This window comes from Musa acuminata, chromosome BXJ1-9 (assembly GCF_036884655.1).
Source record: "Musa acuminata AAA Group cultivar baxijiao chromosome BXJ1-9, Cavendish_Baxijiao_AAA, whole genome shotgun sequence".
Classification (NCBI taxonomy): domain Eukaryota; kingdom Viridiplantae; phylum Streptophyta; class Magnoliopsida; order Zingiberales; family Musaceae; genus Musa; species Musa acuminata.
Window position 1 is genome coordinate 47262849 of NC_088335.1, and position 71356 is coordinate 47334204.

The window sequence follows — 71356 nt, forward strand, 5'->3', positions numbered from 1 at the left end:
TGATCCTTTGTAGCATTGTGGTTTTGATCCTCTACAAGTATGAATCTACCCTCTTTAAAGAGAAAGAGGCCTAGCTCCTCTTTGGGTATTGACGATGGCCTCTTCGGCTCTGGCCATTGTTCATAAGTCATCGCTCGAGGTGTCTAACCTAACTCAGCATGGCCATTTTACCAACACCAACAAGTCGAAGAAGAAGTAGAAGATTATTGTGAGGAAGGTGCACTACCCCCAAAGGGATGAGGAAACCGAGGAGTCAATTCTAAAGAGAGAACCAAATGAAGTACCTCCTACCTCCGCAATGTCAGCGCCTTTAGAGGGTCCCCAAAGTTCCAGGTCTTCTTTAGAAAAAAGAGGAAAAAGGCAGAGGTTGATGTTCGACCTGTGCGAGGACAAGCCCTGGCCCTTCATGACTTTACAAATAGCCAACCTACCACACCCAAGCCTGAATGCACTATTGCAACTGAGATGGGAGGGTTTGTGGGAGGGGTAGAAAGTGTGAGGCAATGGTGAGGCTTTAGAGCAGTATTGTTGTAAGTCCTTGTGTTCAACGGTGGCGAAGTAGATCTATTGTTCTCTTTCGGAGGTTTTGATCACCACCTGCTACCGCAACAAAGTGCTAGTAAGTTAGGTCGTAGCTATCCCCTTGAGTATTATGTTGCTCATCTACTTGTCTTTAATTTGCAGCACTACCACTATATAACGACCCTTATTGACTGTGTATGGGATGTTGACTCGGTCATTCACCATTAATCCCTTATAAGTGATAATCTTCGGAAAGAGATTAACGGGTTAAAGGAGGGAAGAGCCCCTTTAGTTGTTGCTGAGGCAGAGGCTCGGGGGGGCAAGCTAATGAGACAACTAGAGGAGGCCAAGCAATGCCTTGTCAACTTCATTGAGCAATTGAAGATAGTCCAAGGTAATAACCGTGACATAGAGGATGAGTTGTTGAAACTCACCCGGGAGTTGGATTCGATGAGGATGAGCAACTTGGAGCTCGTCAAGCAGGTCGTGGCAGCCAACAATCAGGTCATAGTGATCGATGAGTGGGTCATGAGTACCACCGAGTGGTTCAAGGTATAAAGGAAGTGTTAGAGGTCGAGCAACACATGGTACCAAAGTATCGGGAGGAGGCGATTGTCGATTATAAGGCATTCGTTAGGTTTATGAGGGGTTTAGAGAGGTCGAGGGTCGTCTCATACTAATTTGGATACCAAATTACCTTAGCTCGTTTCAAGGTGAGGTACCCTAAACTAGAGCTTGTGGAAGATCCATTCACTAATTACCCCAAGGATCAAAATGTCCCGATGGTGCCCGAGGGACCTTTTAATGACAATCTGGACTTTTCGCCTTATCTCGATGCCTAAGTTGTCATTTTCCTTTATGCTGGCCTTTTTGAGTTGTCGAGTCAGTCTACCCAACTCACTCCTTGCATCGGGCATGTCCACCCTATTAGTTTTTTATTTTGAGAGTTTAGGGTCTCATTTTGGATGTAGATGTCCGACCGAGTTGATGTAATTCCTTTTAAAGTAATGAAGTCTTTTTTTTTCAATTCGTAATACTGGTATCTTAAAGATACACTTTACAACTGATGCCATGGGCATGGTAGACCAATGTCTGATGCTTGGGGCATAGTCTCCCTGATCTGATCCCGAGGGATGTCTTAGAAGTAAAACTTCTTTTTATTTATAATGTGTCACGTCCTCGACAACACCACTCGTTCTATTATCTCGAGATAGTATGTTTCGTCTTAGACAACCTCAATGATTAGATACAATCCTTCACAGTTCGACGTCAAATTCCCTCGAGACCTGGTGGGGTCGTTGACCTTAGCTTTACGGAGCAACAAGTCCCCTAGTCTTAACTCCCCGAGGGTGAACACCTCGATCATATAACTTGGCCATTGTTTTTTTATATTTCAGCACCCTTAGGTGTGCTTTCACTTTGACCTCACTGATCATGTCAAATTCGGCTCGAAGTCCTCCTTCAGAGGTTTCCTTATCAAAGCTCTTGACCCGAGTTGTTGGGAAGACTATCTCGGGTGGTAGGATAGCCTCGGTGCAGAAGGCTAAGCTGAATGGCGATTCTCCCGACCCGGTCTTAGGTGTCGTTTGGGAGGCCTACAAGATGTTTGTCAGCTTGTCCACCCAAGTACCCTTTGCTCTAACGATCCGCTTCTCTAACCCTTAGAATGGGCCATCGAGCTGAACCTTAGTTGAATCTCATAAGATTGTTGGAACTACTTGAACCTCATATTGTTGAATTGAATCTCGTTGTCAGTGATGAAAGCTCTCGGCATTTCGAAGCGGGTAACGATATTCTTCCATACAAATCCCTCAACCTACTTTTCGATGATTGACACTAACGACTCAGCTTCCACCCATTTCATGAAATAATCCACTCTCACAATAAGAATCCTTCGTTGGCCCGAAGCTAACGAAAAGGATTTGAGGAAGTTTATACCCTAATGGGCGAAAGACCATTCATTATCGATCAAGCTCAAAGGGAACCTCTATTGTATCCTTTAAGTAATGTCGGCAATAGAACCCTACCAAAACACTTTGAAGGCAGGGGTTAGTCCACCAAATATGCTTTCCAACCACTATTTGAGCACAAGTTTGACCAACACTATAAAAACATCTCTTATCCTCTCATGTTCATAGTCTTCAATTGGATGCTTGCCATGCCTTGCCATTACTCCAAGTTATCGCAATGCCTTGCCATTACTAATCAATTACTACTACACACCATGTGACTTAGGAAGCATATTTCCCAATCAATTTGTAGAATAGGTATGCAAACGGTACCATACACATGCAGACTTCTTACAGCAAAATAATCGAGTCCAAGGACTTTGTGATCCTAAAGGACTTCCATCCACTTAGCAAATCAACACTTCAGTTATCCAACCTTATGAAAGATTAATCGTAAAAATGCATACTTTTGGTGACATCAAAGCATACAAAAATATTCAGCGAGATTACAACAGCAAAGGATCCACAACCGACCCTCATTTACTTCGACCTTTACTACGATAAAAGAAACTTGTGGGCCCTACCAGACCTTGAACCTGTCAAGGATCATCAACCCAACACAAGCAGATGGGAACAAAATGTTTCTTTCTTTGACCCACTTCGACCTAAAGTGGACTACAAAAAATCATAAAATGTTCGAAGATTTACTTGGAGCTCATCCAATATAAGATGAGATCCAACACAAGTGGGACTACAAAGATTCTCTCTTCACAACAAACCAGCCTCGATGAGATTCCTCCTCCTCAAGGTCTCATCAACAAGCTTGAAAGTTTTCTTTACAAGTTTCTGATCCAAGGCAGTTGTCCTGTAAATCTTGAAGGCCCGGTCAACACAGTCTGGTTTGCTGTTTTGAAAGTATAGTTCCTCAAATTTCTTCTTCACAAATCTTTCAATAATAACAGATACAAAACAAGATTAGTATGCTTAACAAGAAAATAGAACTATAATAACAGAAGTTGCATATATGAATGCCGTAAGCTAATTGCACTTTGTTTCCTACACAATGGCCAAAGTAATTTATGCCCCACCTCTAAAGCTTTTATTTTTCCTTTTTTCTTTTAATTTTTTAATCGATTATTGTGTCCACATTCTCATACTTGGTGCTTTCTTTTCATAATCCAACTCTCCACATATGCCCCACTTCAAGTCCTCGTAAAAGCATATACCCTCTTCAAAAATCTTTAATTATTCATGAGTTTCTACTAGCTGCATGTTTCTCCAAACTTCATAGCAAAATTAATTGACCGAATAACAAATTATTTGTTTAACCATGAATTCTATTATTGGATAAATCTGTTACTTAAATGACGACTTTTCTAATTTCTATGACAATATCTGACCTCCAGGGTTAGTTTTATTAATCTGAAAAAAAAGTAAATATACACTTCTGTCATGTTCTTATTGAAATTTATCAATTCAGAGAATATTTCTTACCAATCCAATTAAATATTAAGTGGCATGGGTAATAATAGCTAGTAGTAGCAGCCCAGCTTGTGTATCCAAGAACTTTATTTTGATTGGCCTTTTTTGCAATATTAAGACTGATAACTTGGACACATCAGAATACTCTACACTTAACAGCATCATATTATGGTGCCCATGAACATTGCATTCAAGTGTTTGCACTGTCAAGATTGTTATTATACAGAGCAAAATTTTATGAACAAAGCATTGGTCCAACTAATAAATACTCCATTGTAGTTGTGAATATCTAGCTAAAATAATTTCAATGATTTCAAAGTTATTTTATCACGTTGTATAGAAAAAGCAATATAATATTTTTCTGTACAAATTAATATGACAGTATTAAACCACACCTAGAGACCGTTGTGACACATCCACGAGTTTGATATATATCATATTGTTCAATTATAAGAAAGGAATCTTTCTATTATTCTAAGGCTTCTTATAAACTTTGCTTTAACAAATCACAATCTGATAATTCTGTACTGTAAATTTCATTTGTTTTTAGATAGTCTTCTCCTACATGTCCCCATATCTTGATCTTGTTTCCTTGCTAAATTAGAGATCTTGATATTCACATAACACTGTTCATGTGAGAAAATGCAGATAGGGGCTCTCGGGCTTTCCCGAGTCCTGTCCTAGGAGAGGTTGACTCAATGGAGTTGGGAAGAAGTGGTATCTGACTCCACAGCAGCAGCAGAAGCAGGCTTCTGCTGTTCTCTTATCATCCTCTTCCCCCAAACCTTCATGTTCAATGGTCACCTAATTACCATCAGGTGCATTCTGCCATGAATTTCAACATGGGCATATGCATCAACCAGGGGAATTTGGGGCTTGGATATGATTATCCTAGTAAAATTGAACAACCCAAAAGACTTCATAATCTGGATATATAATCAGATCAGGATTATATAACATCACAAATACTCAAACTTGAATGACACAGTCCTTAACATAATAATAGACAACACAGATCGTGTTATTCTGCTTCTTGATAACCAGCCTGATACCATTGTGAAGTGAACTAGTCAGCTCAAATTCAATAGATCACCTCAGTTTCCAACGTTCCAATGAGTAAAACAGAAGCAAGACATTTTTGAAGCCGAAGTTAAAGGTAAAATGTATTGAACTCAACAACTAAGAATCCTTTTATGGCTAAATCTTAAACAAGAGAATAGGCTTGACACCACCAGAATATGTTAGATTCTAAAAAAATAATATTATAATCCTTAATCAGTTCTCAGTTGGTACACACCTTTTTGATTTACAAATCCCAACCTAGACAATGTTAATAGCACCTAAGAAACACCCTTTACATCATTAGCTGTAACTCAGTTTCTTCTCTCTCTTGTATAAGAATTTTATATGATGCAAAATATTGCAACTACACATGAGAAGAACCTACATGTTTTCAAGCTTTTCAACAAATGAAAAAGAATCTTATAATCCTTTTACAAATCTCGACCGACACAATGTTAACAGAATCTAAGAAACACCTTTTACATCAGGCTGTAACACAATTTCTTCTCTCTTGTATATGGTGCAAAATATGGCGAGTACTCATGAGTCGTGAGAAAAACCAACATATAACAACAACAATAACAACAAGCCGTGATGTTTCAATTTTTTGGGATCAGCTACATGAAACTTTCCCGTCATGGAGTTCCGTGAAAAGCAAAATCTCTCAACTCATTTCATTTAAGGACAATATCAATCAAGGCTGTACCTAATTGTTCACAAGTAGAGACATTCATGTTCTATTTTTCTTAGTAACTCCATACATCCACCATAACATTTTTATCACAGCTATACACATTTTCTATCAACACTCCTAATCATTGTAGCCCTCAAACTCCACATGGTACCAATGTTATCCCCTTCTAAGTTCCACAACTCATTCTTCTCCATAATATTTTCAGAAAGCTTTACATTATTGTCCGTGACTCCACCGTCTATTTCTAATAAAGCTACTATTTTTTTTCTCACTCTAGTTCTTTTAAAGATATACCTAAAGACCATAAATGTTTGTTGATTCATTCCACTTTCACCAAATACAACTCTAAAATTCCTTCACATGTCTCTACGTACCATTTTTATTGAGAAAATAGTATCTAACATAATTAGAAATGCCTCATCTATTTTCCTGACAAGAATATAAATAATTATGAGGTCACAATCAGGGTTCTGAATACCGGTCTGTATCGGCATACCAAGCTTTGCTCGGTATGGTACGTACTAGTATGTATGGTCAGTATGCCAGGGCGTACCGACAGTACACCCTAAAACCTTCAAAATACCTCCACCTACCACGCCAGGACGTACCAACTGATACGCCTCAGTAACGGTCAAAATCTAGGGTGGTACCGATCCGTACATCTCGGTATCGATTGGTATGCCTTGGTACCAATCAAAACACTGGTACCGTCCGGTAGAGGGCGGTTTGCATACCAATATCCTCTCGGACAGGTATGTACCACCCGTATCGGGTAGTACACATCAAAATTGAGAACCCTGGTCATAATATATAAAAAAATCTGAAATATTATCACCCTACTCATTCCTCTTCCATATCCAAGCCCTTATGTTCTCCTGAAGTTCACCTTGCAAACTCCTCTAATGACCATTCAAATCTTTCAATGGTACGTTTTTTTAGTAAGAGGTGAATAGTTTCATCTAAATTTTCTTAGAATTCTCTTTTGATTTAATTTTCTGGTCCAATTTAAGAAGCATAAACATTTATAACATTCAAAACCTCCTTATAAAACTTTTAATCCTATAATTTTACCCTTAATTTTCTTCAACTCAACAACATTGCCCATGAGATTCTAATCTTCAATAATGTATATACCATTTCTATATTTAAATGTCATGGTATACCAAATTTTATATCTAGTAATATCAACTTCTATAGGCCTTTCCTACAACTTAGTCTCCTGTATGTTAATTTTTCTTCTAAGTGTCATATGTACGGTTTCTAATAAATTTCTTAAAAGTGTTTCTCTAGTCCATGTTGTGATCCTAATCCTGTTTTAGACTATCTTTTATACCTATCAAGGATTGAAATTTTGTCCCGTACCAAAGTTTCGAGATTCCCTCGATACAATACGGTACTGTATATATATATATATATATATGAGTAAAAAAAAAAGAGGGGCGATTGCCTCGTCGCCCTTTTTGGTGCATGGGGAGAAGAAACCCCGATTTCTTCTCCCCACACGAGCAGAAAAACGAGGCGACGTCACCTCTTTTCCGCCCGCGTAGGGAGGTGGGGAGAAAAAACCGTTTCGTTCTCCCCGCACAAAAAAGGGCAACGAGGTGATGCCGAAGCCTCATCTCCTCAGACAAGGGAGAGCGGCACCGGATCTCCAGGTTCTTTTCTTCTTCTCCCTCTTCTTTCTTCTCTCTCGACTAATACCACTCGGTAGCAGGCAATGACACCCGATTTAGGATGGTAACGGGGCGAAAACAGTCCCAATCGACGGTACCACCCGGTAGCGATCGGTCCGTGTACCAATCTGCTAGCGGACCAATACGTACCACCCGGTACAGGCAGTATTATTCGAAATTAAAATCCTTGAAACCTACATTGGTTTAAAATAATTCAAGAACAATGGCCTGTTTTGCATCAGATACAAGTAGCACTTCATAGGAGTAGATAACAAAGTTGACACTGAGGCTGTCCTTGTTTACAAGAAAGCTCCACACGATAAAGCCACCACCCATGGCCATCTTCAACTCATCAAGGCATATGAGTCATAGGGCTAATGAAGAGGTTGGAATGAAAAGAAGCTAGAGAACTTTTTGTTTGGCATGGAGCTGTATTTTCAAGAAACGAAGCCAACTCAAAGACTAAGGTGTTAACAACAACCATGTACCTCTTTGGAGATGTCAAATTGTGGTGGAAATTTAGCATGAGGACATTGCCACATGGCCACTCTATAATCAACACTTGTGCGGACTCAGAGGGAAGTCCGAGGACAACTTCCTATTGGCGAAGGTTGAAGGGGAATTGCCCTAAGAAGCAAACACTGTTATGATGGCATTTTTTCAAAAGACCAACTCTACTAAAGGTGAAAACGACTTGGAGTCAAGCAATGATGATGAGTCATCGCAAAGACCTCACATCGAAGCAATGTGTCTGCTGCAACCATTATAAGATCAAGAGGAGCAGTCTAAACTGCAGTCTAGGCTGAATCAAAAGTAAATGAAGGATCATAACAGTTTGATGTATGTGGAGGCTTTATAAGAAGATGAATCGTGCAATTGATAGAAAATGAGGCCACATAACGTCATTGTGAATCAAGCCATGTGGACATTAGATTATATGGTGTTGCAACAGGATGTTTTATTAAGCTATGACAGCAATTTTTTTCCTTGCCATGGACTGAAAACTGACATGGACATGAATGTAATTATCGAATTAAAATGTCAACCATATAAGGGTGAAACTTCTAGGTGACAAAAGGGGGAAACCCTCCAATATCATAACTAGGAGGTAGGAATTGAGTGTTAAGCCAAGTATTTTTGCTCTTGTGAAAAGTTTTTGATAGACAATTGTCCTTTCCCTGCTATTGAGATCCTTGTAAAACTGCTTTCATTAATCACAACAAAATCTCTGTGTCTCCCCTATGTCCAACAACTTGTGTGCAAGTGTGAATAGCCAAGGCACCATGCCCTTGTATGCAGTCAATTTGGATTACTTCTTTTGTGCAGGTGTGTGATGAAGTGTTACACAGATTTGTGAAGCAATGATAACCCTATGAATCACATAACTTCTAGCTGACAACCTAGTCCTATAATCCATACAATCAAGATCCATGCTCATGAGTCTTGGCACAGTTAAGAACCAACATAAATTCCTAATAAATATGTAGTTTGAATTTTGAAAATGATAAGCCTCAAAATACAAATTAAAAATTGTATATATTAATAGTATCAAAAAGATTCTGCAATAACGCATCACTTGACATTGTTTAAAACAATCACTCACAAGCATGATTTAACTTTTGATATGGTATCAGCTAGTAGAGTAACAGTGCTAGTGGCAGAATTCGCTTACTCATATGCATGTTCCACCTCTTGCTTCCCAGATCCCATGGGCTGATAATCCTTAAACCACTCACATACATTCAAGGGGACCTGCAAAAGTAAGCATATCAGAAGATAACCAAGTAACAATACCTAATTGATCTGTCAGAAGAAGGAAATTCTTACTCTATGAACCTTCTTTTCAAAGATATCAAACTTATTCAGAAACAGCATAAATGATGACTTCTGCTCAAGGTAGATAGTTATTTAGAAAGAAAACAATCCAAGTCAACTCTACAACATTCAAAAACAAGATTATCAAAAAGCTTCATGTAGACCTCAAAGCAGGATTGTTTTAGGACCCACTCAAATAGTTCTTTGGTCTCCATCATCCGATTTTTTGTGTCATCCTCAAAAAGCATTTGATCGTACCTGCAAGAGATTATTAATTTTCATATGCACTTGGTTTGCGTTTCTGCATTTAAACAAAAAGCATGACAACCAAAGCACTCAAAGGTGTGCAAAGTTAACAAGTACCAAGATGGAAAGATCTAACAATGATGACATGCCAAACTCATGAAAGGCAGCAAGTCATAGTGTAAATTATTCAAAGCAGAAGAGTGGCAATTATAACTGTGCACAGGAATTCCAGCATAGACATTTTCATGAAAAGAACATGGAGAAACAAATAATGAGAGTTCACAGCACGATGCAATAACAAAACTTTTTTTAGTTTGAATGTATGTGAGCAGTTTTGGCCATTTTTGCTGAAGTAATAACAACACAAGAAATATCAACTGAACTAGACCAGAAGGATAAGGTTGGCTCTGAGCTTGCATTGGTGGACATTTCCATTGCTAGTGGCAATAAGGATTCCAATTCTATTAATATTGAGAATTTCTGCTGCTATGGGTCATTTAAGTACATGGAGACAAAAATATTTTAACGTAATAGAAAGAATGCATGGAGGTTTGGTTTGTTGATGTTATTCCATAAAAAAAGGCTTGATGTTACAATGGGAATATAAGACCATCAAGATTTGGGTGTTATACAACAGATGTTCTACAACAATCATATATGAAATGTATAAGATAGATAATAATCATCCATATAATTAGCAAACATTTGTATACAGAATGTTAAAGTCAGCAGTCCAAATTACACACATAATGCTACTTTTTTGACATATCTTGAAGCATTATAAAGATGATAAAGTTGTCCTACAAGCATACATTAATATAAATGCAATCTAAATACACTGAAGCACCTGACACGTTGGGAAGTTCATCAAAGATTTTGAGATTAAGTCTAGAGTCTCTAGACTGATCATAAAGATGATCAATTAGCATGCAAAAGCCTTAATTTTACTATTTTCTGTTATTCTCATAGTGATTTTTCTACTTTTCGTCAGGCTTCCAGAAACCATGAATTGGACCGGTTGAACTTGGTTCAAATCTCTATAAATTTAGGTTTAATTTGGGTCAACTTTTGTTTAGCTCAGGTGCCATTTCAAGTCAGTCTTGAGTTTAAATGTATATTTATCTTGAGTCTTTGAGTCAAATTTAGTTATTAGTTTGAATGCCTTATTTGAGTTGGGTACTAGAAGTTTAAGTAACAGTGACTGCTGGATCTGAGCCAGGATGAAAAAGATGAAATGTTGTGCTAGGCAACTAACAGTCAATATGAAATTGTCAGAACTTGAAATCTTAAACAAAGCTCAATGGTGGGAAGAGTTGCATGTAGCTGACCCCAAATAGTTGAGACATTATGCTTGTTGTGTTGTATCCAAGACTAGTAGGTTTCTAGTAGGTGTATTGCCTTCTAGAGTTTTCATCTGATAAAGATTTTTATTGGGAGTGCCATATACCATCTGAAGTTTGAACTTGGAAGAAGAATTTGGAACAATTATATTCTAAAATAAAATATCAGATGACAATCTTGTCTTGCTATCAGATGCCCATTTACAGTCATTTGAATCAGATGTGCAGGGAAAAAAATCAGCAAATAAAAAGATAGCAGACTCTAGATTGCTAAGAAATTCAAAGTGAGATCAAAGTGAAAAAATTCTAGACAAATAGCCAGCTGCTGTACAGATCTCTACTGTATCAGCCTTGATATAACAAAAGAAAAAGAAATTTTCAACAGTGAGATAAATAAGGAACAGATTAAGATCACAAAAGAAATTATGCATTTTTCCATACCATATACCTTCTGTAAATAGGTATCTCTAAAATCTATAAAAGGAGTCTAATAAACATATCATAATATAGTGAACGTTGATTATCCTTTTCCTTGCTTAAGAATTTCATCTGGCTTCTAGCATCCATCGTTCGTAACGTGATCTTCTATCAATATCACCCTTCAATCACTTAATGATTTAATAGTCATGATTATCCTCCACTTAAGATATTTGTTCAGCTTCTAACTCCCAACTTCACTATGATCTTCTACCTTCCTCGTATTTTCTCTCTTTATAATGTTGTGCTTACATCAATTTGGTATCATAGTCATACTTGCATCAGTTGGGTATCAAAAGACATGATCAAGTAGTACAAAGGCATCATATTGGCATTCGTGAATGCATCGGTGTCAAAGTCCAACACAAACATGATATGGACATGGCAAGCATTTAAGTGTCCAAGCTTCATACGGTATGAGTTATACCTAGGAACAAAGTTAGAACCATCCAAACCTCATGCTTATCTTAATGATTTATCTTCTTAGCATTTAGTTTTGTCATTCTTGCAAATCCCTTCCATGCAAACCTCATTAACTGCTTCATGCTCCTCTTTGTTGTCCTTGTTTCTTCACTCAATTGTTACAGTATTTGCAGCAGAAAATTGCAGTAACCTACTGCTGCCTAGTTTATATATGTTTCAACTTTAACTTCTATCCAAGCACCAACATAATGTGCTGCATAAATTCCAGCAGGCCATTTAGACTTGTTTCCATGTGTTGCACTACCCACATGCTAAATATTATAACATCAATTTTCAAATCCACATCAATTGTTTTTTGGACATTTTCTTAAATCAACTGAGATTTGCTAATATACAGATCTGAACTGTAAACTTCAAAATGAGATTACCAACAGCCTAATCTCCAACAGAATTCTTCTCCCACCTTCTATCCTGCATCAGTCATATCAGAGTTCTTGTCTGGTATTTTGGCCTATATCACAATCTAACATCCTTTTATGATAAGTCATATCAGAGGACATGATTTCGTGTTGCAACATAAGTCCTAGATAACATGGATGTTAAGTAAAAAGTGGTGCCCCACAATTAAGATAAAGGGTTTTACAGTGAGCAGGAACCATATATCTTTAAGGAAAATAAAAAAACACATTTTTGAAGAATTTGGAGTACACCAGAAAATCGTAACCTTACTCGCTAATTGCAGCACAGAAAATCACAGAAGTGACACCTTCAAATAGATGGATCCATTTTCTTCTCTCATTTCTCTGGCCTCCTACATCATAAAGCCTGTAAACTTCACCACTTTTTCTGCTCTCACCTACGGGACTGCAGAATAAAAGACAGGAGTAAGATGTCACTTGCACAATATTTAACATTATAGAAAACAAGCATAAAATTTTTCTAGTGTGTGTCCTTTTAATCAGGTTTGACCATATAAAAACGAGTTGCCTTGAATGACCATAGCAACAATAAGCAATTGGATTGATATGACAGAAGAATAGAATCCTTCAGTCAGAAAAGTAAAAGAGACCAAGGGAAGATGATCTGTGGCTATCTGTGCTATGCTTTAATATAGAACTGTCCTACCATGATCCTTCCCCTATCTAGTATTGGAAACAACAAAACATACTTCAGTCCTCAAACCAACTAAACGCAAATGCTACTGGTTCAATTTTCTGCACTTTATAAAAGAATATTATTTCTAGTTTGTGCTACAATGACATACAGAATAACAATTCAGTAGCCAAAATGTTGTCATTTAACTTTGGACACTTTTCAATTAAAAAAGCCTGGTATAAATGGATAAAAAGTTAATTTATTGCTCCAATAACGAGTTCATGTTAGATGTCATTTCATAGCCATCTAAATTACATAATCACAATTCCAAATCTGAGAATAAGGTTTTTCAATGGATTGAACAACAAGACCCTATTATTTAAAGGCACAAACTGACTCAAAACTTGACTCACCCTAAACTCATCCAAATGCCAACTTAACTTGGTTTTACAAGTTGATTTAAACAATAAGGTTGACTTATTTCACAATACAGATTATACAAGAAAGATATGGAAATAGACAAATGCGCACACAAATAGCAAACCAATTGTGGATTCAAGTTGGGTTTTCATTTTTGATATTGAAAGAAAAATGTGTGCAACACTTTGGGCACAAATACCAGACCAAGATTGAATAAGACATTTATCAAAGTAAAGTTCAATATCCTCCTCACGCATTAACATCACCAAGTCTGACCAGACTAAAAGAAGAGTGACAAAGATAATCAACTAATAAAGATGAATCTCAAAGAAAGCAGTTAGATAAAGGTGACCTGAATTGGATCTCTACAACACCAGTAGTTCGTACTCTGGCATGAAGAACATCTTCCTGCAGTATTAAGAGTTGATATCATAAGAGAACCGAAAAGTTCGGGCAAATATAGAGTATACAGTTCAAAAGTTCATTGAAACTTTTGTGGCACAGATACATCTAAAAGCAAACTTACTCTTCAAGAACACTAAGAAAAGACAAAATTAGTTGGTTATCCAGGATGAAAGCTAAAACAAGGTCTAAAAAATAAAAGGAACAAACAGAAATCCAAAAAAATGAACTCAAAAATGATGATCATCAAATATGATTTTCTCATCATAAAACATAATCGAAGTGAGTTGCAACCATCTCCAAGTCCTTATTCAACACTACATGTTATAATTTCCCATAAGTAACTACAATATGTGGAATAGACATCATTTTTCCATTGTTCCTGATAATCCTGAAGTTCTGCCAGTACTTGCCACATAGGTTCAATACAGAAATGAATTAACTTTTGTACAACTTAGAACATCACAAAAAATTAAAACTAGTTTCTAGGTTAATTCCCTTCAGATCACCAAACTTGAATTACGAGAGTAAAGAATCAAACAACTTTAAATTGCTCTTTACCCATTACTTCAAAATACAAAACTTGCTTTCACCTCACTCCCAGTAGTCAAATTGGATAGTAGGCAAAGGAAAAAACGAAAAATAAAATATTGTCAATTTAGAGTTATAATGTGTCTGTACTAGAAGATTGACCTTATATTTAAAAAAATGCTTGAACAGTTTCAGCAATGTTAATTGAAGCATAGAAAGAGTCTCGTTTCCATGAAGCACAATGGAGTGGGTAAAAGAAAGAAATGGTTCAAAATATTACCTTTGTTGGAATATAATTTACTTCAGAAAATCGTTCTAGATTCTCCATAAAATACTGAGCACAATCTGGGACTTGTAATATGTTCCCATGAGAATAAGTTTCCTGCAAGTGATTTAAACCATCAAAGATGCACCAAAGGACCACGATAAATGAGAATCTTAGAAATTCATTAGTCATAAAAATATCAACCTGAATAGCAGTGTCATTCCATAAAGTCACAATCTCTTTTGCAATTTCTTTAGTAAGGCAAGGAGAGTCCATCCTGCTTCCAATTTCTGACAATTTTTCACCAATCTCCTGACATCAAAAGGAGCACATTATCACATATAAATGCTACTATCAGTGTATAAGCTTGATAATCAAGAAATTAATTAACTAGATGTGTTGTCCATGTTCAGAGCACAGCAAAGAGAAAAATATAACTATGGAAGCTATATTTGGCATCTTTGTGGGAAAATCAACAAAACATACACAAAAATAAAAAGGCTTACAGTTTCAAAGTAAAGGCCATGTGCCTATTTCATATAGAATTTTCATTTTATTAGCTCAAAGAAGGCACAAAAATGACAACGAATAACAATAAAGCCTCAAGTCCCAACTAAACGGATATACATGTAAGTAAGCATATCCATTAAAATGAATAATAAGAAACTTATTCAACTGCATAAAGTAAATAGGACTTGTCTCAAACTGAAAAAGTTCAGCAGAAAATTTTTCGCGGGCAAACTTTTGCCTAGTTAGTCTGTGATATCTCAGAGCTTATTACAATAAATCTTTAAAATCTGAATTCATGGCACAGAAAAGTTAGCATATTGTTAAAATTATATAGAATCAAAACTTCTATGAAATGTCCTGATTGACTAACAACAACTACTTAGTCTATGTTATACATCATAAAAAGTAAAGTTAGATTACAAGTTAAAGATCCAAAATAAACTATAAGAATGTGTTTCCAAGTATAAGCTCCTTACACAAGGCTTCACAAGTAGCAAAAACTGAAATAATTAATTATGCAGAATACATTCCTATTTCTATAAATTCAATGTTAAAGACACTAGCAAAAGAAGGCATAAGCAAACCTTATTATCAGCGCGTACGACATACTTCAAAGAATTTGGCTCATTTTCTGCCAATTCTTTTGCTCCGTCGTACAATATCTGTTTAGAGCCAACCAATTTAGAGCATGGAATAATACATATAATCATGCAACAGAAATTTTGAGTCCAAAACTTATATAAGGCCAAACTCTTCACTCTTCACATAAGAGAAAAAAACAAACACACCCTTTATAGTAGTGCGTACTTTAATTGTCTGATACACGTTAGCATGGATAACTGATGTATAACTTCTTAGCTCCGCCTCATCAAACCCAGTTTGGAAGAGAAGCCTTATCTGTATAACAATCAAGCCCAAGAAACATATGTCTCACTGCAACTCAGCGAAAAGAAAGAAGAAATTTGTAATCCGACCTGCTTAAAAATTGTAGACTTTCCTGACTCTCCAGCACCTTTAGTTCAAAAAGAGAAACAAAATTAAAAACAAGACAAAAAGAATATAACATAATGTTAAGAGGTAAAAGTTAATGTGCAGAGAAAAAAGGAAATGTTATTTTGGGCAGAGAAAAAAAATAAAAGATGATAAAACTTAAGTTGGTTTCATTTAACTTCTCTGATCCAATTATATACCAACAGCTGCTGCTTTCAAATGGCAAAAAGCTGTACGAAATGGAAATGAACTTGAAGTCATCGAATTAAAAAAAAATCCCAATTTAACAGCTAGAATAAGCTAACCAGTTAAGAACACGGTAAAAATTTAAGTATCACAAAGGTCTGCAGTCTGCACAATCAACCAACCTTCACGATCCCCAATTTATCAACGGATTGCCGATGGTTGGCTAGAGTCAGTCAGAAATTGGTTTCAGTTCGCTGATCCAACCAGTATGGCAGACAAAAAATCCGGATCTTTTGATTCAAGGAGATCGAGCAGGATTGATCTCAATCCTTAATTCTATGACAGAGCATGAAGATACTGCAACCTCACAAACCTGGGTGCCAAGGTAACCTAAGAACTAAGACAAGCTAGGAAAATCTCCAAAGAAGGGATAGGCAAAGATGCTGTGTCTCCTGGTGCTTTACATGAAGTGATTAGAAGGAAGATTACGATGATTCAACTTAAGAAAAAGGACTTTAGATTTGTCAAATAGGAGATGCAACCCAAAGCATTTAATATATTGGAAGATTGAAAAAAGACAGAAATATATAATATTATCCCATATAACTGTGCCAATTTTGAACAGCATAGTTGATTAACATGGTATCTATCACTGGCAACACAAATCCAACGCAGGTTATCAATTATTTTTATTAGCACAATGCATAAAACAAGAAGATAACAGGTTGTCTAAATTGTGCTTCAAGAGCTGAATGCATAAAGTACGAGATTCCAACATTCAGTCCATCAGGACACTCTTTCATCAGCTCTGATGAACTTTAATCAGAATGAAATTCTACAAATAGGCAACAGGTAAAGGTATCATAGTAATGTGTCAGTTACCTTGTAAATGACCATGTTGTATTAAGCATAAATTTCTCAATATGAATAGGCTGAAGAATCTATAACCTGATATTTATGTCCGATTAAAGGATCATACCACCTGATCCCATATTGGGAATCTTTAGATACTTTACATCTACCAGTCTCATTTGACACTGTAATTATTCAAAGAAAATTATGATCTTTAATCACAAAAGAAATTTGACCTTAGAAGGACAAGCTTTATATCTCAACAGTCTAGATAGATCAATGTACCACATATCAAAATAATGTCACATTGATAACTCATTAGGTTTATAGGATATGGATGACATGTTTTCGAAGCCTGATCCTCTTAACATATATCTTCTGAACATCTATGATCCCTAATGAAACAGACTATACACAAAAGTTTAATTTACCTTCATAAAGCCAGCCCAGGGCATAACAAGGGCCTAATCAGTCATAAAACTGCCCTTCCAACCATCAAAAGAGTCTAAATAATGGTCAACCCACTTGGGGCAGCCTGCTGCCAAACATGGCAAACTACTGCAATATTTTATAGCTCCAAATTTACATTAGTTTAACATATTTCAGTTTGTGGCAGCTCAATTGTCTTATTCTAACAGCAGTCCAGCTTGAAGAGTAATCCTATGCAATTTAGCAGAAAGGAACCAAAAGCTGCTCAACTGATCCAGCCTTAAAAGGGAGTCAATATCTCAACACTAGGAAAAATAAAGGAGTAAAAGAGACATTTAGGCTAACTGCTCCTCAGCTAGGAAAGAAAGTCTTACATAACCATCATCCCTATGCCTTTCCTATGAGAATTAGGAAAGGTAATACAAGCTGCCTAGCCTGATATATTTTTCTATTCTTTTAGTGATTTTAATTGAGTTTTCAGTGTATTTTTAATGGCCATTTTAAGAAGTCATTAAAATCCTATTATAAGGTAAAGTTGTACTATCGAATAATACAAGACAAGAATTAAAATTTTGATTTGATAATTGGTACCACAGTTTGTTGTCAACTGAACTGTCACAATATTGAGCCATATCATGTCTTGGGATGTTAGGGGTCAATATTATATGGGAGGGGAGCCATGGAGAAGCAAGGATTCCCACATTACATTGATGAGCAGAACAATCAAAATTGTGCAAAGCAATGGATAAGAGGGAGGCATTGACAAGGCTACAACCCACAAGGAGGGGTACAAATGCCGTGGATCAGGCGTTGGCGCTGGTAGTGGCTGTACCATCAGCAATTAATGGTGGTGGAAGCCAACAAATTCAATTTGGCCTGGTTTCATTTGTAATGATTTATAGATGTAGACTACCCTCTTTCTAACTGATTGATCCCATTTTTCTCTTTTCTTAAGATGTAGGTGTGGATTCTTTTTTTTCTTCTTTTAGAAAGACTCCAACCAAACCAGACTTCAGGACTCGATTTTTTTCTCTTTAACAAGGAACCAAGTCGGATGCTTTTAGGGCTCGTGAGGAATCACGAGCCCCCTCTTTGCACTATAGTGTGGTTGTCGTTGTGCATACTTCCTCTCCACATTGTCGCTCACCTCATCTCTAGTATTTCTCTTCACCTCTTCTTCTTCTACTCCTCTTCCTCCACCACCTTCTCCTTCTCCTTCCTCCTTTTTCCTTATTCGTTCTTCCTTCTCCCTTTTTCTTCCTTCCTCCTCCCTACTTCTCCCTTCTTTCTCCTTTTTATTGATCGGAGCTCTCTTCTTGTAATTATTTTCATCTTAAGCTCATGATTTCATTTTTAGCATTAGTTGTTGATTTACAAATTTTTCCTCATCTAATTTCTTGACAAGATGAAGTCGGATCTATGTGCATCTAGCATGGATTTATCTGATTCTATGTTAGATATCCTCATATTGATATATATTTACGTAAACCCAGTAAAGATCCATATGGTTTCAACCAATATACCTCCGGGATTTAACTGAGAACCATGCAGATTTAAACTTGATCTCTAGTCTAGAATTGTATAGATCTATCCACATTTGTCTTCGACGCTAACACTAAAGAGACGATTAATATAGGGAAGACAATTGCAAAGTAGTTCAGTTCCAATCGCATCCCTCCAGATGTAACTCAAGACCATTAATACTGAGCCATAGTGTCCACCATATGAAAGTATGATCCCAAGTTACAATCTATTACTTCTTATGACAAGAAGTACCCCGATAAATAAGTTGAGAAATCCAAAACTAAAATCACAAATTTCCTATATATTATACTAGAATCTTTTTCATATATCAATCAATATTTAATCAAATTCCCAATATGTGAGACAATCAAGGTTTGATGGAGACTTGGTCATTGAGATTGCAAAACATCAATGACATGAAAATTCATGTAGCTGACCCTAAATGGTTGTTGCAAATGGTCAAGATTAGCCCAAACGATTAATGCAAATCAGGTGTTTTCTTCTGTTTTCTATTCAAAAACACAGTATGTTTCAGGTAATTTGCTAGAGACTATCATATTTTTCCGCATTATGAAATCTTATTTCTCAACGATTACCTGGGACCATATTAGTACACAAACAATGTGTCACAGGTAAACTGAAATAATTACAATTAGTAAAGGTCTGGTATCGGTAAAAGTCTACCAGCTGATAGAACTCTTTTTTTTGTCATTGCTGATGCATGTAATAAGAATAAGGACATGAACCACAACTGAAAAGACAAAAGATCACAACCAACACTTAGATCTTGTGTTGCCATTTACTTAGTTCAATTGTCAATGGGGAATTAATGGCATTATATTATGTATTAAGATATTCATATATATTTTTAATCATACCAAGAAGCAAAAGCTTATGGATATGCTGTTCAGCCTTTGTTTCTTCAGCAATCCGGCTATCAATTTTTGCAGCCTGAAATAAGCAAAGTAGAGAAGAAACAAATTGAGAACATAACCTCCATGACATAAATTGATATTACAGCAAGCTATTGGAGGTTAAGATTTCCATCAGACTTAAGTTTTTGAATATAAGAAGTAGATGGGAAATTACTTGTTTGTTCTCGTCAGAATCAACCTCATTCAATGGTTGTTGTCTACTGCAGAATGAGCCCATGCTTTCTACTACAAAGTAAAGCATGGAAATCATACTATAAGCACCACATCAAGTTTCTCGAATGAACTTTGAAAGGATAGCCTCATTCTGAGGTCAAATGAGCTGCAAATAGACAATTGTTAGAATGTGCCAACATATTAAAAACGGCGAAGCTAAAGAGTAACGTGGTGAATTATTAATTAAAAGGTCAACTTTAAAGAACATATACTGCTTATAAATCTGAGCATGAAAATTAATGATGTGGGAAGTTCAATAGGATACCCTTTTTTAAAAGTGCACCAAGTTATTAGAACATAGTGTGTTTATGAGGTAACTAATCGTGTCATATATTCATAGATTGCTCAACATAAACTGCCGTCCACAAGTAGTTCCATTAGTTAAAGTGTTGTCAAAATCAATAAGAGCTAAAAGCACCAAAGTTCTCAAACACCCAAGGCGCTAGGCGGACTTCAGTGAAGCGAGGCACTAGGCAATATAAAAATTACAAAAAATATATAATTAAGGATAAATACAATCATTAAAATAAAAAATACACAAGAGGGGTGACTGAAAGCAGAGGAAGGCATAGGACGAGATCAGCTGAGAATAGGGAAAGGCAGGGGAATTGGGGGAGACAGAGGAGACCGGTTGGGGACTGAGAGCAGGGGAATTGGGTGAGGGGGACGAGGTGGTTGCCGGGTATCGCCAGGAGGAGGAGGAGAACAAGAGGGAAAAAGAGGGAGAGCGAAGGGGCGAGAAGGTGGCTACGGCGAGAGAGTGAGCGAGTACCGCCGGGGAGTGGGGGGAATGCCGGAAGGGCGATAAGGAGAGAGAGAGAGAAAGGGAGGAGGAGGTGGGGCGTCGGGAGGTAAAGATCCAGCAGAGAGAGAGAGAAAGAGAGAACGGGGCCTTGAACCACCGCCGGAACAGAGAGAGGGCGGCAGAACCGTTGGGAGAGACAGGAAGATAGCGAGGGCGTCAAAAGAAAGGGACGTACCGCCGTCCGCGAGAAGGGAGGCACCGTCGGAGAGAATGCCACCTCGCGCACGAATGCCGGTCGTCGATCGTCGGCCGCCTTGCACGCGATCGGGAGGAGGAAAGCTGGGAAGATTAGGTTTTCCTGCCAAGACGGCGCCGAGCGGCGGGTGGGGGGTGGAAAGGGTTATGTTTTCATTAGATTTGATCAAATCAGGTGGCTCGAACCAATGATATGATCAAATCATTGACCGATCTGATCACAACAGTTGACTCGAATCAGGATCTGATCAAATCTAAAAATCCGATCAGATGCACCGTTCTTATTCGTATATCGTTTATACGAATATGTTTGTAGCCATTTATTATTCAGCAATTCATTTATGGGTTCGGTTAATCTCTACGAATGCATCCCAATCCGACAAAAGAAGAACAGAGCCAATCATCATCAACTTCAATGTTGGGAAAATTGCCTAATTTTCAAGAACAACCTTATTTTTAGCATTATCCTCTATCTTGGCATTGATATTCTATAATTTCCTACATATATGGAAATATTTCATAATCTCCATATCCATATGATTTCAGGCCATAAGGAATAAAAGTTACAATAAGAAAACACTTTCAAATGAGATTTTTCTTAGAATAATATTGAATTAATCATTAAAAACTCATGAGACCAAACCTGAAAAGGATGAGAAATGATACATCTAACAATTATGATCCCCGCACTTCTCCCAAAAAGGGACATTCAAAGTGGTGCTGAGTACTATCAGTAAACCATTCTGCAATACAAGCATAGAAAATTTGTAGTAATCTCCTGTTTAATCTATTGATACGTAGCAGGCAAGAATAGATTGTTCCAAATCACCTCATTGTCAGAAGCACACCTTCAATTACATGCCGATTCAAAAGAAAATTCACCTGATTTGTGGAGAATGCAAGAGCTTCACAAAGAACCTTCAGAATAGAGATTAACATTGTAGAACGAGGATGACTCACAATTCAATCACCATCTTTTCAAACATCAAACACCTGAGCCAGAGGTTTGGAGGATAATACATATTCAATTCAATCACTCATAACCAAATCACCATTCATTCCAACACAAATGTGAAGATACAAAAATTTTTGTCATCTCAATCACTCATAACCAAATCACTACTCATTCCACACAAATGTGAAGATACAAAATGTTTTGTCATCCTGGCAACTTCCACTTCCTCATATCTTTTGCTATTGCTGTTGTACCAAGTTTCTCAAGCTAATTGATTTAAATTTCAAGCTCAGAAACGTGTTTCCAAACTGCATTTGCATGTAGAGGAAAGTGCAAGCTTCCTCGGACAATACGTGTGCAACAACGTGGTGCACAGAACAATGTCATTGATATGCTAACATGAGTACCCATGGCCGTAGAAATAAGTGTCCATCTCACTAATCCATGCCTCATACCTAACCAAGCATCATGAGCTATACCGTTCGTGTATAAAAGTGAAGGAACATAATAAATATATTGACGATTAAGCGAAACAGTGCATAGAAACGTTTGACACAACTTTTGTCCACTTTGGTTTCCCCATAAGAAACTTAAATACAATCAGAAATCTCGATTATGATAAACATGACTAAACTAGGATTACAAAGAGGAACAACAATGCTAAATTTTGGTTAATTTTTTATCAAAGAAAAATTCTAGAAACAAGGCCTCTGTTTGAAGAGAAGCTTTGACATCGTAACTGAAACAAAATAAACATGTCTAACAAGTGAAATTTCTATATCAAGATGCAATGCAAGAAGGTTCTTTGAGTGTAAATCAATAAGGAGTGTAAATCAATAAATCACACAGCACTGAACCAATCCACAGAATGAGCTATAATAAAATCAAGTGGATCATCAGCAAGTTGCTAGAGTGGAAGTTATCTATATAATTTGAGTCCACTAATATGAAAATTATTCTGCAGCAAATTGGGTTGATGATCTTGGGGGGGAAAACTAGAAGCAGTCACTTTTGCTACTAAATGATGCAGCATGTGGAGAAAAAGCTCACCTAATCACGCTGACAGTAAATGAATCTTTCAAACTACTTGCTAATCCTACATGAGCCAACCAGAAAAGAGAAATGCCACAAGTACTGTTTAATTCTGTTGACAAACCTTGTGCCACATCATAAATTGAATGGTCAAGCAGCCAAAAAAGAAATGTTCATGTCTAGTAAGGCTTACAGGAAGAAATAATCCCTTGTTTCCACTTAAGTTACTACAAATCCTGTAGCCAACCTACAAACAGTATTGCTTATAGATCCTCGTCACAGTCATCCATGAGAAGAACTAAATTATTAGTGTGAGGGTCTAACAGAAGCTGTGTGATTCAAACAATTGAAGCAACCTGTAATATGTACATATATATGATTTCCAAATAGTTATGCATAATTGTGCCTTTGTACATTATTTTAGACTTAAATGACAAACCATAAACTTCTGCTATTTAGATAATCCATTTAATTCAAGAGTTAATTTAGTACAAACTGGTTCTTCAGCTAGGTCACAGTCATTCTTATTTGCTCTCAAAAAGTATAACCGCTGGGATTCTGGAGCCTCCAATCATTGAAAAGGACAATTGTTCCTTTTCCACCTTTCAATTGATAAGTAGATAACAAAAACTAGGCAATTGCCGGAAAATTTAAAATTTTGCAAGCTTTCCAAAACACCAACTACTTGGTCTTACAAAAAATCTAAACTCAACAATTAAAAAGCACCATATCCAACACCATCTTCTTTAGCTTCTGAGTTGCCACCAATGTTTTCACTGGCATTAAACAAGCTCTAGAATTCCATTATTTTCTCAGCTTGAACAACCCAATTTGAAAAAGCAACATGCTACTTTGTGGAAACTGAAAGGTTTAGAGAATGTATACAGGAAACCTAAATATTAGGAGACCTGTTGCTGCTGCTGCTTAGAGAGTATCACAGCAATTCATTTCACTCAGACCTAGTAAAGTTATATATAGTGACACCACATTATCTTTGCATTAAGAGAAGCATTTTGAGTGAAAGAATTGACTTACCAATTTTAGGTCTGTTACAATGACTCACTGCCACAAGTTTCACTAAACTGCATCTTGTCTGATCCATGAAACAAATATATTTGAATGTACTCAGAAAGACTGAGAGCAGCTGTTTCGTTTCTCACTTGTTATTCAAAATGATCCAATTCCAGTGACAAAGGAACTAACATACTAGTTATTGGTGTGGTCAAAAACATGGGTGCTGTGTTGGATGCGTCTGTACTTAGCAATTCAATTCAAGGCTCAGAACAAAGCAACTAAAACAACAATCACCAGCTGTTTAATCAAATCAGTTCTTATCAAAAAGCAAAAATCTAAGCAGGTAGAACAAAGAGCAGATTTTATATCAGAATTTTATTTAAGTCAGGCTACATTTTAAAATAAGTACAATATGATAATTATATCCGACAGATGATTAAGCTATACATATCATGTCCCTTGCATATAAATGCTGGTTACACCGTGCTTAGCATGCGAAAATATTATCCTGCCTCCAACCAACAAAAGGTACATAATTCATATAGCAGGTGATCCTCACTTTTACAGGATTTTTGCTACACCTCAAGAATTGAAGTACATGGTCAGCCAGTAAAAGTGAATCAGTTTGCGGGCATACTTCAGCAGTTATAGGAAATAAGACCTACAGATAGTACCTTCCTAACTACAAAAGGCAACATGCAAAACTAAAAAAGACAACACTCTCTACTAACACAAACAGTTAAAAAAGAGGACAATATCTTACTATAACATCACTAACTCCATTGGATCTCTTACCTGCTCCCCCTCCATCCTTCGACCACTAGAATCCAGTGGGTCTCTAGACCATCTGATATCCAGTTCCAGTTCCTTCTGCCTCACCTGTAATATCATGCACTCGTTCTCCAATCTCAATCTGTCATTCTCCAGCCTCAACCTCTCAAGCTCCCAATCCTTCTTGCTCCGGAACCTCTGCCACTTGAAGTGTCGCTTCTCCAGTTCCAATGCCTCAGCCTCAACATCCACCCTCTCTTCTTCGAGCTGCAATGCACGTCTTTTAAACCACTCCCACTGCTCCCATGGTGACTTTGTTGTGTCCCGAAGTACTCCATCTATCTCAACCCTGAAGCTCTCATAGCCCTTTTTCCCCAGTTCATAGCTCCACTCATCATGATCCCCAATGTCATTGCCCTCATCCTCGTCTTCCTCTTCATCCTCCATAAGACTACTGGGAGGGGCGAGTTTTGGGACTGGACAGACCTGCAAATTGACATCATGGCAATTCAGCATCTTCTGCCCATTGTGATAGGCGCACATCTCCCGATAAAAGAGGTGCTTCGAGCTCAAGATCTTCCTCACATCGTCCTTAGCCTTTGGAGAGATGTGGTGCATCGAATCCAGAAGGAGGGGGTTCTCGACAACTTGACAGGTCGTCCCTCGTCCAAGGATCTCATTCAGACGCTTGTATCTCTTGTTGAGATCATTGAACTTGTCTTCGCACTGCTGGGGCGAGACATAGCAACCTTTCTCGAGCATCAACCTCGACACAGTCTTCCACTTGCCCTTCTTCTGGAGCGTGGCCCCGTGCTTCCTTTTTGCTGCTGACGACCCGTCAAAGGTTTCCAGAGCACCGTCATCATGATCCCCAACATATGCCACCACCGAGATCAGCAGCCGCACAATCTCGTCGGTCCACTTCATACGCTGCCAAGGCGAGGCTTTTTTGCTCCCGCCGGCTTCGGAAGCGGGCAAGGAGTGGGACTCATGGTCATTCTCGTCGCCAGCGGGAGCCGGGAAGTGGTCCTCGTCGTCGCTAGTGGCGGTGGTCCCAGAGGAGGGGGCGAAGAGCGAGCCTATCTGGTGGTCAGGGTCCAGGCCGGCGGTTGACGGCGCAGCGGCGGCGATCGAGCGGAAGTGGGGGTGGAGCTGATTGACGGAGGAGTCGAACCCGGCAGCAGATCCTGGGAGCAAGGGACCGCCCAAAATCGGATTATTCATGCCCGCCCGCGTCCCAATCGGAGCCAAAAAAAACCCTAGATATCCCAAGATTCGAATGATTCGGTGATGCAGCAATCGCTTAGCATAGGTAAAATGGATCAAACAGAAACGGAATGCGAGGGTTTGTACAAAAAGATGGGACTTTTGAGATGAAAACGGGCGAAACGTGAGAGTTTTGGGGAACAACTCAGGGGTGGGTTGGAGATAAAAATGGCGTCTTTAACAGATTGAGCTGCTTTTACTCGGCTACATAAACACATTAGTGGCACACTTCTGATAGCAGTACACCTTTCCGCATACTTTTGATAGCACCGCATCGATATCATCGGATTATATATATATATATATATATATATATATATATATATATATATATATATCGTTAAACTTCGAAGCATAGATGATTATAGTCTTTGGAGCGAGCAACGTAGTTAGGGAATTAGGAAATATGACGAGGTATTGATAACAATAAAAGGAAAGTGAGATATTAAAGACGATAAAAGATACATGAGAGTGTTTCTTCTATATAAATAAATGACTCATGTTACTCAGGATTAATTACTAATTATTCTTATAATTAGATCTCATTAATATTTTGATCCCTATATTTAAAAAATTTATATCAAAATATTTATAATTATAAAAATAAAATATTTAGCTCTATTTATCCTGTCGTTGGTTTTACTAACAAAAAATATAGCCCATGGGTAAAAATAATAATTTTAATATATTAATTATATTTTTATTTTTTCTTAGTCGACTATTATGGTGGTGACAAATGACAGCACCATTGGAGACCATGAGTGATTGTTGTGGTTGTGAATATAATGATTGATGAGAATGATGCGGGGATATCCTTGGGGATGGGTTATGTGAAGTCTTGGAGGTAGAGTTAAGAGACTTTTGTAACTTCTTGACATAGGAGGAAGAGGAGGAAAAGAAGGGAGAGCGATGATAAGAAATGAGACAAAGAGAGAAGAGGAAGAGGATAAGGACGATGACCATGTCGATGCAGATGCCGAGCAGCATCGACACAGATGCAGAGCATCAGCATTTACTCTGCATCGCCCTACATTTGCATCAAAGTCAATATAGAGTGATGTCAATGCAAATGTAAAGTGACACCACCACTCTGCTATACATATGTGGCTTCTATTTTGCATGGTCCTACATCTACGTCAATACCGACACATTTGTAAAGCGATGTTTATCCTTCTTTTCCCTTTCCCTGATCTCTCATCCTTCTTCTCTCTTTCGTTGTTATGCATTACTCAACATCTGTATTGGTACTAACACAGATGCAAGATGATGCAAAGCATAAGCTATACATGTTGATACTCTACATCTGCATCGGCATCGCTTGGCATCTGCGTTGGTGCTAATACAAATGTAAGGCAATGCAGAGCAGAAGCCGTATATGTCAATACTTTGCATCTACATCGATATCGCTCTACATTTGCATCGATGCAGCCATTATCCTCTTCCTCCTGTCCCTTCACCTCACCTCTCATCGTTGCTCTCCCTCCACTTCCTCCTCGGTGCCTCTATATCTACGCCAATGTTGTATTGCTCTACATCTACATTGGCAGGATGCAAGGCCTTTGTCTCATCTCCTGCCAATGCAATTGTAAAACGACATCAATGTAAATGTCTTACTTATGACATTAAAATTATCTTTTTATTCATCATTTTTATGTAATTTCTACACGTGTTATCACTTGTTGTATCTTTCGTTAATAAAATGATAGTATTAAAGTAAATGAGGTTAAATATTTCAGTATCATAACTATAGAGATTATAATATAAATTTTATAAATATAAGTACCGAAATACTAAAGAAATCTAACTACAAAGGTAATATATAATTAGCCCTCTTCCTCAATCCAAAGTTTCTTCAAGGATGACAATCCATACTAAATATTATCGTTAGTATAGATAGGGCCAATTATCTAAAAACTCATTCCTTTTGTTGTTAACTTGAATCAACCCATTAAATTGAATCAAATTAGAAACCCGAAACTTAAACTGCTTCAAAATAAATATTATTAAATAAAATTAAATAATATTAATATTTATCTATTTATATTAATAAAATAAAATATTAATCTTAAAATTATGAATATAATATTATGATGAAATAATAAAATCAAATCAAATTATTGAGTAAAAAGTAAAATATAATATAAATGATATAATTTGAATATTATAATAAAATGATAATAAAATCATAAAGATAACCCAATAAATATAATTTTATAACTAATATTTAAAATAATTAACATAAATGGGTAAATAAAAACTCAATAATCAAAAAATGATATTTTTATAAATATCTTACGTAGTGTTTAAATATTAGAATATTTATTAATTTCATACTCAAATACTTATTTTGATGTTGTTGCTATAATTGTAATAAATTAAGTAAAGATAGTGTAATTTATGTGAAAATACCTATTTTTAAGACTTAAATATTTACTTCTTTGTAAGTCATTTCTAATGTTTGCTGAAATTTAAAATTTTTTGTAAAAAAAAACTAAGACGTGAGTTACACTCTTTTAAACAAAGTTACTACTTTTCTAAATAAGATTGAAAAATATATATAATCACATTGGAAAACATTATAACTCATATCTTTTTTTTTTAAATAGAACCTATTAAAGATCTTAATAGCCCTAAGCAGTATGCTAGGGTGAATTAGTGTTATAGTAATTTTAAATATTTTAAAATTTAATAAAAAATATATTTTAAAAACTCGATTCATTAGAGTAAAAGTAAAAGTTACGAGTAAAAAGAATAATACTAAGTTATAAGTAAAATGTGAGTAACGACAAGCATATTAATTTTTATTACGGTTAAATTTTTTTTTGACCTATATCTACTTTCTTTTCATCAAGGTTATCGACTTTCACCCACGATATTATTTTCAACAAGTGAAAATCAATAATCTTTTATAACCTTCTTATTTTTTAAACTTAGACGAGAACTTTTAACACTCATTTTTTCTTTGAAAAGATCTCTCAACTTTGTAACCTAGTATTACAACTAAACTAAAGTAGAGAAGACATAAGATATGCTCAAAATAAGAGCATATAATACTTCTTAATCTCAAGGATATATGCTCTATTAGTCGAGCCCGGATAGAGTATTTATAACCCTCAAATGACTTAAAAAATAAAGTTAAAAATTTAAATTATCAAATTTTTGGGATCGAAGTGGTACTATTATCAGTACTGAGTGGTATTACCATCGTAACTTTTGACACGAGCTTTAATACTGGACTCTAGTAATACTACCATTGATATATTAGAGTCCAAGTGATACTATCGTCAACCTAGGCACCACCTTTATTGATTGTACTATTGTCAGTAAGGTTGTTAATACTTTTTTTTTTTTTTTTTTCGTTGGTTGACTCATATGGTATCATTGCTTAAGCTTGATGGTATGGCCTTCTGGCTTAATTTCAACCTAAACTTAAGCCTAAAGGGTGTTGCAAGTTTGAGCTCTAATTCAACTAGAAAATTACTCAAATTAACGATAGAATATTTTTATGTTGGGTCAACAACTTTGTCCAACAAAATATTGAAACATTTGACATGTCTTCCGATGTACGATTCTTTATTTGAACATTCTGATATATTGTCTTATTCTTGACATATCACTTACTCCTTCGACATATTGTCTTTATCACGATGTCCAATCTTCTGACGTAATATTTGATCCTTTCGATATGATGTTAAAACCTTTAGCATGAAGTCTATCCTTTGACACATTAATCAATCATTTAGCTTGATATTTGTCTCGGTCCGAGTGTATGATTGAAGTATTTATTACGTCACTTATCTCAAAAGTATATTAGTTCAATAATTTATCATCGAAATATGGTATTTAACATAATCTTCTTTGATAATATTCATACAAATTCAATACATTAATTGAATCTTTTTTGAACAAAATTAAAAAATCCATACAAATTCAATCTTTTTTGAATAAAAAATCAATTATATATAGTTCATTTCAAACTTTGTAAGACATTTTTATTTTTTTAAAATTTTATTTTTTTTTAAAAAAGTTACCTTGTATCTTATATTATTTTTGTATATTATAATCCTAAAAATAGTGCAACTCAATTCTTATTTTTTTTTCTTTACTCACATATTTTTTTTAACCCAAACTGATAATAAATTAAGCTTAAATTTAATAAAATTAAAAAAAATGATACAAATTTAATTTTTTAATGAATGGAATTAGTAAAAACCCTATCTTAAAGACTTAGCAAGCCATTCCTTCAAAGTTTCTTGAAAATCTAGAATTTTTGAAACATTGGAAGGTGAGTTCCAATATTTTTAAATAAGACCTCCAAAATAACGTAACTTAGGTTTCCAAAATATTTTTTTTAAAGCTTCATAAAACCTTATATGCTAATGTTCAAGCGGTTTTTATTCATTTCATGATTAAATTTATATAAACAATATCATTATATTATCTTGTATTTTATATTTGATATTTTCCATAACAATATGTTTTTTACTGACAATATTTTGTTTATATTCATAAAATCAGTTTTATATGATATACTTTTATCAATATAAATAAATAAATAAATATAATGTGCTGATTCATTTAAGTGAGTCTAAAAAGGAAGGGAAAGGAAACTATTATTCTTATAGAAATTAACGATAACAACAGATGGATACAGTCAACCCAATGGATTAGAATGGTATCATTTACAAGTGACATTGTTCTTATGCAAAGTATGCTCATAATGGTTTCATAGGCGACATCCTTAGATCACCGTCCATTTTCTCACGAGCGATCGATATCGAGCATCAGCAGTCCTTAAGTGAAACGTGGACGGCGGATTCAGTGCACGCATATCAATATAGTGCGGAACATAAGATAAGATAGCAGAGGATGAGCACATATCTAACTTGGATCTTCCCAGCCACGATCGCACCGTTCCGAGGAGGAGCTCTCTGGTTTCTAGGGTTAGGGTTAGGTTTTTAACACGCTGGCTGTCGTTCCTTTTTTGTGATGATCGATCGCCGAGGCTGGTTGATTTGAATTTTTTGCTCTGCTCTCTGTTCCCCTTTTTTCAATCGCCAGGCTCGTCCAAGCTTATTATTACTGACCGAGAGGGAAAACAGTCGCCTTTGAGAGCAGATTCGAGCAGGTGAGTTGCATTCTTTTGTTGTTGGGGGCATAAAAGTGCTCATCGTTGGGTTGAAATCATCCGGCTTTCTTTTAGTTTATATCTTTTTTATGCGTATTCTTGATTACTCTACCCAAATTGAATTCTGTATGTTGTCGCTGTACGTCTTTCCTGATGTAAAATTTGTTGTTTTGGAATAAACTAGACTTCTTTAGGGATTTATGGGATAAAGGCTTTAATTTTTTTGATCGTGATCAGGAATCTTCTTCTTGGTATTTAAATTGTTGGACGAAATGGGGTTTCTGATACTTGGATTTTTTGAACTTATCTGAATGATCTATCTTAGGGTTTCAGTTTAGACTAATTAGGCATATAATTGATGGTCATTGTGGTATAGCAAACTTGAAGATGGATCACGATGAGACTGGATGCCAAGCTCCCGAGGGCCCGATCCTGTGCATCAACAACTGTGGATTCTTCGGAAGTGCGGCGACCATGAATATGTGCTCCAAGTGCCACAGGGAAATGATTCTGAAGCAGGAGCAGGCCAAGCTTGCAGCATCCTCCATTGACAATCTTGTGAATGGCAGTGGCGGTGATATCTGCAGCAGTAATGGCAAGGAGCCTGTAATCTCTGCTGTAACAGATGTGACAATTGTCTCTGGGGAGCTAAAGGCCATTCCTTCACAATCACCAGAAGTTCTATGCTCAAGTGGTTCTGGGGAAGCAAAGGCAAAAAATGGTCCAAATAGGTGCAGCACATGCAGGAAACGGGTCGGTCTGACAGGGTTTCAATGTCGATGCGGGGATCTTTTCTGCACTACGCATCGTTATTCGGACAAGCATGGCTGCCCTTTCGACTACCAGAGAGCTGCCAGGGATGCCATTGCCAAAGCGAACCCTGTGGTTAAGGCTGAGAAGCTTGACAAGATCTAAAGCAATGGGTGAGGCCATTGAGCTCTGGTTCAGTGTTCTTGTTATCCAAGCGTTCCCTTCGGTTGGCTGCTTTGCGATGTCCTTGTTGCTAAAATGAGTGGAGTGATACCTAGGGCATCAATACGTAATTGTGTGAGCTGTTATTTGTGCTTGGTTGGTGGATTACATATGTTGGTTTATGATCTGATGCTTTTTACGTACCATCGTGGATGTTATGCTATATTTATTTAGTGATAGTAATTATTGCCAATGTGTTGAGTTCAGTTCTATGTTTTTGGGAAGTTTTTAGCTTATGCCGCATCAGTTTTATAATTTGCTTTATTGATTGTATGGTATGGAGAAACATTTTGGATCGATGATCTGAATTGTGGTTATTGAGGAATGCCATTGGGAAGGTTGGGGTTCATGTTTTGCCCTTAATACCCGTCTTGCAATATGTCCATTTCTCCAAAGTGGAACAAATTTGAGGTAATTGGAACTTGGAGCTGTTCTTTTTCTGTTGTTACATAAAGGGTTTTTAGGTTTGTAAATCTATGATTTCGTCTGTCCCCGGCTTCGAAGTCCTATGGTCTTGTATTGCTGGTTTTTAATTGGCCACAATATCTATATTATCAAGAAAAAATTATGACTCATGAGCATGCTATCAACGGAGAGACTTAGTTTTAGCAGCATATGATCTACTGGACTAGGTTTTGGTAGATCAAAAATGGTCAAGTCATTAAGGCTTGTTACTGTTGTTGTTGTGTTTGGTTTTGTAGACAATGAATTCTTGTGCAGTTTTATGATACATGGGTAGTGTTATATTCAAGTATCAGTAGAGAGGTGCAGAAGATTTAGGTTGGTTGTGGTGCTTTGAGAATGGTTCCTTGAATCTAAGATTTAGGACTCACTGCGAACTCATGTCAGACAGCAACGATGATATATTCTGTTGCTCTGTTCTATAGATGTAATCTCGGCACCACAAATATGACAGATGGATGCTGTTCTATAATCTTTCAGTCAAATGAGTTTATAGATTACGACACAAACATATTTACATCTGGCTGCCGTCGAGAATTGGCTGCGACCCATCAACGTAACACACATCACGATGTGTCATATTCGACGGGCGTGAAGGTGGCTCTGGCAAAGTTGTCGATCGCTGGATTGCCTTGTTGGTGGATGTCGAAGTAGACAGTGTATGTCTCATCTCTCAAGCTCAGCAAAGGCTCCAGCAGAAAATTCCGGCTGACTCCGTTGGCCACGAAGCTAATAGGATGGTACTGCCTCAACCCTCCGGCAACAGGAGTGAAGCTCACAGTCTGCCGGAAAGACATCATGTCGAGCTCCGAGTCCGATGGGCAGATCAGTTGAACCGTCTTGTTCCCCGCAGCAGAGAAATACGATCCACCGATGCCACACACGAAACATCCTCGTTGGGTGCTCGACTCCAACGACACCGTCCCATGTTCGCCATCCAACCCCTGTACTATGTTGAACATGGCATCAGCACCAGGAGTAGTCGACGATGATGACACTGCAAGCCCATTGTTCGGGCCTCGATGCACCACCGTTGTGCCAGGAAGATCAAATGGCTCCAGCATAACGTAGCTCTGGACAGCAGCCGCCTTCTCGGGGAACACAAATCTGAATGTTCCGTGGATAGCCGCATTAGTCCCCTCAATGGACAGTTCCTCCATTGTCAGTGAGCCGTTGGAATTGGTGAAGACGAGCATCTTGCTGTTGGTCTCCTGCGTGAGGCTTATCAGCTGACCACTATATGAAGCTGGAACGGCCGTGATCCAGTCGGAGATAGAGCTGGAATTCCCAGTATTAATGTCCCAGTCGCCATTGGTCAGACCTGCAAGAAGATACGGTCCAAAAAGAATTGCCTGGAGAGATCCATATTCAAGCCGATCATCTGCCAGAAATCATGGATCAAATTCAAGTGTCAGATCGGTTGAATCTACTCCCAATATATATATTACTGTCAGCAAAACAAATTGATTGTGCTTTCCTCTAAAAGGTTCTCAATTAGAAGCCAAAGAAGAAAACAAAAAAGTGAAATAATTCTGTGAACTAACCCTGTATGCGCTCCATCCTTAATCTGAGAGGCAATGTAACAGTCACGATGTCATTTGACATCCAATTTCTGGTCACAGAAATGAAATTTCCTGCCAAAACACATTGCTGTTAGAAAATTTGCAGAACAAAGGCAACCAAGTATCAAAACAAGCTACAGTTTGCAGCCTTAGATGCAAACACAAAATTGGATTTTGAACCAAGGACAAGATTGTTGACATATGCTTATGCCCCAAACGAGGAGCTTAACCAAGTCTGAACTCTTCAAACTTTTTTTCTCTCTATAAGAACGGTTTATTGTTCTGGCTAACATTGTGTTTAAATTCCAAGAAAAGCATATTTTAGCCAACTTCATGATCATGGTATATAATTTCGAATGGTACCGCCCGATATGGGCGGTACATACCGGTCCGATGGCATACCGACGTAGACCGCCCGCTACCGGACGGAACGTACTACAGTGCTACAGGAAGAGGAAGAAATATTTAAAACTGCTCGGTACCATACCGAGCCAACTTCGAAATACCGGTACGGTACGGTATTGCATACCTTGTTCATGATAACCAAGAAACAAAGCTAAGCAACCAACAAGATCCAACATTCCAAGCTCAAGGTAAACTTCATGAAGTAGAATGAGACTGGAATCTACAAGTGAACATAGCACTCAGATTCCAAAAAGCCTGAGGGAGAGAAGACGGAGAACTGACAGCATAGAAATTGTCAATTCAGTGCTTGGGAAAACAGGAACAGGAATTGTAAAAATGAAGGCAGGGAAAGGGAAAGATGCACTATTGCTGCTGATGGTGAACCTACAACCGCTTCAACGTCAAACAGGGAAAAGAAAGATCAAAGATATCAGTCATGGAGAACAAAAACAAAGACTTATTATTGAGTTGTCCAAAATACATATCCCATTCCTTTCCAGTAGTGGATGTTGATCAATGGGGGTTCAGAAATCATATAAAGTAGTAAAGTTGGACTTATTTGACCATTTATTTACTAAATTTCCATACATGAAGAAAAAGAAACTCATTTCAATAACTAGCATCTCATACAAGTCTTTGTACTTCAATATTGATCAGATTTAAAGAAATTGAAGACTTGTTTCCTGATAACTACTTCTGTACTGCTACTGGAACTGATGATACATATTGGCATTATGCTCTAAGGCTCATATAAGTTTACGTGGACAGCAATAGGCATGAAGGAAAGATATAACTGAAACCTATAAAAGCCATGAGATCTATCTCAAAGAAAAGATGGAACAAAATCATACCAGGAGATGGTAGCTGCAGATTGTTATCATTTAGAGTTGCTTTTGCACCATCTAAAGATGTCCAAGATGGTATCCTCAGGTTCAAAGTTGAAATTTGACTACTTGACTACACGTGGACACAAGATATAAAATAAATTAGATCTTTATAAGTCTTTCAATGGAACTAGTTCTTATGACATTAATAAAAGCCCTTGATTGATTTTTTTTTTCTGATAGGAATGAATCCATCAAAAGAGCATTGATGTTGTGACAAAGCTAATCTGAATACTTCTATGTATGAAGAGTATTATTATCAGTATCAAAGTTTATTGTGTAAATGATGCATAATCCATATAGAGCAAGATTGATATCTACAGGTAATATCTGTGGATTATTCAAGTCTTGATCTTATTTATACCCAACAGTAATTAAATTGCTTCATGGTACCTTATTAGTTGAAATCGTTATGGATACTTGGAGATAAGGATCAAAGGAATTAACAGGTTTTGTCTTCTGCTTGAGTTCAATCCCTGCAGATCTCCAAATAAAAGAACTTGATACATACTGTAGGACATAAAGGCTTGGTGTTGTTCTCTTCTCCTCAAAATAAATAGAATCTCCTAGCTTTGAAAATGATTCTATTCCTGCAAAAACAAAGAGAGAAAGAATGAATACCCATCGTATGATCTTCAAAAATATTACATCAAAAAGGATCAGTTAAAATGTAGACAAGTTCCAAGTCATCAGAGGCTATCAACTGGGAATTTCCATGAATTTATGGTCATGCAGTCACTGCATAATAGATAATTATTAAGTTTACAGAAGTGGAAAGAAAAAGATACAGCTTTTGATAGCTAAAAAACCAGAGAGGCTCAGGAAGAACATCACACTACCTGTTCCATAACAACACCAAAATGAATCAAACTTTGTTCCCCACCCATGGTAGCTCCTTGCCTTGGAGTGTCCACGCCCCAGTGGAAGCATGTAAATCATCACTCCAGGCTCCTTCCCTCTTTGAATGCTTAGCACGCCATTCAATATTGCTCTCTCATAATAATCAGCATATGCCATTTCCTTTGTCCAACGAAATAAGTTGCGAGATACCTGCAGACAGGCATACATTTAAAAAAAAGAAAATGATATACCCTGAGAAATGACACTCTATGTGAGATAAACATCTTCAAGTTTTGACACCTTGGTAACCTTTTTCCTGGTCTCGATTGTAGTGAGAACCTTAGATGTTAATTAATAATTGTATATTCTGAAGAAGAGGTAGGTAATACTAGCAAAAGCAAGGTTGCTGCACCTTAAGCATGTTGTAAGTTGTGCAAGATTCTTCATTTTCTGTACCTAGTGTATCTGCTAAACGTTTTGGATCAGACCTACACATCAAAGTTAACAGACAGACTGTAACAGAAGAAAAGAACATCTTAAATTATACCATTTCTAGAATACAGAAACCGTAAAATATTTTTCAGAAACTAAAGGTCACATATTGGCATGATATTTCAAGATTCATCATCGTATGAACAATTCGACAAATTACCTATCAGTCAAAGTAGTAAATGGAAACAAAAGCTACCAATAATCATGTTACCAGAATTCGCCAACTGAGGTTCCTCCTGTAGCATAGCTGTGGGAAGAATTCACAACATCCATAAAAAACGCACCAATATCCTGAAAGATGAATTGAGTGTCTAGCCAGATCATTCTACATTTTGAGACAAGTTCTAAAATATACTGTTCTAAAAAATGGAAGGACAGATTACACATGAGCACTTAGCAATTGTTGACTGGCTTTGACTTCTAAATGGTCTGGTGTACTGGCTACACAACAATGACAAATGGCACCCCAAACAAACATAAAAGTTGCCATGTAACATCATAGAAGAAAGCAATTAAAGAAATGCTAAGAAGTAAAAGACAACAACTGCAAGAGATCCAGCCTGAGCAGCTGGTTTGTGCCCCTTGAAAGAACATAGTTAACACAAGGCCTCAGTCTGCAAACGATACATACCAAGTTCAAAGAGAAAGAAGATGGCATCTACTACTATTTTGATCATCTTTCAGATGTCACTATTGATGTAATCAGTAGAGTGTAGCTTCAGATATTAAAAAAATAATTCCTTGTTAAAGACACAATTACCTTGTATAGTGGATCACCTGTGATCTCATATCTCATTTGTGCTCCTACAACAACTGGGATATGTGTATTTGAATGAAAACCAGAAAGGCTGTCAGCCTGCCATTAGAAATATGAAACTATTAGCTTGTTTTGCATGACAAGATTACAAAGATAATGACATTTTGTTGTTATTACAACATATTGTGCACTTTACAACAATATGTTCATCATCACATAACATTCACTTTAAGCTTCAATCACTATGTATGTTCACCAGTTTGTTGGCATTGGTTGGTTTACGTTATGTAATTAAAGCAAGTGATATGGTAGCCTATGAGATACCTTGTCAAAAGAAATTGTCATAATATTTTGCCTGCATTGGGCATGATTGATGACACTTGAAAGGTAAGAGACAGAGGGAGGAGAGACCACAAAGGAGAACAATTTTGGATAAAATAAATAACTATACATCACAAGCATCTGGTTTATTTTTTTCTCAAATTTATGTGTGTCCTCTTCCCTTTTTTTTTTTATTTTACTTGTTGCCTCCCAAAAGCTTTCGTTTCTATTCTCGAACTAATGTCCTTTCATCATGTTGGCTGCCATGTTTCTTATTTTGGACATAGTAGTTCATATATTACATTCCAAGTCAAAAGAATTGATAAAATGGAGCATATTATTCTCATGAAAGGCATACAATGTTTTTAAGTTGGGAAAAGAATGTTATGGGCTGGAGTAATTGAAGGAAAGCAGCAACAGAAGAAACCACGAATCTTCTGCAAAATAATATATATTGCTAAAAAAAATCAAATAATTGAACTCTATGACAATCATATTTTTTCCATCACTTCAACAATTCTGCATATAGTTTCTATTTTTTGTTGATTGTCCACCATGTGGGCAAATTTCTGGAGAGTTGTATCTATTGTCAAAAGGCCACAAGATGTGAAAGATCAAACCAGTAACTACCTTTTACTATTTGAAGTGATTGTAGTGTTGGCCAGCCAAAATGCAGATGCATAAAGTTATAAAAAACACAGGAAGGAACAACCAGTAACTACCTTTTACCATTTGAAGTGATTTTAGTGTTGGCCAGCCGAAATGCAGATGCATAAAGTTATAAAAAAAGGGGAGGGAACTATGATCTGGGACATGAATGATTACCTGAACTGCAAGCAAACCAAGAAAACATGGTTTGTCAAAAAGATGAGCCAATACCAGATGCTTTTGATCTTTCTGCATTAGTCAAACAAGAAACTCTGATTTAGCTTTTTGTTCCTACAATACTGACCAAAAAGTTGTCGACAACAAGAAATTAAATACAAGTATTTTTTTCAAAAGATTCTTACTAACAAAGTATTCCAATAATGCTTGGACTGCAAGCTTCACTAGGATATCAGGTGCTCTTGAAGTAGACAATTTTTTAAACAACTTTAGATCATTGGAGAACTGGAGCAGTAAAAATATATATAATTTTATTGATATTACCATGCCACAATTGTCTATTACTTACATGTCTGCAGTAATTTTAACCACTAAAGATTCAAAACTATTTCATCTAGCTTAAGAGCCCAATTCTTTCAACATTGGATAACCCATGGTTTGCCTTACTAGTCCATACTAGTGTATCGATCAACCATCAATATACTACATACCGAACCGTACCAATGTATTGACACACGGTACGGTGAGGTGTACTGGCAAACTAGTACCTATACCGATCCCGTATCGAGCAGATACATGCCACCCATATCGAGCAATACGCTGTGGTACGATAAACCTTGGGATAACCTCAATATTGCTACCAAAGCAATGGTATTGAATTTTAAATTATCAGAACTTTAAGCAGTTATAACTTATAACAATGTCGCACACCATGAATAACTAGAAGAGCTTCTTTCAAGCTAAGTTTCATATAGTTTTGTGCTGACTTTATATATGAAACAACATGAAAGCAAAAGTTTAGAAGATAATCAGAAAACAAATTCAAGGAAATTTTATTTAAGAAGTTGATCCATGTGGATCATGCATTAGGATAAGAATTTAAGTAAAATAATTGCACAGAAAGCAGTCTACATAACCAAATATCAAGCATACTATGAACCAAGGTTCGTCGTACCGTACCGTACCGGCGTTTCGACCCGGGCTCGGTACCGGTACGGTACGGTATACCGCTCGGTACACCCAGGTGTACCGAGCGGTACACTCAGGTGTACCGAGCACTATAGCAGTGCTACACTGCTACAGTGCTCGGTACAGGGCGGTCCGCGTACCGCTAGCCTGTCGGACCGGTACGTACCGCCCGTACCAGGCGGTACAGTCCGGTACGGCAAACCTTGCTATGAACTGCTACATATAGTAAATTAAGTAACCTGGATATGCTAAGACATCTGCACAGATGCTATAATCATATAAACAGAACACTCTTATTGCTTTAACATAAGTATCGATTAGAAATTACTGTCAATTATATTGACCAGTAGCAAAAAAATTTTTGTACATAAAAAAACTGAAAAAAATATTAGTTTCCAATGGTTGGTAAAATAGCAAGTAACAGTGAAAAATGTAAATTCCTTTTTTTTCATTTTTCAATAAAAAAGGCTTCTTTATATTTTTAATTACAATAAAGACGTGTACATGGCGAATGTACATAGGAAGATTATATTATCCTCTGTAGTAAAAAGATGAGATAGAATGAGTTAGACATTTACCTTCAACGGAAATGCTTTCAACAATTCAGGAGACTACTAATCCAACCAAGAAGATCCAGAACCATAGGTAATGACAAAATTATATATGGATTTTCTTATAACTTGAACCCATGAAAAGACCAATAATGAACTTATTTTCCTACTAGAAAGGCTTCATGAAGCAAGGTGCACAACATAAATCTTCATCCGATTTTACCTAACCAAACGATGCCATTTTTCTTAATTGATCTACTAAAATTTACTTAAAGACTGCATGATAGTCTGTGCAACAATTGCTTATCACCTCATGATCATCAGATATGCCCATCACTCTCATCTAGACAAGCACAGCAAGGGGTAAATCACCAACATAGAAGGCAGGATGGCGAAAAGATGGTTATTTTTTTAGTCAAATTTATGAAAAAAGGTGTTTTGTGTATCCCTTCAAGGGTTTTGTATAAAATTGCAGAATTCAAAACAGTGACCAAGTGGGCAATTGTGTAGCCATATTACTAGTATGTAATTGCAAATTGCAATACGAAGTTCACAAGGTAATTTACCGTCACACTGTAGAGCCTATAAAGAACATCATTCATCCCACCAGTTTCTTCATTGAGAGACGACCAATGTCTTTCTATGCTGTATTTTTGTATAACATTCTTGACACGGTTCCCAAAGTAATCTGCCATCCACACCACCATTTGCAATGCTTTGACACTACCAGCTAATATATGTTGATCGAGGAGGCCAGCCATGATCTGTCAGTAGATCAGCATTAGGTTAAATATAGAAGAATAACAAATGACAATGGCAGTTAAAGATGAAGATGTCAGCAATCAATGGCAATGCATTTTATTCAAGTTATCAAGTATCAGAATCTTGATAAATTACCTTGTGAATTGTGTAATATGGAGCCCAAACACTTCTTATAGCTTCAAAACGGTCAAAAAATTCAGGAGGGAAAGCAGACAGATATCCTGTGCCTGTCTTCTTCTGGCATTCATAAAGTGCATCAATCACTGATGACATCTTTTCATATAGCGTTCTGTTGTGTGTACTAGCCCACATTTGAGCAGAAGCACTCACATAGTGCCCTGCAAAACTCAGCGATCAAGATTATGACAGCATATCATCAACTCAAATTTTAGGAAGAATTCAAAGAAAAGATGGTTATATCCATAGAAATCTGGTATGCTGCACAGATATGTAATTATAACGATTGTTAAGATGAGTGAACAGTAGTGTATTAGATAGTCCAAGAGGCATTGCGTCCTTTCTCACTTCCCCAGACCAACTTTGATCAACTTTATAGGAAAAAATCAATAAAGCAGAAGTCATCTCAGCATTACACATGCACTCCTACTACATTCTGCCTGAATCAATGAGAAATTAACATGCCACTGATCTTCAATAAATAATTAGCATATTCTTATACAAGTGACCACATTAGAACATTAACTGTGAAAATTAACATGATTACAACAGCAACAATTATAAATATTTAGTTTAATGATCAATGAAAAAACAGCAAGAAGTTGGACAAACTTTAAAGTTTAAACAACTCATAAATTGTGGCCAAGACTTACACCAAGTAAGCCTTTATGGTAAGGCATCTAGTGGTCACTTCGATGCCAAAATCAGTTCATAGGTAGACACAGTTAATTGGTCTAGGTTATCTGATTAAAAATAAACCATGTAGTACAAGGCTCAGTTGTGATACATGATAAGCACTCGGATTTAAGACCAACATATTCAAGTTTCACATGTTCACACAACAAAGGAAAAGATACTTCAATTAGTCTGTTTCTCCTTGTTATAATACCAGAAGATTACAGGATAGCGTTGTGCTATACATTTAAAATGCAATATATGTTTCATAACCAACTTGACTGATTATAAAACAGGAGATTTAAGTGTTCTATTAGATTTTATTGTGGCGCTGGTGCCAATTTGTAGTCTCACTGTCTCATTCAACTCATTTTAGCTAAAGATCTCGATAATGTATCAGCAGTAGAAAGATTAATTAGTGTGCCATGACAACCCCAACAGAAAATTGAAGGGCAAAACACCACCATCCAAGTAGCTGAACGGTTGGCATCAGGCAGGTTTTCCCCATGAGCTAGGCACTCTATCTTCCAGTAAACTCTATCATGTGCATTATCATGCCTACGCACATCCTGTAATACATATATATAAGGAAGGAAAAACTATGAAGGGCAACAAATCAAGAACTAATTGAAGGGGCAGTTGAAGTGCTGTAGCTAACATTTTCCTTTTCTTTAAGCTTTAATGAGATTACAGAAGAAGACTGCTTCTTCTGATCGAGACAAAATTTCTAAGTAGACGTAGGAAAGTTACTGGCAAACTGCTTAGCTGATAGAGAAATTATCAAACATGGAAGCAGAGTTCATGAAATTTTGATGTCAAATGATGAATCCATATCCCAGGGAGACAATGGACAGAGCAAAGATATCTAAAAAAAATAATGAATGACAAAAACTTCTAGGTTTCTAGAGAAAATGAATTCGTTTACACCAGGAACAGCAAGAACATGCTAGCCGTAGTTCAATTACCATCAGGAAGACAATTAATGTCCTCCGCTTGTAGATATTTGGAAAAACACAAAAAGCAACATCAGTGTGACAATTCTCTTTCAAATTTATCTAAAACAACTATTGGATGTTAAGATTCTTTATTACAAATTACTACAATTATATTACAAATTAGAAAACTAAGATCCTTTATCAAATGTTAAGCTCTCAATCCAAAAAGGAAAAAAAAAAGAATATACTGATGCCAGCCAATCCAACAATAAAAGGCTTTTCCATTATGAACAAATTGGTGAGAAAACAAGCACAAAAAGATCAATCAGTATATGAAAGAAACACCACAAGCAATTTGCAAAAAGCATGAGCGGCCAGCAACTAGAGTTATAGTTCTCCTACAAACAACTTACCCACAAAATGCCCTCTAATCTCCACATCTGGTCTCTCCCATCCTCCATAAGGTTCACCCGGAGCTGATAAACCAGCCTGTTTCCGAAAGCTCCAAACCAGTCGATCGACATCAAGAAGTAACAAGTACTCCAAATTCGTCTGCTGTGCTCGTCCATACATGGAATCCGGGTCAAGACGAACGTCGTGGAGCGACACCTCGCTAAGGAAATCTTCTCCTCGCTGCCTCGCGATCACCTCGACCCGGCCGAAACCCTTCATGCTCCGGTAGAGCATCAGCCAGTCAAATTCCTCGACACCAACCTCCTTATTCAGCACTTCTCTCCGTCCCAACTCCATCCACGCGGACTCATCCGTGGGGTTTAAGTGGTAGTCAGAGAGCGCATGCGCCTTCCAAGATTGCCTCTCGGAGGACATAAGCTGAGCACGAACAGTGTGAGAAGATAGCTCATTAGGAGTGTTGGTGCATTCCTTTCCGGAAACATTGCCATAGAGCAAGAACACTAGAAAGCAACAGATCAACTGCAGCGCCATGGATCTCTCAATTCGATGCAAAGTGAGCGACAAGGAGAATCGATGAACGATTGTCTTTTTCCGATTCTCTTTTTCCGAGTCGATCTCAGACATGGATGAAGGCGATTGCAGAAGAGATGCGAGTGACAACAAATTAAGAGAGAGGAGAAGACATCCCGTAACCAACAAAAGGGGGAGAGGAAGGAGAAAGAATGGGACGAAGGAAAGCGTAAAGATCAAAGGAGGAGGAGAGAGGGAGGGCATTAATTTCTTTTTCTTTTCTTATTTATGATTATTGTTATGGGTATTGGTGGGTGGTGGGGAAGGGGAGAGTAAAGAAAGAATCTAAATTTGAGGAAAAGGCATAACCGTTCGTCTCATTCTTCTTCCTATTTCAATCGTCCAGAGAACAAACGGTTATGAGGATCACGCGAATCACATTTATTTCAGATCATTCCGTGGAATAATATTATTCTTGTACATAAATAAAGAATAACATATGATTAATTTGATTATGCAAGCAATTAAGACGGAACGGTTTATAACCTTTTTATGGATAGTGTATCACGCAAATCCCATTTCTGTGCGCAGTCCTCCGTCCGATCCGTCGCTGATATTTTTCTTATATCGATCACAACGATCTGCTTATTTAAATGAGAATATCCTATAATTAATTTGATCTGCAAACAGTTAACATGGAAGTTACGAATCAAATAAGATTGTTTTTACTACTGTTTTTTTATGGATTAAATTGTACAAATTCTTTCTTGTTGTGCAATTTTACGGTGTGACTGAGTTGTTAGCACGGTTCAGTACGATCCAAATGCACAAGGTTATCAACATGGCTTTCCGACGAGAGAAGGATTGTGCCAGGTCAGGACGTTTCTTGTCGAGCCGATCTGAGGTCAAGCTCGAAGTTACTTTTCCTCTCTTGTTAGGTTCTTATACATAAGCTAAAGTTGGGAGGGAGAATTCCAACTCGATCCCCTTTAAAGCTTAAGTTAATAGGATAATATTGAAGTGAGTTTTGGTGTGTTTGACTGCTCGGGGAATTATCCCCTCACGTTAGCAAGGGGGTTGACTTTTATACTTATCATCTGGGGTTCATTAATGATCGTCAATCCCCTAAACGATCGGTTCATATGCTCTTGGCGACGTAGACCAACTTGCATGGTTTCACGGCGTGCAGTATCGTCTCGTACTACCGCGGATGGTTTTGTGTAGGGCGATGCCATCTCATACAATTATTATCGTTTCTTTCATATCAAAATCTAATATATATATATATTTTTATTTTTTTATTAGTATAATTAATTATATATAAAATATTCGTATATCAAATCAAACATGAGCCTATCAATTGTGTAATAATGTACTAAACTAAAGAATATCTCACTAAAATTATAATAGCCACATATCTTTTCTAGACAGAAATTAAGTGAAAATCATAATAATTTTGTTAACATTTATTGGTTATAAATGAGACTTGTTATAATTGCCATCAACAACATAATTAATATGTTTATCGTAATTTGATTCATTCGTGGTAATATAAGTAAGGATTTTGGCCCGATGAGATGACTAATCCATTAATTTATAATAACAATAGTTAAGTCTTAGTTAAATATTAGTTTACGGGGCTAAATCAAAGTGTTATGATTTCCCCAATTTACTTTTGCTCACATATAGCCAAATAGAATGCTAGCGAACACCAATTTACTCGTTGCCCGGAAACATACACTAATTAGTATTCCCACCTTACTTCGCTGCTCACCGATGCCTCCCTTTTCTTGAGAGAGAGGCCGCGCAAGGCATATGCGGTGGCGGACGAGCCAAGCGATGCGAAGCACTACGGGTATAAATATAACCACTTGTGACGACAAACAAAGCACCCATTCGAGCTTACGTTACGTCGACGCACATACATTTGCGGTCCAAAACAATAGGTAATTGTTCGCCATACAAACAAACGGCTGAATGATCCCAACCCTAAGCCCAAACCTAAAAGCCCAACCCAAAAGGCATCACAACACGAGGAAGCGGAAGGCTACGAGCCCAGCGGCGGCAATTGCGACGGCGCTCCGTTCCATGAACCTCCGATCCAAGCTCTCTGCCCTCCTCAAGAACGCCTGCTCTTTTGTTGGTGGCGCCGTCGCTTCTGACTCCTCCGCTGCAGCCGCCGCGCCTTCGCCGCATCCCGTCAAGCCCTTCTCCACCGCCACCGCCATGGCCGACGCACCTACTAAGACCCTCCGCACCCGGCTCTGCATCATCGGCAGCGGCCCCGCCGCCCACACGGCGGCGATCTACGCCGCCCGCGCGGAGCTGAAGCCTATCCTCTTCGAAGGGTGGATGGCCAACGACATCGCCGCCGGCGGGCAGCTCACCACCACCACCGACGTCGAGAATTTCCCTGGGTTCCCGGAGGGCATCATGGGTTACGAGCTCATGGACCGGTGCCGCGCCCAGTCCCTCCGCTTCGGCACTGAGATCCTCAGTGAGACTGTCACCACCGTTGACCTCGCCGTCCGTCCCTTCCGCGTGATCTCTTCCTCCACCTCCGTCGAGGCGGACGCCGTCGTCGTTGCCACCGGTGCTGTCGCCCGCCGCCTTCACTTCACCGGGGCCGACGTGTTCTGGAACCGGGGGATCTCGGCCTGTGCCGTCTGCGACGGGGCCGCGCCCATCTTTCGGAACCGCCCGATCGCGGTAGTCGGCGGCGGCGACTCTGCCATGGAGGAGGCCAACTTCCTGACAAAATACGGGTCGAGGGTCTACATCGTGCACCGCCGGGATACGTTCCGGGCGTCCAAGATCATGCAGGCGAGGGCTCTCGAGAACCCCAAGATTGAGGTGCTGTGGAACTCGGAGGTGGTCGAGGCCTTCGGGGAGGCCGACGGCCCGCTTGCCGGTGTGAAGGTAAGAAACGTTGTCACCGGGGAGGTGTCTGATCTCAAGGTGTCGGGACTTTTCTTTGCCATCGGGCACGAGCCTGCCACCAAGTTCCTTGGGGGGCAGCTGGAGCTGGACTCCGATGGTTATGTCGTCACCAAGCCCGGGACAACACACACCAGCGTGAAGGGTGTCTTTGCCGCAGGGGATGTGCAGGACAAGAAGTACCGGCAGGCTATCACCGCTGCTGGATCCGGTGGGCGACTGACTGTTTTAATATCTGTTGATGATCTTGCTTTCAGAAAATACCCTTCAAAAAATGATTTCTCAGTACAAAAATATAATGGCGAAGGAATTCCTGCAATGAGGCTATTATTGATAGTTGATAGTCTCTTTATGGGATGTGGAAGTACTCGAGTTTGATTTTATGTTCATGTCACAACTGCTTTGTTTATTGTTCCATGGTAAATTTAGGATTTATTTTAGTGGGAGCTTTTGTTAGGTTGAGTGGTAGAATGACATAACTATGTGCAGATTAACTTGGTTCTTAATCGTTGATGTTCAAAGCCTCTTGCTTGTTTCATTATTTCATTGTTGTGCGTAATTTTATCATTACATTAACTAAAGCATAGTGCAAATATAGATTTAATTGACACTAAGACAATGATGAGTGTTGCACTTCTGAGATAATATTCATAAGCTTAACTGTGAGCCGCCGTCCTTACTGTTTGATGTAGGATTTAGAGATTGTCATTTGTCTTGCACTATTGAGATGGTATTCGTAAGTTTAAATATGAGTTATTGTCCTTACCATTGATGTTAGAATTACTAATAATTTGTCAATCACCCAAATGAATGGCTAACCTTAATAATTTTGACTAAATGTCTCTGAAAGTAAACTAATGTAGATATAATTCTCAGAGTTCTCTTTTGAGAAATGGTTAGTTTGGAAAAGTGAACACTAGAGGTATCATTTATTTTTCCTATACAGTTAGATAGGATGCAATAAATACATTCAGTTCTTCTTATTCATTTATTTTTTGTATTTTTCTTTTCCGTTTCCACAAATATCTACATACGGTGTGTGTTTCACCAAAAGAAAAGGGATCTTTCATTATTGGCTGTGCTACATATAAAGCCAACCAAAGACCATTCCATGTGAGCTTCTGACTAGCATCGGTCATATTATACAATGAATGCATACAAAAATCTAAAAATACCGCACACTTTATTGCATTTATTACAAGCACCTTGTATCTAATTTAAAAGAAATATGTTGAAATTTTGTCATTTGAGTAAGTTTGTCTTTTGCTAACAGTATGACATGAGAGCCACAGTTAATATTTTAAACGTAGGGGTTTACCTTCACGTGAGCTTCATCTTTGTTCCTTTATCTTTATGGAACATCATTAGCTGAAGAAAGTAAAGAGCTATTAGTTTTATTTCATTTGAAGAATTGAAGGTAACCCACTGCATAATCTGCAAAATATGACCAACCATATTGTTCCTTCTAATATTTTCCTGCCTCATGTTTCTTGGTGAAAAGAGATCTTTTGCTTATTCTTTTCTCTGCTTTAGAAGTGCTGTAGTCCTCAACCCTCTAATTTACTAAGACCCTTCACGGTTAGGAACATCTGAAACAATTGGTCAATCGCAGTCATATATGTGTACTGAAATGATTCTATCCCTCTAATCATCCCTTAAGACAAGCTGCAGTTTAGTTCTCATGAAGCTAAAACTCCACCATAGTGGCCAGAGAAAAGCTCAAGTAACAATGCTAAACAATGGTCCTAGCCTCTCAGTTTGGCTCCTTGCTATTTTTTTTGTCATGTAACTCAATTTTAATTTAGTTCTTTTTGAAATTTTAAATCCATTTTCTGTGAGAAGGTTTTATGACTGAGCTGGAGGTTGGCTAAATGGTTAATCATTTGATCTCTTTCATGAATCTGTAAGACACATTTCCCATTTTTTAGCTTATGTCTAATTTTGCATAGCAGGAGATGGCTTACAGTTTCTTCCTGAAAATGGAAATAACCTGTTCACCATGTGGTAAGGCTTAAACTTTCCTTCCTCTGAAGGATATTAAAGCCTAACCAAAGTAAGCACTCTTAGATAGATTGTTGACTTTCCTGGTACTGGTGTTGAATGGTATCTCTCTATAAATTATTGGTATCTTTGTCTTCTTTATAAAGTTCTGCACTTTTGTCTCTCTTTGTAAAGCAAATCAATTGGTTGTTCTTTCTCATTTCTAGGTGTTAGTTTCTCAGTTCGAAAGTGTTTTTTGTGGCCTCATGGTCATCACCACTTCCTGAGTGTTATTTAAACTTTATCTCTTCCTAACTTTTACCTTAATATAGCTTAATATGAACAGTGCTTCTTATTCTCCAGCAAATATAACTCAGTGATAAAGCGAAAGCATGAAGATATAAGCTATGATAACTTGTTTCCTTTCTCTTTAGGATTTCATCAAGGTCACTTTCATTTATTTCATACTGTAAATTGAGTAGTTTGTCGAATATTAATTTTTAGAGAAATCATGATGTACCCATGTTCTATATATTGAATGTTCTGTATCTTCAATAAAATTGTTGCAGTTAATTTTCATGATTGACACATGCTGCTAATCTCGTGACACCTTGATTTGAGCTTTTCCTAAAATGTTAATTTATTAGATGATAGCTTCTCCATTTTCTTGTTCAGCTGCTGGTCAAATATTGGCCGTTCAATATGAACTTGTTATTATTCACTTTATTGAACCTACCTTATCTTTCAAATTAATTTTTTGATACTTGCAATCTACATGATATGTCATTTTCTTCGAGTGAAAAAGAAACATTTGTTTGTTGATTCTTCACAATAGTCCAGAACTTGTGGGCAAGATATTATAGCACATATTTCTCAGTGGTGTAGCTAGTTTATGCTGTACCACCAGTAAATTGGACTTTGTGGTTTTTACAGCATGTTTGCCTTGTGTTTATGTTTATATTAGGAGTTTGGAGTAAAAAATGTTGATATAAATTATTTATGTTTTCTGTCAGCTTGTGGTTATACCAAAAGTTATAGCAGCAATCATTTATGTTCTTTGATATATCTGAAATGCAGAATGGGAAGAAAATATTAGAAAATGAAATATGCAAAAGTTGAATTTTCTATCTTGATCTGATTGAACTGATATTGGTTCTCATGACAGTCCCTTTTTTTGTTTCTTCTTTCTTGTCAACACCAGAACTAACTGTTTCCTTGGGTAGCCATTCGACCAGTTACTCAACTGATATATTGTGATCCTTGGAATGCTGTAGGATGCATGGCTGCTTTGGATGCGGAGCATTACCTGCAAGAGGTTGGAGCTCAGGAGGGAAAGACTGATTGACTATCCTCGGATGTTTCGACTGATTCTCCAAAGATTTCATCTTTGGTGGGAAAGTCAAATCTTTGAAACTCAGTATGATTCAGACTGAAGTTGCCAGGCTCTTTGTGGTAGAAGATGAACTTCTCAATTTCTGTCATCATTTAGTTGCCATTGGTTGTACTCTTGGCATGTTGTAGACAGTGAATTTACTGCAGCACATCCCATTGGTACCTTGGGATATTCTTATTGTTTAATCAAAGTCAACTTTTATGGGTATGATGAATTTTGCTTACTTCCTTACCTGACAGGTCCATCAAATATCATGCTTCTCCATTAACAGTAAAGGGACAAAGAAAAGAATCATGCTGTTTACTTCTGTTGTAAAATTTATTTAGTCTGAGAGGGGAAGAGGTGAATGCTCATAGCAAATCGTTTTGGAGCTGTGCTCTGCTATCTTTTTCTCCTATTAACTTTTTATCCTGATATCTTTGTTTGACTGCAGTTGTGTCTTCAAAGCTATGGCATTTCATTGTAATTGTGCTACGAAGATAGCTGTGGGTTTACTGAATCGGCTGAAATGAAGGGATCCATCGATGATAACATTGTGTTTAAGCTAATGGAATGATTCCTCTTTCTTCTTTGTAAGTCCTCTTTCTCGGAGGATTTATAGTTGATCATCATTTATGTTTCACATATATTTATTTTTCTTGATAATTTATCTATTGATTTTTTTTCGATCGAGATGCCTACGTAGATCATCAACAAAAATGTATGGGCAATTAATTCCAATGCCACCTCTGAGATAAAATATCTGTTATCCATTAGATTGCCGATTAATTGATGCCCACTGCTATTTACATTCACTAACAATTACTAAGTTCTTATGCTTATTTAGAGGCGCATAGGCGAACTATGTTCACAAAATGAAATGTTGAGAAGATAGCTTTTCCCTTCTAAGATGATTTGTATGCCTTTGGGTGCATTGATGTGGCGACTATATTACCGACTTTGGGGAAAAGTTTCCGTAAATTCTCTTTCTTCGAATCGATTTCCTTTCGGGACTCGACGAGACGGTGAAGAAACTTTGGGCTTAGGCGGCAGGGCGGCGTTGGTGCGGGGTGCTGGGCAATGGCGATGAGGACAAAGAAGCAGGTAAACCTCTTCTACTGCTCCGAGTCCGAGGAGCTGGCCAGGAAGGTGGCCGATCAGTCCGACGCAATCCAACTCCGGACCATCTCTTGGAGGTAGACATCCTCTTCTTTTATGCCTCCGTTGGGTCTGCGGAGGAAGCGTTGTTGTGTGAAAGATAATATAGAATACTTCCTGACCCGGGTTCTATGGCTTCTGCGCTAAAGATTCGATTTCGATCTTTCTGTGTGTTGGATTTGTTTGTACGTTAAGGCCGATGGATAAACCTGGAGGTGTCTCTATCATTTTTCTTCCCCCAAAATTAGGTTTTTTTTTTCATCATTCATTATCTTCTTCCTTCTTGTCTAATAAATAGCCAGATCTCTGTTTTCGTGTTTTCGCGCTGAACTCTCTTTGCGATGCGTTCTCTGAAGTTTGGTTTTATCTGTTTCTTTCTGTGAATTGGACTGTATCGCCAATGTTAAAGCATACATATAGGCTTCTTGGTGTTGATTTTGATTTGCCGTTAAAAATCAGTTTTCTTTTTCTTTTCTCCCTCATTTCTTATGCATTAGAACGAATATATATGCATCCTTGAGGTTGTTCATCGTTTCACCGTTCCTTTCCTCTGTCTAGATGATGCTATCTCTTGAACAAGTTCTAATTTCGTAGCTTTGTGGATTCTGGAAATCTTCTTTGGGAGTTTCCTCTAAGACCAATCAGATTATTGGACAGACATTCTACCTATTTGTTGGAAATTATTTGCTATATAGAAAGTAATGAATCTTAATCGGGTGTCTACATGCAAATGGGTTAACAATGCAGTTTTTTCACTTCTTTTATGGTACTATCACCAGGTGGTTAACTTAACCCTAAAATTTTTAATGTTGTGTCCCACATGAAAAATCATGGATATATTATAATAATCCTTGTAAATGCCAGCCTATTAAGCTTCTCTTCTTGGGTAAATGTATTGAAAAACTTCACTAGGAAAATAAGAGATGATTAGTAATGACAAAAGTCTCTTCTTGAAGATTACAACTTCATAGGACTGCTGTTTATTCTAGGTATTATTGAGATATAGACCGTGTAGTATTGGTCAAAATCATAGCTAGCATTACAAAGTGATTTGTTTGACTGAAGGTGCTGATTACTATAATGTTTGTGATCTTTTACCTTTTACAAAATCAAGAGAAATAATCACTCATACAGTATCTTCTTTCTGATAAATGAAGCATGTTGTACTTGCTTTAACAAAGCTATTTTTCTATTTTTCGAAAATTATTGAAAAACATCATCATGCACTAGGATTTATCATATGAAGAGGGCATTTATCAAGTTCTTCTCGTAAGAAGTTGGTGTATAGTCATCATCTTTAGCTTCAGGAAAAAATAAGAACTCTTTACTTGATAGTTTTTCTTTATTTTATTGATAAGTAGTCAATTCAAGTTTATCTTGCCAAACTGAATTTTTAACTCGGTCAATAATTGCTGCATTTTTTATGATGTTATCAGAAACTTTGATGATGGATTCCCTAACCTTTTCATCAACAATGCACATGATATTAGAGGACAACATGTTGCATTTCTAGCCTCTTTCAGCTCACCAGGAGTCATTTTTGAGCAGATATCTGCAATTTTTGCCTTACCAAAACTCTTTATTGCTTCTTTCACCTTGGTATTACCATTCTTCCCAACCGGCTCGTTTGAACGAATGGAAGAAGAAGGAGATGTTGCTACTGCATTTACGATGGCACGGATATTGTCAATGATTCCAAAGTCTAGAGGTGGACCAACTAGTATTGTGATATATGATATACATGCTTTGCAGGTTTGTTGAAGTTATATCAAAGATTTGGTCTTCTTTTCTTGAATATCTATTATTTTTATTAATCTGCATTGATGATCTTGTTATTTGTCCTGTCTTTCATGAGTAGCACATAACATTTATTCAAACGTGAAGTGGTTGCTCTATTGTTTTGTCGTGGGCATTAATTTTTCACTAGTTCATTATCATTGTTTGCATAGACCTTCTTTGGAGTATGCTATAGTTTCCCTCCTTGAAAGGAATGTCAAGGGTTGATGAGCTGCACTGGCTTGAAGTTTCATGTTAGAATGTTGTGTTCTGTTATGATCAAATTTTTGTAATGTTTCAGATTCTTAAGCATTGAAACACACAACATCAAGACGAAATATCTAGCCTGAGTTTCATGCTTTCTGATGAATGACATGCATGATCAGATGTTTTTAAAATTTTAAGGACTCTGAGGCATGGGCATATCTGAAGTAAGACTCTTTTAAGTTGTTAGTAATAATCCTGTCTTAAGCCCTTTTCTCAACAAACTTGCTATTTTTCCCATGTACTGGCTCTTTGTTCTTTCTCTGCTATTCTGATGGGTCAGGACTTCTTGTTTCTGAAATAGAATTCATCTTTTAGCAACATAAAGTTATCTGTGTGATACTGCTGTTCTATCATATGTTTTCTAACTTTAATTTCACTTATTGGAACATCTGAACCATCATGTTGGAAACATTAGGCTATAAGCAGTACTGATTTTACTACCAATTCCAAGTTTCTAACAAATTGGCTCTGAATTTGACTATATTACTCAATGTTTTTTCTGCATAAAAATTATTGATCAAGAGAATGTAAAATTCAATAAAAAATCCTAACCCTTTATGAAAATACAAAAACCACATCTGTTTGGTGCCTAATTATATCTGTAACCACTTGATTGATGCAGATTTTTCTTGTATGCTTTGATCCATATGTTGATAGTTTGATCCTTTAATGGTGCCAAGACATTTCTATAAAATTGTCTACCAATCAACACTCATAATATGTCTGAGCTTTTCTTATGTCAACCTTGTAGTTGGTTGAAGCAATGTGTCATATCTTTTTCTTGATTTCCTCAGGAAAGATTTTACTTTGGGGATGATGTCTTGCCTTGCTTTGAAACTGGTATTCCACTATTGTTGCAGCGCCTTCGCAAACTTCCTGATGCTGATAATGTATGCACTATTTGTGCCCATACAACCCTTTTTAAGATTCAAGGCATATGTTGTAGCAAATCTGCTGTTATTTACCTGGACTTGGTCCACTGACTCCTATGTAAGTCTCATCCAAATAGGTAACTATAGCATTCCCGGATGATGGGGCCTGGAAGCGATTTCACAAGCAATTGATGCATTTTCCCATGGTAGATTGTTGGACAGAAACAGTGAATATACAAGTCATAGTTTTCATCTGTTTTCTGACTGAAAGTTTGATTTGCTGTATAACAGATTGTTTGTGCGAAGGTTCGTGAAGGTGACAAGAGAATAGTTCAAATTAAGGAAGGTAATCCTGCAGGTCGACATGTTGTTATTGTTGATGATTTGGTGCAATCTGGTGGCACTCTAATTGAATGCCAGGTAAACAACAGTGATGCAAGTCATAAATTAGACTTTTGTAGAGCATGGTTTTGTATACTTTCTTCTTGCCTATGTATCTGGTAATGAGAATTTTGTAGCTTATTAGCACCACAAAATGAATCCTTGAACTATATATTATTAGCTTTTAGTTTTACCAAGGAGCTGAATAGTGTAACTATAGTAGTGGTGCACTGGAATTTGCATACAAATTACCCCTTCAGATGATATACGAGGCAATAAATTGCTTGACACTTTTATGTATCTTGCACTGGTTTAGTAGTGCCAGTGTAATTTTATGCGGTTCCAGTACGGATGAATAACTAACTTGCTTCCTATTTCATTTTTAAGAGTCATTTCTTCTATCTGCCTTGGTATATCTGACAATTGCTAGTATATTGCCGTTATATATCTGACAAACGCTATTCAATCTGGGAAGTGATGGAGTGTAACAGGTAAAATGCTCCAGAAGCTTCCCTTTTTCATGAGAGGATTAAAGAGGAGTACACTATCCAAAACATCCTGGTATTGTCTTGTTAGAATATCTCATTTCAATGTTCAACTATTGTAAAAATGTCACGATCACTTAGATAAGCAGTCTTCTTCTGCCAGATTGCTAAGAGAGCGACAAAGGAATATCTATCGGAAAAGTTCCATTGATCATCTCATTTTTCTTGGTTACGTTGTCTAGTTTTATTCCTCCCAACATGATTATCAAATAACTTTAAGAAACGTACAAGTTTCAGGAAGCAAGGGTATATTGTATCATCTTTATCGAGTGAACTCTGATCATTCTCATGTCTTAGTAATCCAGAATCATATAGGGGGCTTATCTGTACCTGAAAGACTTTCACTTCATATGATGCCTGCTTCTATCCTCGAGGTTAGATTGAATTCTCTCCTTTTATCTATCAGTTTGGAAGAATCCAATTAATCACCTGATAGACTATCAAGCCTCTGGTCAGTCCTTCAAATCCATTTTTATCAGGGAGTGCTAAAAGGTATGATGGAGAAGGTCATGTAACCTGACTTTCCTCCCCTCTTTCTGGCGAGTTCCCACTCGCCAAGAAAATGGGCTTACTTTTAGGCATAGCCTTAGCTGTCATTTAGTGAGCATTCAGTCAATCAGTTTTAGGTACTGGTGAAGCCTTTTTAATTTTAGTTTTCTTTAGACGGAAAATAATCCCCTAATGTTGTGTTGGTAAAGAAAACAGGTTGCAGGCATATAAAAGCTACGCATGGTCCTGGGTCGGGGTGCAGCATAACTAAGAGAGCCATTCTAACGAGAACTGAGCTAGTCAGGAATTATGAAATGACCCTGCTTGGGGGTTTGAGTGGTTTAGTCTTACTCTTCTTTGTCAATGGGTTTCGGGTTTAGCAAACTGAATTCTATTGTATGATCAAGTCCGTAGAGTTTTCAGATACCTTCACTGGGACTGGGCAATAAGGAATTCAACTTATTCTTACAAAAGGATCTGTATCCATGCTATAGGCACTCTAGCCATAAGCTTTTTTCTGCACATCTTCTTTTTCTTTGGTCATTGATTGTTTAGAACTGTATGAAAGGGGTTCCCTCTTTAACATCAGATCTTGTCATTCAAGCAGGCAGCATCTTGTCTGGGTGCTCAACTTGACTTCAGAAACTAGTAGCATCTTTTGAATATGAGATTTGGCAATTCATCCAGTCACTTCACGGTTGCCAAAGAGGCCCAAGGAAGCAGCATATAATTCCAATGAAATGGCTGAGCTTAATAGGAGCAAGAGACTTGGTGGCAACAACCAGAATGAGATATTTTGTCACGGAAATACCATGTCAGGTTCACCTATCAGAATGGGAACAGCCCAATTACCAGATCCACTTATCATCACTGGCATAACCATAGAAAAGATCATTAAAGAAGCATGAACCATTAGGGATGGAAGCTCATTAGGGATCATTAGAGAATTGGAACTGACAATGATGTCTGATTCATAAAGAAAGTCAAGTTCTTGACAAACCTCGAGCAGCAGAGATGAAAAGGTCATTCATGAATCATTCCTTTCAGTTCTATCATACATTCCTAAACCATGTATGTGGGGGAGATGTGACCCATTTAACAGCCCCATAAGGCAGATGGCTTTTGAATGTCAGCTAATCTATAGCTCTTTACCCATGCAACATAAGAACTAAACTATCTTTGACTAACTAAACTAGTGTTATACTGTAACTTTCTTAGAACCTAAGACAAAAGAAGAGCAAGGATCATGAAATCTTTCATCAACTCATGTTTTGTACATTATGGTTATGTAGTATGTACTCTCATATCGTACTTATTCTTTGAAAAGTTAACATCAGGAATCTTTTAGCCACCAGCTTAAGCACAATTGTCAATCCTGTTAATTTCATGCTTCTCGATTTCCCTCGAAATAGTTTTCTCTGTAATTTGTCCCACGTGAATATATCATATAGACACATGCTATGTTCATTTAAATGTTAGTTTTGTTTACATCTGATTAGCCAAGTGAGCTTATTTCTCTCAAAGAACTGATTCTATCTCCATTTGACCTGCTTGCATGGACTTACTAGTTCCGTTTGTTAATTCTGATCTACAGAAGGTTTTGACTGCTCATGGTGCTGGAAAAGTTAGTGCTTACGTTACACATGGTGTGTTCCCCAAGAGATCATGGGAGCGATTTGTGCATATCAAGGCTGGTATAAACTCATTTTAGTTATTGGTTCCTTTCTTCCAAACATTTTCAGGCACTAATCATACACCATTTTCCTCAGAGAGATCCGATCATCGATTTGCAAACTTTTGGATAACTGACTCGTGTCCGCTTACCGTGAAGGCCATTGCTAATGAGGCTCCTTTCGAGGTGCTTAGCCTTGCTGGCTCCATAGCGGATGCCCTGCAGGTCTAAATTCTTGTGCACCAGCTTTGCTGACTCTAACTCTGATGGCAGCCCTATTAGGTCATTGAGATGCTTGTGCTAAGCTTTTGCCAGTCTTTTCAGAATGACCCTAATAAGAGTTCACACTCCAAGCCCACATTCCGCTCTTCTTTCAGTTCTGTTCTTTTTGTTCTCTTCAGTATCATAATATGATCTTTCCGCTTGTCTTCTCATCCAGCATTCCTTCCAAACTAACTTGTGTTATGTTTCGTCGCGTGCAATGAGAAATCTTCTTCAGCTAATTGCCCAAAAATCTAGTTTCTGGTTGTTTGAATCGGCTATTGTTGATCATTTACTTGCGTTAGTTTGCTGAAAGAAACATTATTAGTAACCTGAGAATTATCATGCTGAAAAGTGCTTGGATTGCCTCTAGAATTATCAAATGCTGTAATAGAAGCAACGATGCAAGAGTAACATGTTTCATTAAAATCTCATTATATTTTGATTGTGCAATGGTGGGTGCTTAGCCTGGCCTCAACAGAGTTTCCAAGGCCAAGTGATTTGGTAGTTTTCAGCGTAACAATGTTTTTTAGATTTACAAAAAAAATCTACTTCTAAGATTTTGTAGCATAGTAGTCTTATCGATTACATCTTGAGACTGAGGCTTGCGGTAGGTTTAAGGTGATCGATCTAACTTAGCTTCTTAGCTTTGTTATGTAACAGGGAATACACTATTATCCATATGTAATTGTCACCTGAAGTCTAGGTTACCTTTCATATGTCTGTTCGCGTGGATAAACCAGGGTTATCCCCCTCCCCTTGTCCTCGACAAGAGGCCAAGAGTGATCGTTAGGGGTGGTTAGAGGTTATTTTTTTTAAAGAATATTTCATAAAATATTCTCTCATTTTGTAACTAGATATAAAAGTTCATCTTTAATACGATAATAAGTAATTTTTTTTATTATTCGCATTCACATTTATCTTGAGTTATTAACTTGAGTTTCAGAGGAACTAGGTTGGAAAACCTCTTTCGATCTCGATCTTTACGTAGGAGGTATATCAGGAGCTCGATGTTCTCACCTCGGATAATACTTAGTATATAATTCCAGACCACATCAGGTTAATTTAGACGTCAATAACATTTTTTCTCATTATTTTAATGCTAGAATGAGGGTCCAATATCGTAGGAATGCTCATCCTCTAACCCTCTCAACAAACACTTGAGCGAGGAGGCTCTGCCCCCGACCCATAGTACTTTCACGTAGACGGGGCTACAGCCATCATTTTTGCATGTGGATACATCCACCTCGGCACAAATGCTGATGCGATACAAGTGTCTATTCAATAACCTGGGCCTCTCACCCTTGGGAACAATCCTGAGCCACTTGCTTGTCCTTATTGAAGTGTTCTTGAACCTCACCTAACAAGTGTAAACGCTAACGGGCATGATACAAGCTATCGCTCTACTTTTGCCTTAGCTAGCCTAACAAATGATGGCGCTAGCTCAATCGCCATCAGCACCAGCACCCATCGAGGTTCCCCCACTAGACATGGTGCCGACATCTCAAGATCACTTGAGGCTCGTTGAACTGTCGGTCGAGGGGGCACTTTGCTCCCCGATTGTAGAATTTAATGGACCACACTACCATTCCACCCTGCTTAATTCCAAGACCCAATTAGCAGATTCAACGGAGGATTCCTTATGGATCTAATTATGACAGATGGACCGACACTTGAAGGAGATGTGACAAGAGTTTCAACAATCCAAAGGAGAAGCACTGATTGATCCCACTTCGAGTCGATCCCCATTCACCTAGAAATTCAGGAGAAACCAATCTCAACGAATTTTCGCCTCTCATCGTTGGAGACATTCGATGGCAGCACTGACTCGATAGAGCACATCATCGCTTTCCATGCCCAAATGTTGTTATACAACACTTTAGATGCCCTAGTGTGTTGTACCTTCTCGACCACGTTAAGAGGTCTGACATAAGTGTTAGGATCGAGAGCACTAAGAGGGGGGGGGTGAATTAGTGCAGCGGATATTTTTCAGCGATTAAAAAAACGAAAGCTGTGTTCGTTCGATAAAGACTATTTTGATGCAAAAGCCGATTCTAAGATTACTTATGATTAAGTGCAGTTTACGTTTAAACGCAGTTTGCGTCTAAATGCAGATTGCGTCTAAACTCAGATTGCGTCTAAGCGCAGATTGCGTCTAAACACAGTTTGCGTCTAGGAGCAGTTTAAGCAGAAGTATAAAGACAATGTGCTGCTGTTGTACAACTCAAAAAGTAATCTGCAAAAAACAGATTTACGTCTAAACGCAGATTTACGTCTAGACGCAGATTTACGTCTAAACGCAGATTTACGTTTTAAACGCAGATTTACGTCTGAACTTTGAAACTCGTTTGTATACTCGCAGAAGGCAGTATGCAGTTGAAATCAAGACGTAAACGTGAACTGAGATCTAATGATTGTGCGAGGAAAGCCGATTTACGTCTAAATGCAGTTTTACGTCTAAATGTTGAAACTCGTTCGTAAAATTGTAGAGGACAGTTTGCAGTTATCAATAGGATCAAAATGTAAGTGTAAACTGCAAAGAAACTCGTTCGTAAAAGCACGGAAGACAGTTCTGTAGAATCAAACGTAAACGTAAACTATAATGTACGAAAATACGAATTTACGTCTGAATGCAGATTCGGAAGAACAGCACTTAGAACTTGTTCGTGAAAGCGCAGAGAGCAGTAGTAATGAAGGAGGTTTGCAGTAATGATAAAGTGCTAAAAAATAAACGCAAACCAGAGATTTAGAGTGGTTCGATCAGCCTTGACCTACTCCACTTTTGGCTTCCTCCACCGACGAGGTCGCCGACGTCAACTAGGGGCCTTCCTTCAATAGGCGAAGGCCAAACTGCCCTTTTACAGTTTCTCTCCTTTTGACAGGCTCAGGAGACAACCTTTACAGACCTTTCTCTCCTCACTTTACAACTGAAAACTTGAAGAACAGAAGGAGGAGACTTAAAGGCTTTACAACACTTTTGAGCTATTAGAATCACAGAAAAGATCAAGATTTCGGTGTAGGTCTATATCTTTTCAGTGCTGAATGGGTGGGGAATTTATAGGCCCCAACCCAATTCAAATTTGGAGCTCAAAACAATCAAATCCCGGAATTCTGGGATCAGGCGGTTGCACCTCTTGACTGGAGAGGTTGCACCGCCTGGCAGAGCTCGAAGACCGAGCTCAGGCGGTGCCACCTCTCTGCCAGGGAGGTTGCACCGCCCAGTCTTGCTCGAAGACTGAGCTCAGGCGGTGCCACCTCTCTGTCAGGGAGGTTGCACCGCCCAGTCTAGCTCGAAGACTGAGCTCAGGCGGTGCCACCTCTCTGCTGGGGAGGTTGCACCGCCCAGTCTCGCTGGAAGGCCTAGCCCAGGCGGTGCCACCTCCTGGCCTGGGCGGTTGCACCTCCTGGTGCAATCAGGGTCCGAATGGTTCATTCCATTCGGCCCAATTTCAGTCTTTCAGGGGCCCAATTGCCCCAAGATTAAGCCAATGGGATCACCTCCCATTTTCCAACTTAATCAACGTGCTAACTACGATTAAATCTAAGACAACTTCTGCAGCTTTGCTTCGGTGCGTCAATCGCTCCTTCCGGCGAGTTTCCGGCGAACTTCCGTCGATCATCCGATGAACCCTCGGTGATGCTCCTGCGGACTTCCGGCAAACTCCTGGACTTTGCGACGATCCACTTGGCAAGTTCCGACGAGCTTCGCTTGGCAAGCTTCTGGACTTCTCGGATCTGTTCTCGCAGAACCTCCGACGACCGTCCGAACTTCCGTCGAACTCTCGAACTCCCAACGTGATCATGAACTTGACTCCGGCGCAACTCCTGCTGCTTGTCTATCTTTCATCGTAGTTAATCCTGCACACTTATCTCAACACATAGATTAGACAACAAATGACAATTGACTTCATCATCAAAATCCGAGATTCAACAATCTCCCCCTTTTTGATGATGACAATCAATTGATAATGGAGTTATCCTTAACTCCCCCTGTCTATATGTCATAGTTGAGATAAGTCAACCTTGAATTCAAGACCTAAGAATTCAAGTGACGTATTGATAAGTGAGATCAGTTAAACTTATCAATACTCCCATCATGATACTCATCATGATGTATCTCTTCAAGGATGATGTCAGGGTTTGACATACATCAATAAGTGAGATCAGTTAAACTTATCAATACTCCCATCATGATACTCATCATGATGTATCTCTTCAAGGATGATGTCAGGGTTTGACATACATCAATAAGTTTGTATGATTGTGTTTGTAACTATTCATCATGTAGTTTGAACATTATCATATAAAGCTGTGAAACTTATTACATGATGCACACATTTGAAATATTCTAGCAAGTTTTGCATTTTCTTCACATGATAAGATATCAACTCAGGGCATAATGCAAACTTTAGCACATGTTCATATATCTCTTGGTGATGCAAGGATGGCATAATCATAGTAGTGTTTATAGCATCATTCATAGTATTTCTAATCATGGCAGTGTTTATCAATTCATATATATCTCCCCCTTTGTCATCAACAAAAAGCATAGTAACTATGATACCAGAAAATAATAATAGCAAGCTTATAGAGGAATTTTACATAGATTGCTTTAAATACTTCTTACCCTTTGTGTTATAATCCATTGTAAAGATTTTGCAGGATGGAATACATACACATGAATCACTTCATCAAATCTATTTCAGAAACTCAATTTTCATGAAGGTGTACGAGAAAATCTGTTTCATAAATAAGATGCATTCGGACAAGATTTTGTTGCAGATTTTCACATATAATCATGGAAATCAAGTGATTTGATCATACAATATAGTCCGAAAGAAAATTATTTTAACAAATTTATCTGTTCGGACACATCAACATTCCTAATTCTCTTCTAATGAAATCAAATTGTTCTTCACTTAGAGGTTTTGTAAAAATGTCAACTAGTTGATGTTTAGTATCAACGAACTCTATGGTTACGTCATGATTGGTGACATGATCTCGTATAAAGTGATGTCTAATATCAATATGTTTTGTTCTTGAGTGTTGTATAGGATTCTTGGTTAAGCATATTGCACTTGTGTTATCACATTTAATTGGAATATTTTTGAGATGAACTTTATAATCTTCTAAGGTATTTTTCATCCATACAACTTGTGCACAGCATGCACTTACTGCAATATATTCAGCTTCGGTTGTTGATAGTGCAACCGAGTTTTATTTCTTTGATGACCAGGAAACAAGGGCATGTCCTAAAAATTGACATGATCCTGATGTGCTTTTTCTATCTAATCTACAGCCAGCAAAGTCAGCATCAGCATAAGCAATTAACTCAAAATTCTCTGATTTTGGGTACCATAATCCTAGATTTGTGGTACCATTAAGATATCTAAATATTCTTTTAACTGCTTTGAGATGAGATATCTTAGGGTTTGATTGAAATCTAGCACATAGTCCTACACTGAACATGATGTCTGGTCTGGTTGCAGTGAGGTAAAGTAAACTTCCTATCATACCCCTATAAGTTTTTTGATCAAAGCTTTCTCCACTTTCATCAATTTCTAACTTAGTGGAGGTGCTCATAGGAGTGTTACTAGCCTTTGAGTTGTTCATGTTAAACCTTTTTAATAAATTCATGGCATATTTAGTTTGACTAATAAAGATGCCATTGCTTAGTTGTTTGATTTGTAAACCTAAGAAGAATGTTAAGTCTCCCATTAAGCTCATTTCGAATTCAAGACTCATAATTTTAGCAAAAGATTCACAAAGAGATTCATTTGTAGAGCCAAAGATGATATCATCAACATAAATCTGAACAATGAGAAAATTATTTTCAAAATTCTTGATAAACAATGTAGTATCAACCTTGCCTTTTATGAAATTATTTTCAATGAGAAAAGAACTAAGTCTCTCATACCAATTCCTTAGGGCTTGTTTTAAACCATAGAGAGCTTTAGTTAATCTAAACACATGATTAGGGAGGCTATTATTTTCAAATCCAGGAGGTTGTTCAACATAAACTTCTTCGGAAATAAAACCATTTAGAAAAGCGCTTTTAACATCCATTTGAAATAACTTAAAATTATTACAACTAGCATAGGCAAGGAGCATCCTTATGGCTTCCAATCGAGCCACAGGTGCGAAGGTTTCTTCGTAATCGATACCTTCTTCTTGGTTGAAACCTTTGGCCACTAATCTAGCCTTGTTTCTAACCACGATACCATTTTCATCTTGCTTGTTTCTAAAGACCCATTTAGTACCAATAACTAAATGGTCATTTGGCCTAGGAACAAGCGTCCACACCTCATTTCTCTCAAATTGATTTAATTCATCTTGCATTGCGATAATCCATGAATCATCTTTCATGGCTTCATCAACACATTTGGGTTCAATTTGGGAGAGAAAGGCGGCGTTGGCACAAAAGTTTTTAAAAGAAGATCGTGTTTGAACCCCCTTTGATGTGTCTCCTAGGATTAGCTCCTTAGGATGAGCATCTACATACTTCCAATCCTTGGGTAAGGATGTTTCGGAAGTGGATGCATCCAAGTTGCTAGTTGGAGACGGGGTTTCGTTTAAATTCAAGGAATCAAAATTAACATCATCATCAAGATTATTTTTCTTAATTTCTGAAATCTCATTGAAAACAACATGGATGGATTCTTCAATAATTAAGGTTCTTTTATTGAAAATGCGAAAAGCTTTAAAAACCGAAGAATAACCAAGAAAGATTCCTTCATCAGATTTAGCATCGAATTTTCCTAAGTTATCCTTTTCATTCAAGATAAAACACTTACACCCAAAGACTTTAAAATATGAGACATTGGGTTTTTTGTTATTCCATAACTCATAAGGAGTTTTGGTGAGTAAGGGTCTTACTAGGACTCTATTTAAAATATAGCATGCAGTGTTTACAGATTCGACCCAAGAATATTTGGGTAGGCTATGTTCATTCAACATGGTTCTTGCCATTTCTTGTAAATTTCGATTTTTTCTTTCTACTACCCCATTTTGTTAAGGATTTCTTGGAGTAGAGAAATTATGGTTGTATCCGTTGAGTTCACAGAATTCTTGGAAATCATGGTTTTGAAATTCTCCACCATGATCACTTCTAATTGACGAAATCATAGATCCCTTCTCATTTTGAACAAGTTTACAAAACTTGGTAAAATATCTAAAGCATTCATTTTTTTGTTTTAAGAAGTAGGTCCATGTATATCTGCTATAGTCATCAACAATGACAAAGGCGTATTTGCTACCTCCTAGACTCGATGTAGAGATTGGTCCGAACAAGTCCATATGGATCAATTGTAAGGGCCTAGAGGTGCTTATTTGATTCTTAGCTTTGAAGCTACCCTTAATTTGCTTACCTAATTGGCAAGCATCACATACATTATCTTTGATGAACTTGATATGAGGAATTCCTCTTACAAGTTCTCTAGATGATACTTGAGTGATTAGTTTCATGCTAGCATGACCTAATCTTCTATGCCATAGCCAAGCATCCTCATTCATAATGGCAAAACACATTTCATCACATAAGTCATTGATGTCAATAGTGTATACGTTATTTTGTTTTAATGCAATCATAGATATATTTTTGTGTGATTTTTCAATGATGCAAGCATTAGATTCAAATCTTATAATATATCCTTTGTCACATAATTGACTAATGCTCAAGAGGTTATGTTTTAAACCATCAACTAGTAAAACATCTTCAATAGAGAAGTTGGATTTGTTACCTATGGTTCCTTTGCCAATGATTTTACCCTTGTTGTTGTCTCCGAAGGTGACATATCCTTCGTCTATGCTAGTGAGCTTAGAGAATTGAGATGGATCTCCGGTCATATGCCTTGAGCATCCACTATCAAGGTACCATCTCTTGCTCCTAGCTTGCGACGGTTTAGTTTTCTACAAGAAAGGATGATGTTTAGGTACCCATTTGCTTTTGGGTGCCTCATAAATAGATCTACATTTCTTATCATGTTGCATAGAATTTGTCATGGTTCCTTTAGGAACCCAGATTAGTTTGTTTGGACTTATTTTCTTGAATGGACAACAATGTGTCTTGTGTCCAGATTTGCAACAAAAGTTGCACTTGGTTTGGTGTTGAACATGTAAGATGGAGCCTTTTATGAAGGTGGTTGGATTTTGGTGAGGACTTCTCACAAATCCAATTCCGCTCCTTTTTGGAATGTGACCCTTGTTTGCAAGGATCATGTTTAATGACTTGCTACCAACCTCGAATTTCTTCAAGGTATCCTTGAGTAGCAGGTTTTCTTTTTGCAAAGTTTCTAAATCATGACATTTGATACATGAATTTAACCTATCATGATGTTCGACTTTTAACTTATCAAACTCACAAGTAAGACTATCATGCATCTTTTTCAGCAATTTATATTTTCTACTTATACTCTTGCATTCGTCAAATAAGTCATTGAAAGCATTTAATAATTCATCGAAAGATAAATCAGCATCTATTGAATTTGTTACCTCATCTTCGATGGCCATTAAGGCGTAATGAGCAACTTGCTCGGTGTTGGACTCCTCTTCCTCAGATGCGCTCGAATCATCCCATGTTGCTTGGAGCGCCTTCTTCTTTGTTGTTCTTTTCTTGACTTGGGGACAATCACTCTTGTAGTGTCCCGGCTTTTTGCATTCATAGCAGATTACTTGGTCCTTTTTGGGTTCAAGTTTATTTTTTGCATCATTCTTAAACTTGTTTCTTTTAAAGAACTTTTTAAACTTTCTTGTTAGAAGTGCCAAGTCATCATCACAGTCCTCATCACTTGAGTTTTCTCTCAAGTGGCATTCTGAAGTTTCGAGTGCCATATCCTTCCTGTTCTTTGGAAGGATGTCTTCTTGCTCTTCATGAGCTTTACAAGTCATTTCGTAGGTCATTAATGACCCGATTAGTTCTTCAAGAGGGAAATTTCGCAGATCTTTTGCCTCTTGAATAGCGGTGACTTTAGGATCCCAACTCTTAGGAAGGGATCTTAGTATCTTATTAACAAGCTCAAAATCCGAAAAGCTCTTTCCGAGTCCTTTTAGACCGTTGACGACATCCGTGAAACGGGTAAACATGTCGCCAATGGTTTCACTCGGTTTCATCCGAAAAAGTTCGAAAGAATGTAACAGCAAATTGATTTTTGACTCTTTTACTCTACTTGTGCCCTCATGGGTCACTTCGAGCGTGTGCCAAATATCAAACGCAGTTTCACAAGTTGAAACACGGTTAAACTCGTTTTTATCAAGTGCACAAAAAAAGGCATTCATAGCCTTTGCATTAAGAGCGAAAGCCTTCTTCTCCAAATCATTCCAATCGATCATTGGAAGAGAAGACTTTGAAAAACCATTCTCGACAAGATTCCAAAGATCAATGTCCATAGAAATAAGAAAGATTCTCATTCGGGTCTTCCAATAGGTGTAGTCCGTCCCATTAAACATGGGTGGACGTGTAATGGAATGGCCCTCTTGGTTTCCGGCGTAAGTCATCTCTCTTGGGTTTTAATCCTTTTGAGAGTTAACCGGGCTCTGATACCAATTGTTAGGATCGAGAGCACTAAGAGGGGGGGGGTGAATTAGTGCAGCGGATATTTTTCAGCGATTAAAAAAATGAAAGCTGCGTTCGTTCGATAAAGACTATTTTGATGCAAAAGCCGATTCTAAGATTACTTATGATTAAGTGCAGTTTACGTTTAAACGTAGTTTGCGTCTAAATGCAGATTGCGTCTAAACTCAGATTGCGTCTAAGCGCAGTTTGCGTCTTAGCGCAGATTGCGTCTAAGCGCAGATTGCGTCTAAACACAGTTTGCGTCTAGGAGCAGTTTAAGCAGAAGTATAAAGACAATGTGCTGCTGTTGTACAGCTCAAAAAGTAATCTGCAAAAAACAGATTTACGTCTAAACGCAGATTTACGTCTAGACGCAGATTTACGTCTAAACGCAGATTTACGTTTTAAACGCAGATTTACGTCTGAACTTTGAAACTCGTTTGTATACTCGCAGAAGGCAGTATGCAGTTGAAATCAAGACGTAAACGTGAACTGAGATCTAATGATTGTGCGAGGAAAGCCGATTTACGTCTAAATGCAGTTTTACGTCTAAATGTTGAAACTCGTTCGTAAAATTGTAGAGGATAGTTTACAGTTATCAATAGGATCAAAATGTAAGTGTAAACTACAAAGAAACTCGTTCGTAAAAGCACGGAAGACAGTTCTGCAGAATCAAACGTAAACGTAAACTGTAATGTACGAAAATACGAATTTACGTTTGAATGCAGATTCGGAAGAACAGCACTTAGAACTTGTTCGTGAAAGCGCAGAGAGCAGTAGTAATGAAGGAGGTTTGCAGTAATGATAAAGTGCTCAAAAATAAATGCAAACCAGAGATTTAGAGTGGTTCGGTCAGCCTTGACCTACTCCACTTTTGGCTTCCTCCACCGACGAGGTCGCCGACGTCAACTAGGGGCCTTCCTTCAATAGGCGAAGGCCAAACTACCCTTTTACAATTTCTCTCCTTTTGACAGGCTCAGGAGACAACCTTTACAGACCTTTCTCTCCTCACTTTACAACTGAAAACTTGAAGAACAGAAGGAGGAGACTTAAAGGCTTTACAACACTTTTGAGCTCTTAGAATCACAGAAAAGATCAAGATTTCGGTGTAGGTCTATATCTTTTTAGTGCTGAATGGGTGGGGAATTTATAGGCCCCAACCCAATTCAAATTTGGAGCTCAAAACAATCAAATCCCGGAATTCTGGGATCAGGCGGTTGCACCTCTTGACTGGAGTGGTTGCACCGCCTGGCAGAGCTCGAAGACCGAGCTCACGCGGTGCCACCTCTCTGCCAGGGAGGTTGCACCGCCCAGTCTTGCTCGAAGACTGAGCTCAGGCGGTGCCACCTCTCTGTCAGGGAGGTTGCACCGCCCAGTCTAGCTCGAAGACTGAGCTCAGGCGGTGCCACCTCTCTGCTGGGGAGGTTGCACCGCCCAGTCTCGCTGGAAGGCCTAGCCCAGGCGGTGCCACCTCCTGGCCTGGGCGGTTGCACCTCCTGGTGCAATCAGGGTCCGAATGGTTCATTCCATTCGGCCCAATTTCAGTCTTTCAGGGGCCCAATTGCCCCAAGATTAAGCCAATGGGATCACCTCCCATTTTCCAACTTAATCAACGTGCTAACTACGATTAAATCTAAGACAACTTCTGCAGCTTTGCTTCGGTGCGTCAATCGCTCCTTCCGGCGAGTTTCCGGCGAACTTCCGTCGATCATCCGATGAACCCTCGGTGATGCTCCTGCGGACTTCCGGCAAACTCCTGGACTTTGCGACGATCCACTTGGCAAGTTCCGACGAGCTTCGCTTGGCAAGCTTCTGGACTTCTCGGATCTGTTCTCGCAGAACCTCCGACGACCGTCCGAACTTCCGTCGAACTCTCGAACTCCCAACGTGATCATGAACTTGACTCCGGCGCAACTCCTGCTGCTTGTCTATCTTTCATCGTAGTTAATCCTGCACACTTATCTCAACACATAGATTAGACAACAAATGACAATTGACTTCATCATCAAAATCCGAGATTCAACAATCTCCCCCTTTTTGATGATGACAATCAATTGATAATGGAGTTATCCTTAACTCCCCCTGTCTATATGCCATAGTTGAGATAAGTCAACCTTGAATTCAAGACCTAAGAATTCAAGTGACGTATTGATAAGTGAGATCAGTTAAACTTATCAATACTCCCATCATGATACTCATCATGATGTATCTCTTCAAGGATGATGTCAGGGTTTGACATACATCAATAAGTGAGATCAGTTAAACTTATCAATACTCCCATCATGATACTCATCATGATGTATCTCTTCAAGGATGATGTCAGGGTTTGACATACATCAATAAGTTTGTATGATTGTGTTTGTAACTATTCATCATGTAGTTTGAACATTATCATATAAAGCTGTGAAACTTATTACATGATGCACACATTTGAAATATTCTAGCAAGTTTTGCATTTTCTTCACATGATAAGATATCAACTCAAGGCATAATGCAAACTTTAGCACATGTTCATATATCTCTTGGTGATGCAAGGATGGCATAATCATAGTAGTGTTTATAGCATCATTCATAGTATTTCTAATCATGGCAGTGTTTATCAATTCATATATATCTCCCCCTTTGTCATCAACAAAAAGCATAGTAACTATGATACCAGAAAATAATAATAGCAAGCTTATAGAGGAATTTTACATAGATTGCTTTAAATACTTCTTACCCTTTGTGTTATAATCCATTGTAAAGATTTTGCAGGATGGAATACATACACATGAATCACTTCATCAAATCTATTTCAGAAACTCAATTTTCATGAAGGTGTACGAGAAAATCTGTTTCATAAATAAGATGCATTCGGACAAGATTTTGTTGCAGATTTTCACATATAATCATGGAAATCAAGTGATTTGATCATACAATATAGTCCGAAAGAAAATTATTTTAACAAATTTATCTGTTCGGACACATCAACATTCCTAATTCTCTTCTAATGAAATCAAATTGTTCTTCACTTAGAGGTTTTGTAAAAATATCAACTAGTTGATGTTTAGTATCAACGAACTCTATGGTTACGTCATGATTGGTGACATGATCTCGTATAAAGTGATGTCTAATATCAATATGTTTTGTTCTTGAGTGTTGTATAGGATTCTTGGTTAAGCATATTGCACTTGTGTTATCACATTTAATTGGAATATTTTTGAGATGAACTTTATAATCTTCTAAGGTATTTTTCATCCATACAACTTGTGCACAGCATGCACTTACTGCAATATATTCAGCTTCGGTTGTTGATAGTGCAACCGAGTTTTATTTCTTTGATGACCAGGAAACAAGGGCATGTCCTAAAAATTGACATGATCCTGATGTGCTTTTTCTATCTAATCTACAGCTAGCAAAGTCAGCATCAGCATAAGCAATTAACTCAAAATTCTCTGATTTTGGGTACCATAATCCTAGATTTGTGGTACCATTAAGATATCTAAATATTCTTTTAACTGCTTTGAGATGAGATATCTTAGGGTTTGATTGAAATCTAGCACATAGTCCTACACTGAACATGATGTCTGGTCTGGTTGCAGTGAGGTAAAGTAAACTTCCTATCATACCCCTATAAGTTTTTTGATCAAAGCTTTCTCCACTTTCATCAATTTCTAACTTAGTGGAGGTGCTCATAGGAGTGTTACTAGCATTTGAGTTGTTCATGTTAAACCTTTTTAATAAATTCATGGCATATTTAGTTTGACTAATAAAGATGCCATTGCTTAGTTGTTTGATTTGTAAACCTAAGAAGAATGTTAATTCTCCCATTAAGCTCATTTCGAATTCAAGACTCATAATTTTAGCAAAAGATTCACAAAGAGATTCATTTGTAGAGCCAAAGATGATATCATCAACATAAATCTGAACAATGAGAAAATTATTTTCAAAATTCTTGATAAACAATGTAGTATCAACCTTGCCTTTTATGAAATTATTTTCAATGAGAAAAGAACTAAGTCTCTCATACCAATTCCTTGGGGCTTGTTTTAAACCATAGAGAGCTTTAGTTAATCTAAACACATGATTAGGGAGGCTATTATTTTCAAATCCAGGAGGTTGTTCAACATAAACTTCTTCGGAAATAAAACATTTAGAAAAACGCTTTTAACATCCATTTGAAATAACTTAAAATTATTACAACTAGCATAGGCAAGGAGCATCCTTATGGCTTCCAATCGAGCCACAGGTGCGAAGGTTTCTTCGTAATCGATACCTTCTTCTTGGTTGAAACCTTTGGCCACTAATCTAGCCTTGTTTCTAACCACGATACCATTTTCATCTTGCTTGTTTCTAAAGACCCATTTAGTACCAATAACTAAATGGTCATTTGGCCTAGGAAC

At 37.6% G+C, this 71356-nt stretch overlaps 6 protein-coding genes across 8 annotated transcripts; 3 read left to right on the forward strand and 3 right to left on the reverse strand.

Moving 5' to 3' along the window:
• Positions 1-2918: 2918 nt before the first annotated feature.
• On the reverse strand, positions 2919-21158 carry LOC135593890 (guanine nucleotide-binding protein alpha-2 subunit-like). 2 transcript variants are annotated; one of them, XM_065084209.1, is made up of 14 exons: positions 21016-21158; positions 19977-20141; positions 19766-19838; positions 15881-15918; positions 15714-15803; positions 15491-15568; positions 14601-14708; positions 14412-14513; positions 13551-13606; positions 12413-12547; positions 9362-9455; positions 9210-9269; positions 9055-9134; positions 2919-3417 (listed from the first exon to the last, which is right to left on the reverse strand). In XM_065084209.1, exons 2-14 carry the CDS (start codon positions 20070-20072, stop codon positions 3240-3242), a joined length of 1188 nt encoding a protein of 395 aa, XP_064940281.1. In that variant the 5' UTR covers positions 20073-20141; positions 21016-21158; the 3' UTR covers positions 2919-3239. The 2 variants fall into 2 exon arrangements, with proteins under 2 accessions (XP_064940281.1, XP_064940280.1); XM_065084208.1 differs by having other exon boundaries at positions 3100-3417; positions 14601-14705; positions 21016-21156.
• A 3222-nt stretch (positions 21159-24380) lies between these two features.
• LOC135593891 (uncharacterized) lies at positions 24381-26269 on the reverse strand. The gene is made up of 2 exons (XM_065084210.1): positions 25393-26269; positions 24381-25293 (listed from the first exon to the last, which is right to left on the reverse strand). The coding sequence occupies exons 1-2, from the start codon at positions 26029-26031 to the stop codon at positions 24799-24801; spliced, it is 1134 nt and encodes a 377-aa protein (XP_064940282.1). The 5' UTR covers positions 26032-26269; the 3' UTR covers positions 24381-24798.
• Positions 26270-30947: 4678 nt separating this feature from the next.
• Positions 30948-32379, forward strand: LOC103999205 (zinc finger A20 and AN1 domain-containing stress-associated protein 8). Of its 2 annotated transcripts, none has more exons than XM_009420881.3 (3): positions 30948-31022; positions 31135-31201; positions 31578-32379. In XM_009420881.3, exon 3 carries the CDS (start codon positions 31589-31591, stop codon positions 32114-32116), a length of 528 nt encoding a protein of 175 aa, XP_009419156.1. In that variant the 5' UTR covers positions 30948-31022; positions 31135-31201; positions 31578-31588; the 3' UTR covers positions 32117-32379. The 2 variants fall into 2 exon arrangements, with proteins under 2 accessions (XP_009419156.1, XP_064940284.1); XM_065084212.1 differs by having other exon boundaries at positions 30948-31016.
• A 639-nt stretch (positions 32380-33018) lies between these two features.
• Positions 33019-43992, reverse strand: LOC135593892 (uncharacterized). Its single transcript, XM_065084211.1, has 12 exons — positions 43204-43992; positions 41139-41341; positions 40808-41005; positions 38722-38793; positions 37579-37674; positions 37030-37109; positions 36739-36814; positions 36326-36536; positions 35880-36076; positions 35454-35559; positions 34180-34269; positions 33019-34016 (listed from the first exon to the last, which is right to left on the reverse strand). The coding sequence occupies exons 1-12, from the start codon at positions 43976-43978 to the stop codon at positions 33202-33204; spliced, it is 2919 nt and encodes a 972-aa protein (XP_064940283.1). The 5' UTR covers positions 43979-43992; the 3' UTR covers positions 33019-33201.
• A 1639-nt stretch (positions 43993-45631) lies between these two features.
• LOC103999208 (thioredoxin reductase NTRB) lies at positions 45632-50231 on the forward strand. The gene is made up of 2 exons (XM_009420884.3): positions 45632-46862; positions 49906-50231. Exons 1-2 carry the CDS (start codon positions 45692-45694, stop codon positions 49974-49976), a joined length of 1242 nt encoding a protein of 413 aa, XP_009419159.2. The 5' UTR covers positions 45632-45691; the 3' UTR covers positions 49977-50231.
• Positions 50232-50898: 667 nt separating this feature from the next.
• LOC103999209 (ribose-phosphate pyrophosphokinase 4) lies at positions 50899-57666 on the forward strand. Its single transcript, XM_009420885.3, has 7 exons — positions 50899-51199; positions 52598-52913; positions 53999-54094; positions 54214-54282; positions 54368-54496; positions 57086-57185; positions 57261-57666. Exons 1-7 carry the CDS (start codon positions 51084-51086, stop codon positions 57392-57394), a joined length of 960 nt encoding a protein of 319 aa, XP_009419160.1. The 5' UTR covers positions 50899-51083; the 3' UTR covers positions 57395-57666.
• Positions 57667-71356: the final 13690 nt, after the last annotated feature.

Bases quoted from the DNA above. Each gene is read 5' to 3' on its own strand.
- LOC135593890 (XM_065084209.1), bottom strand. From the start codon at position 20,072: ATGATTTCCATGCTTTACTTTGTAGTAGAAAGCATGGGCTCATTCTGC. The intron at 15,804-15,880 runs GTCGGATTACAA...ATTGTTATACAG, and splicing joins AGTCTACAATTTTTAAGCAG to ATAAGGCTTCTCTTCCAAAC. The intron at 9,456-12,412 runs GTAAGGTTACGA...AATCTCTTGCAG, and splicing joins TTCTGTGCTGCAATTAGCGA to GTACGATCAAATGCTTTTTG.
- LOC135593891 (XM_065084210.1), bottom strand. From the start codon at position 26,031: ATGAATAATCCGATTTTGGGCGGTCCCTTGCTCCCAGGATCTGCTGCC. The intron at 25,294-25,392 runs GTGAGGAAGATC...GTCAATTTGCAG, and splicing joins CTCCAAAGGCTAAGGACGAT to GTCTGTCCAGTCCCAAAACT.
- LOC103999205 (XM_009420881.3), top strand. From the start codon at position 31,589: ATGGATCACGATGAGACTGGATGCCAAGCTCCCGAGGGCCCGATCCTG.
- LOC135593892 (XM_065084211.1), bottom strand. From the start codon at position 43,978: ATGCCCTCCCTCTCTCCTCCTCCTTTGATCTTTACGCTTTCCTTCGTC. The intron at 41,006-41,138 runs GTAATTTATCAA...ATCTACTGACAG, and splicing joins CATATTACACAATTCACAAG to ATCATGGCTGGCCTCCTCGA. The intron at 37,675-38,721 runs GTAATCATTCAT...TTCTAATGGCAG, and splicing joins TTGGTTTGCTTGCAGTTCAG to GCTGACAGCCTTTCTGGTTT.
- LOC103999208 (XM_009420884.3), top strand. From the start codon at position 45,692: ATGATCCCAACCCTAAGCCCAAACCTAAAAGCCCAACCCAAAAGGCAT. The intron at 46,863-49,905 runs GTGGGCGACTGA...GGAATGCTGTAG, and splicing joins TATCACCGCTGCTGGATCCG to GATGCATGGCTGCTTTGGAT.
- LOC103999209 (XM_009420885.3), top strand. From the start codon at position 51,084: ATGGCGATGAGGACAAAGAAGCAGGTAAACCTCTTCTACTGCTCCGAG. The intron at 54,283-54,367 runs GTAGATTGTTGG...GCTGTATAACAG, and splicing joins AATTGATGCATTTTCCCATG to ATTGTTTGTGCGAAGGTTCG. The intron at 54,497-57,085 runs GTAAACAACAGT...TCTGATCTACAG, and splicing joins GCACTCTAATTGAATGCCAG to AAGGTTTTGACTGCTCATGG.